Genomic DNA, 72,089 nt, shown 5'->3' with positions numbered 1-72,089 from the left:
TAAATATTTCAGAGGAAATAAGGCAACAAGATTCTAAGGAGCTATTGGACCCCCTATTCAACTTGGACAAAATCGGAGAAAGACCCATTATGAATGCAAAAGTTGACAGGGAGGAGGGCAATGATATCAATCATTGGGCAAGACATGTGGTTAAAATGAAGAAGGAATGGATCAAGTGGCCCTTTTCACTTGATCCCATACCTGACATTGTAGTCTTCCATGCTCAAGCCCACCTTGAGAAAGGTAGAGGAAGGAAAGTTACAGTTCCTACTTTTGCGCTCCAATCTCCCATTAGGCCAGAGATAGTATACCAACTTGACCACTTAGTTGGATACTATCATCCTCGAGAGAGGATAGGAAAGAACAAAAGGAAGAGGACTTCCCATAAAGAATTCAAGTGGAATAGGGCAAAGTGCAAGCACCTCCCCATCAACAATGAGAAGAGGTACAAGGATCTGAGGATATCGAAACTTCTCAAGTCTAGGATAATCCTCCACTACCTCCCTTTGTGTCTACCCAATTAGAAGAGGAAGAGAGTTAGTAGGTTTCCATACCTCTGATGCAAGAAGAAAAGGCTTCCCCTTCTGCCTCTATAAAACAAAAGAAGATTAAGATCTGAATGAAGAAAAGGAAAAGGGTGACTAAAAGAATGGTGCCTTTTCCTTCTGAACCTGAAACCATCCTAGAAGAAGAAGAAGAGGAAGAGGAGGAGACAGATGAAGAGGAAGAAGTGCCCATACAAAGAAGAACTTGGCTAGCTAGAGCCATGGAGGAAGAAAGGAGAAGGAGTACCTCGAGCATATCACCATCCACTCAGGCAATACCCTTGCAAGTCTCTTCTTCAGAAGATGAAGTGCAACAATGGGTGGATGAGCAAAGTGAAGAAGGGGATGATGTATTTAAAATGTCCAATTTTGAATTTATGCCTGTGGGAATAATGTTAATTGATGGCAAGATTAGATGTACTCCTACTAGTCAATCTCAATAGGAAGGCTGGACACAGGTACCACTAGGTAAACAAGGTCCCAATCCTGCTCACCCATCTTCACCATAAGCTACGGTGATAGATAAAGGTTCGGTTACTCCCTCGCTTCCAGGATCAGAGGAACAAGTTCAAAAGGAACCATCATAAGAGGAGCAACCAGAACAAAGGGCAACTAATGAAGTGTTAAAGGAGGGGAAAATAGCCAAATATTCTCAATCACCTCCCCAAGATACTAAGGCGCAAGCTATCGGATCCACTAAGACCGAGTAAATAGAAGGAGAGCCCTCACAGATAGAAACAACTCCAAGGAGGAGTGATAAGGGGAATAAAGTTGTAGAACATACTCTCTCATATTTAATAAGAAGACCTCTGATTGAACACACTCCAAGATGGCTACAAAAAGAAGTCATAAGAAGCTCTAGACCCAGATTCCAAGCCTCAGAGGAAGACATTTATGAGATTGTGGAAATTTTGAATAAATCTGAGTCCCCAGCACAAGAGGCAATACCATTGGCATTTGTTATAACTATAGGGAATAGCTCAAAGTTGTTTGCACAGGTAGTTGTTCCTCCTGGAGATACAGATGTAGAAAGCCTTGGTCCCAAGGATTATCAATTGGAAAAAATCATGTTGAGAAAACCCACACAGGATGCATCCCGATTAATGGTGACCATGGGAATTAAGGAAATCATGAAGAACATGGGGGAAGATGATATGGAAATCCAAGCACTTTGAAGGCAGGTTGAGATCCAAAAGGGATATTTGGCCAAAGTCATTAGTCCTCTTGATCTTGAGCGCCCTGAGGAGACCTTGAATACTGTTCTTAGAGGAGGGGGAGCAGTTCATATGGTCCATTTTTGAGAGCCTGTCAGCAATGGTGGGAGAGTTTTGAGGAAAAAGGAGTCATGATCATCACAAAAAACCTAAAGATGTTGCACGCTACATAAGAAAATGTAAATAAAATGGTGGCAATTTTGAAGCAGGACTTTAGCATTATTGATGAAGTACGGGCCTAGAGCAAAGATTTAAGCACTCTACAAGATATAAAGGGACAAACGTACTGAGTTTTGATTGATGTATATATGGGTAATGAATTGGATATGATTGATGACTGGATAGAAAAGATAGCAGATAGCAATAAAGTAATGGAAACATTACATGATGAAATTCATCGGCTTAATGACCAAGCCTGAGAGAAAATTTTGGAAGCAGAGAGGCACTATAGTGATACCTGCTTGGATATTTTTGAAGATGAGGAACATGAGAGATTGCTACCTATAGAGATATTAGTGGAGAACTTTAAGAAGATTTTTGTGGAAGTTAATGATGAGGAGGACATCCAACAGGCCTTCAAAATCGAGGAAGCATTGTTAGAGTTGGATACCAAACTTGGGGATTTTGCTGATACCGAAATTGAGGTAGACAATTATAGACAAAAGGTTAAGGACAAATATAAGGCTTTGAATTTTCTAGATGCAGCCAAAATCACTAAGATTATAGAGAAATTCAAGGGAAAACATCCAAACATACCTTTGGGATGAAGTTGAACAAAACCTAGATGCTAGAATTTCAGTTTTGACACTTAGTGAAATTTTGAGATTTTGACCCAGTCAAGGTCCGTAGCTACACAACTCTGTAGGTCCACAGCTCTGCAATTCAGAGGTGCACCAAAATTTGACTAGTAGTTCTAAAAATAGCACTTTCCATGCATCGAGAGCGCATCTTGATGGCAAGTTAACTCCAACACATGCCTAGTGAAGGGCCAATTCCCATTTTTAACGCTTCCAAGCACTTCCACTTTGACTGATGGCTTCCTCCTACTTTCTCTTTCATGACTTCTCTATTTTTGACATGTAAAGGGCTCACACATCCAATTAATGAATAAAATATGGATGGAGTCCCTCTAAGCACTAGTTAGATTGTCAGTTTGTATATATTTAGTTTGTTTTAATGTTTTAAAAGCATTTTATTGCATCAAGATATCTCTCACTCTCAACACAAATTGAGGAGATGATTTCTTATAAATACCCCATTGTAAAATGTAACAAGGGTTGCCATTATTATGCAATAAAATTATGCTTTTGGTGCTAGCATTCGGAGTGTAGTCATTCTTGCCTAAATGTGTCATTGTTTTGTGGATTTTATTCATGAGATTGTGATTGAGCCAAAGGTTTATTGCATTGTTTCTGGATGTGCGATCTTTTAGTTCAGGTGTTTGCTATGGATATATGAATTCCATTGATGTAACGAGCTTGAGAAGAGATCACCTGATTGTTTCTACATAGCTTTTTGTCTTGCATAAGTGCACTTTTCGTGACCTTGTGATTTGATGAAGAGTGAAACATCATTCGATTTGTTAAAGATTCTCACCGATGATTGCATCAATGGATTCTAGGAAACAGTGCTAGTATTTTCATTGGTTTCCTACTGATTTCTTCAAAGGTTTAAATCGTAGCGTGTTGTGTTCTATAGCTTATGTCCGTTTAGGAATTTTAATTTCATGATATTTCAATTTCCATGTTATTTTGCTTTCAGTTTCATTATTTGCTTTACTAACCCCCTGTTAGAATAGGACCTCATACTAGCTGCATTGTTAAAGTTGCATTCATTGAAAAATAGACAATACAAAAAATGTTGTTCTTTTGGTGTGATATTTTGAGACAGTGAATAGATTTACATCAATTCTGAGGTAAAAGAGTTTTTAGAACCAGCAAAGGCCTCCTTGTGAACACTCACATTTATCTTCTATCGAGCATATTTTGGTATGTCGCAAGACAACTACTGAACCTTGCAGTGGATCCTTAAGAAGATTTTATTTTCAAGAGAGGAATTATAAAATGGATTCCTGTCGTTGACCTTGCAAAATTAACGCCCAACAAGAGCCTTGTGTGAATGAAAAAATTAAACTAATTGTATTTATCTTCTTACCAATTTTGAAGTTCATCTTCTTGATTATGTATGTAAAAATCCCAATTTCAACTAAGAGTTAGATTCATCATGTAGATGTATTGGTTGTTTTCTAATACCAAGAATTCATACAATTTGATCATACCGTAATATATTCATTTTCTAAAAAAAATGCATTAAGAATTTATAATGGTGATGAAACTGTGTTCTTCATTTAAATTGTCTAACTTGAATTTTGAAACTAATGTTTCTCTTCTAATTGTTTTGAACAAGAAGTTTCTATAGAATTCTTAGGATCACGATGGAAGTGGTTTTTTGCTACCTATTGATACATCTTTTCCATTTATTGCTTGCTGGTGATTTGCTTTGAAATTTGTGAATTAGACAGTAGAAGGTTTTTGACTAAATGTATTTGTCCAAGTATTAAATGCAATATTACTTCATAAGGAAATGGATTTCGACTTAGGATAAGTTTTTTTTTTTTATAGTTTAGAACATTGATATTTCTATGAGGACTTAAGGATGGTTGTGCTTGAATTAAGGTAGATTTGTTAAAAGATGTCATTGCTTACTTGGGAATTAAATAAATCATTTCTCTAATATAACCTCAAATCTCTTATTTCTATTTAGACATTCTTTCTTTTCTGAATGTGTTTTATGGAAGGGTTCTAAATGTGGAAAGTATCAAGAAAGGGTGGTTCAATTTTTAAAGATAAATACTTCGTTTATATCCATTTCTACCTGGCAGTTTAATCCTAGTTAAATTTCTTGGTCAAGCTATTTGATATGCATATGTGTTTTTTATGCATGGATATTATTTTCTCCCTACTACATTTCTATTTAGTTTCTACTTGGGCACATGGTGTCATAGTAGATTAGTTACATGGCTACACCAAATCCATCTAATCCAATCATCCTAAGTTTTTATGTCCATCGGGAAGGGTTGGTGAATTCTTTGTGTCAAGATGAAACTTAGGGGAGCTAATAACTCCATGGTTGGGCAGTAAAAGTGCCTAGGCCATACTCTCGTCTCATGATAGTAGATGGACTTCAATCCAAGGGCTTGGAGACAAAGATTTATGCAGATGGATAGAGGTCTAATGGAATACTTTCTTTTATGTATTTGATGTTATTTCATGGGTTTATACTTATATGATGTACTCATTCATGTTTTGACAATTGGTCAGCATTCCATATGTACTTATAATCTTGTGATGACATTATGTACATTTTTTTATTTCTAAATGAAGGTGAATATGTATGCTTTTATTTCATCTATTTGGAAGCGGTTGTATTAGACCTTTATATGTGTATCGATTTGACTTTTCAAATCAACTTTTTTGCATTAAATGTAAATTTTCTTACATGGCATTTGTATGAGGATGTAGTCTTTACAGTTAAACACCAAAATTTTGCCACAAATATCAACTATTATGACAAATTTATAGTGGGGATGCCCTTGACTAAGTCATCATAGGAAAAGTTAAAATATATTAAAAGGATTCTCTTTGATAGCAAAGAGAATTTCTCCCAAAAATTAGTTTATTTTGATAGACTCTATAACCTACATTATATTAAAAAGTATGATCAATCATTATGAAAGATAAGACCAATCATAGATCACTCACTACCTATCTCACACCCAAGCCAATGTAGATAGATGGAACAAATTATGATTTCTTACCAACTTGACATGTGTACACACATTAAGGTATAGTATAAACACACAAAAAAGAGGTATAAGTATCCTATTAAAAAGCTAAATATTAAACTAACTATTGGACCTCCATTGATGTAGGAGCATCCTTGGGTTGTTGGAACTCTTGCATCACCCAAAGATATTTCCTTTCAGCTTATTTATTTCTCATTCATTTGGAAAATTTTCTTGTTGTTCTATGCAATGATCGTTCTAGTTGGCTCATTATCTTATTGTTGATTCCAGGTGCTCATTTAACATGGGAAAATCATTTCCCTCCCAACCATTGACAATTTCACATTGTCTCACTTGAGTACTGCATCTTTTTTATTGAGCAGATCATATAATTTCCATACTATACCTCATCACATAGAGGAAGATTGTTCTTCCTTTATACCAAGAAAATGGGGTCCAAGAAGGGACACACCCCTTCCAAAGTTCAAGCCCTAAAATAATATAATTATTAAAATAAGAATATTATATAATATAGTAACACTGGTCCACAATATAAAAAGTTGGGTCCTCTCACAAAATATATAATTATTATTATATTACTACATAATATGATAAAGCAATTATCATACAGTATAATTAAACCACCTCACAATAATATAATATTTATATCATCGATGTAATTATTATATTATTATTGATCAATAATATAATCATATTATCACATAATATAATTATACTACATTGCATTATGATAATTATATTACCGATATAATTATTATGTTATCAATTGCAATAATCATCTAATTATTATATCACAATAATTATATTATCACTTATCACAACCATTAATTTATCAGAGTCAACCAAGAAGGGATTTGACCTAGCTACAAATTTTGAAACTCCCTCTTATCCATGGAGGATTCATTCTAAACAACCAAGTCATAAGTTGTCAACTATCATAAATGTTGTCTCTTATAAGAAACATTTTCTCATAAAGGTTGATTTGTTCAAAGCCTATGATAGGGTTGACTGAAAGTTTCTTGTCAAGGTGTTGAAGACTTTTGGTCTTAGTGATAGGATGGTTCAAATCAATCACTAGTTGGTTTCTACCATGTCCATAGTTATTATGGTTAACAATGCCTCTTTTAGTTTTTTTAAACCCTCCCATGGTCTCTAGCAAGGGGATGTTGTCTCCCCTATTCTTTTTGAAATTATATAGAGTGTCTTGGCAGACACCTTTCTCTTAATTATTGAGGCATTATTCATGGTTCAAATCTCTCTTCTCATACTCAATCTTGTTTGCATGATAAATTTGTTAATGATACTATTTTGATGGGAGATTCTTCAATTAAAGAGGACAAAAATGTTAAGAATTCTCAATCTTTACTCTAGTGCTTTATTTTCTTTATTAACACATTAGATTACAAGCAACTAAAGATTGTGAAAATTTTGGAGTACTCCACTATTTTTCTTGGAACCTATTATGGGCTTCCCTTGGGGCTCAAACCTCTGGACTCTTTCTAGAATTCTTTTATTGGTAGATTTAATTCTAAATTGGTTAGATCAAAGGGGAGCTTGTTGATCCAAGATAGAAAAGTTTTCCTACTCAAATGTTGTCTCCAAAACCTTTCAACTTATGCTCTTAGTCTCTTCAAAATTCTTATCAAATTTGTTGATTCTATGGAGAGAATCTAGAAAAAAAATCTTATGGTTTGGTATGGAGAAGAGGAAGAGGTTATTTCTAGTTGTCTAAGACTAAGTTTCTAAGTCAAAATCAAAAGTGGTTTGTGAATTAGAATTGTACAGTAGCTTAACAAGGCCCTTCTGGCAAAAAAAAATTTAGAGAATGTTTGGGGAAGAAAAATAATGAAATCTTATATGGAAAAGGAGGTATCTCTTTAACTCTCCATCTCTTGATGACTTGTTCAACTGATTCCTCCTATTTTGAATGGCTCCTTTATATGGAAATCAAAGCAAGAAGCTAAAGATATTGTAGAGAAATGTAAAAGATGGAAGGTGATGGTAGGATGGTTCAATTCTAGGAGGATTGCTAGTTAATAGAGGTGGCCTTGGTGAATGTTTACCCCAAGCAAAAAATTATTCATATTTGTAAGAATAATTATGATATCATGGTTGTTGACTATTGAAAGAATGGAACTTGGGTTGATTTATGTGCTATTGAACCAAGTCTCAATGATATTTAGTCATCTCTCAACTCTTTCTTCCTAAGGAATTATAATCGGAATGAACTGGTTTGGAATATTCACCCTAGTAGGAAATTTTTATGTCCTCTACCTTCTCCTTTGTTTAAGTTTAATAACTTTCCTTCTTGGCCTTCTTGTTGGATGAAATTTATTACTCCTATGGTGGATACATTTCTTTGGCTAGTGATGTACAAAAAAATCTTTATTATTGATAACCTTTGTAAAAGGGGGTTCTACAATAATAATTTGTATTTTATTTGCAAGAATGACCAAGAATATATTTCTCATTTAATCTTACAATTTCCTTATTATTTAGAGGTTTAGGGTCAATTTTTAAAAGTTTGGAACCTCCACTAGATTTTTTTGGTGAGACTAAAGGGGTTTTTTGAACAATGGAAATGACTTGCTCTCAACCCAGTGGCAAAAAAGGTGTGATCTCTTATAGCTTCCCACATATTTTAGAATGTATGGAAGGAACATAATAACAAAATATTTATAAATAAGGATTCCCCTGCTTGGGTAGTTGTGAGGAATATGGTTACAACCATCAAGTAAAGTTATCTAGTTATCATGAAGGAAGGGACCTTTGTGGATGATGGCTATGATCCTACTTCTCATCTGCCTTGTAATTTTAATGCAAAAGGTAAAATAAAAAATTACAATATTGGGAAGGTGTAGACCTTTCCTCCAAATAGATTTCTAAAAGAGAACTTTAATAGTGTTGCTAAAGGTAATCACACTCATGTTGGTTATAGTTTCCTTATTAGGGACATGTATGTGAATTGTGGAGGTATGGTGGTTGTGCCTCTAGGAAGTAAAATTGTCTACATGGAGGAGGATAGTGATGAGCTATATGTGATTAAGTTGTCTAACCATCTTAAGCAAAACAAAAAATTGGCTTGAGGCTAATTCCATGAATATCATTAATTGCCTTCAAGGTAGAAATAATGCATCATGACCATAGGTCCTCTTATTAAAGAGGTAGAAAGAATTTTAAATTCTATTGACAATATCTATATATCTTATTCATTTTGGGAAACAATACAAGTGGTTGATAGGATTATTGACTTCATAGTCACAAGTAAGGAGATTATTATGTGACATAATGGTGCTAGCCTTGATAAATAATTGAATGATATTATTACGGTCAAGTTGGCAAGAAGTTATGTGGGAAAGATTATAAAAAATCATAGAAATGATAGATAAGTAACTTGATTTTTTACAAAGTTTCATCATTTATCATGTTGTGTTCCATAATATTGATGAAAGGTCATTTCTACACACGCAATGGGTGTTTTTATCAGTTAAGTTTTTCATTCTTTTAACATTTGTCCTATTAGAAAGTAAAGTCCACCAAGATAATTGAGGGGGGGGGGGGGTTGGGGGGGGTGAATCAGTTATGCAATTAAACATCTCTTAATATCTTTATTAATTCTAAAATATGTAAATAGTAGGTGCATCAACTATTAGATAACTAAGAGGGGGTGTGAATCAATTATGTTCAATTATTCTTGCTTGTTTAGATCTATATTTTTCTTTTCTTAGTCCTCCTTGCTTCTTTCCTTCTTCTTCTTCTATCAGCAATTTGCATCCATTCACCATTCAACCAGCATCTTGGCAACAATATAATTAACAACTCATCAACAACCAAAACTTGTTCCAACTTATCCTTAAATAGTAAACTCTCTACTTCCAGATTCTTCTAGATTTTGTCACTTAATTTCTTCTATATATCTCATAATTTCATTGAACTATGTGCTCATCCTTATCTTGTTTCAATCTCCATCATCACATCATCATTATATTTTTTTAGTCATGTATCTTGTAACAAACTTTGACTTTCACCTTTGAACTTCTCAAATATTCTTTATTTTCATCATGAGTCAACCTTAAATTTTATCTTTCTTAACTTGTTCTTCTAGCTCATACTTGGTAAAAATTACATTTCACTCAAGTAATACATCACTGGGTTAATACATGAATTACTCAGTTAACACTGTAGTAGCTCAAGCAATAATATACTCCTTCTTTCATCTTGTTACTTAATTTAGCTTGCATAGCTCAGTGAATATCACATAATTACATGATTATAAAATAATCAAACCAACATTACATTATTATTGTCCAAATCATTCATCATCATACTTTCTTGAAATCCTCTTCATTAATCAAATGCTATGGTACTCTACTAAATTGGCATAATGTCTAGCCAACTAAGACTTTCAAATCAATGACAACGTAATAATTGATTTGACTCTTTCACATAAATTCATATCATCCTCAGATGCATCATTATTTGGGGCTTAAAAAAACCATAGAAATATGACCATGCACAATAACACTAGATATGTTGACTAGGGAAACCCTTGATCAAAGGGAGAACCCCTGTGGAATGATGCCCACAAGATGTTGTACTAATATAAAATTTCCTTGTGAAAGGATGGACCCTATTAAGAGGCAATGAAATATAATTAGTACATATGATTCCCTATTAGGAGACTTTTTATATGTGTTAGTAGATTCCAAACCTTTTAGGAGTTGAAAGGAGGACAACTAAAACCACTGTCCGAATAGCCTCAGACCAGTCTTCACTAGACAATCTTCTAGATATCCAATATTTCTAAATTGATTAAATAATAGCTCCTTTTCCAATATAGTTTTGTTGAAGCTCACATTACATCAATCCAAATCAATCTCTTCTCTCATCAAAAGATATTCACATTCAGGTTCACTCATGCAATAACTATCCACACTAGATCTCACTTTCAAGTTTACTTAACAAACAAATGATCTCATTGATGACTGCAACCAAGGAGACAACCTTTCCTTTATTCCAATTCCTAAATAATAAATATTGAGTCATACTTGAGGCTTTCCCAATTTACAATAATAACATAGGATAATCTTAAGATATTACAATACATGTTACATTACAAGTTTACATCTTTTCCAAGATTACAAACAAACTACCAACTTATAGTCTTCATAAATTTTCACATGATGATCTTTTTATTATGCCCTCTTAACCATGGAATATTTTTCATTTCTTCAACCTCTATCTTAGTTTTCTTAATCCAATTCCATCCCTATGGGGAGAAAGAATCAAAACAATAATACTCACTTTCTAGAAATGAAATCTAAAAGATAGATTTAGTAAATTCTTCATAACTTGAACCGGTCTTCATATTTCCATACTCACTCATAGCTATATCATCCAAAAATACTAAAAAAACATGTCCTTAAGTACGTATAAGTTGATCTTCAATCTTTGAACCATGCTAAATACTTATACCTATGTAACTCTCTTGTCTTCACATAATAACAAGGTGTTGACATCAATGACAAACATTGTCATGAATGTAGCACATAACCACTAAATCATATTTCTCGTAATTCTAATGTACTCCCCCATAGGAATATCATCAGCATTCATGCTAATAATCTCCCCCTTTGGCATTGAGGGAAATGTAGATGAAAAATATATAAGTATTATGAATACCAAATATATTTCTTCCTCTTCTACCTTTACTCCCCCATTCATGTTTCTCATGAATGTAAATAGACATCTCAGTATTAGATAGATTGTAAAGAGTTTTTCATGTTCAAATCACAACCATACAGTAATCAACATGCATAAGGAAGGTGTTAATCTCCCCATACATAAGTGTCCCCAACTCATCTTTCTTATCAAAGAACGTTCTCTCTAAATGGATGTTTTTCATGTGCATAACTCTCCCCCATTGACATCAATGAAAAAGTTATCATTATGTCAATTCTCAAAATTCAATCATTTCCAAAACAATATATTAAAACTCTAGTGTCCAAAGACACTATTGAATACTAATACCAAGAGTCCTTGATGACTCAATTCAGACACAGATACTCCCCCATAGGAGAAGCATCAAGCATTTAGTCCAAAAAATAATAGTGCTCTAGACTGATGCAATCTCTACATCAACTACTAAAAATTAGATCGGGGTATAACCTCAAGCATGCCTCTCAATTAATTGAATGTATCATTAGCCAAAGGTTTTATGAATATATCTTATATCTACTCCTTTGTGCTAACATATTTCAATTTGATTTATTTCTCTATAACTTGCTCTCTGAAAAAGTGATACTTTATATATATATATGCTTTGTCTTTGAATGTAAAACTAATTTTTTTGACATACTTATTGTACTTGTATTATCACAATGTATGATAATAAGTTCAATAAATCTATTGCAATATCCCTCAGCATTCACTTCATCCAAATAATATGATTACAATTATTTGTTGCTGCTACATACTCTGCTTCTATTGTTTTCTATGGAATGCAATTATGTTTCTTGCTTAGCCAAGGAACTAATCTTCCTCCTAAGAAGAATGCTCCACCACTAGTTCTTTTTTTTTAATCTACACATCTTACCCAATCAACATCAGTATAGGCACATAGACAACTTGGAGCAGCCTAGGCTCAATGAGTTCATATACCCAGCTATCCAGACTAGAATGAACCTTCTGAATAATGCATGTAGTAGTATGATTGACAACTTCAGATCAATCAAATGGTTCTTCCATGAGCTGGAGGAAGTTAGAGAAAGGGTATCCCAGATGGAAAGTATTAAGAATAAGAAAGTTAATGACAGCCAGGAGGAGCAAAAAAATAAAGAAAGCTTAAATGAAAGGAGAATAAGAAATCTTGAAAACTATAACCACAACCTGGCAAGTCAGATGATTTTTCTCTTGAGTTCGATGAATGACAACATCCAATCCCTTGCTGGTAAACTTAAGGACAGGGGCTTGTTGGTGGAGGAGGGAGGACAGAACAGGGATAAGGCCAAGTTGGATGATGATAAGGCCATAATCAGTACTCTCACCAATATGGATCAGGGCATTGAGAAGGTCCAGGATCAAATGGAAAAGGAGCAAAAAAAGATAATCAAGGCAGCTCAGACTATGCAGGAAATGGAGAAGATAATTGAAGACTAGTTTTCTTGTCTTTTGTCTTTTTGTCTTCCTGGCTTTTGGCTTTTCGACAGGCTTTCTGTAGACTGTTTTAGTTTGTTTATTTTCTGGCCTGTCTGTGGGCCTTTGTTTTGGGCTAGGCCTTTGGGTCTTTTTTCAGCTGTTGGACCTCTATTTTGGCTGGGCTTCTTTGGCTTATTATCAGCCTTGTTTATGTAAAACTTATGGGTTTCAGGATCCCTTAAAACCTATTTTTCTTATCAAAAATATTAGTATAGGCACATTAAGTAAAATCATGCAATCTCTTATATCATAAACCATAATTAGGTGTTCCTTTTAAAATATCTAAAAATTACTTTAACTGCTATTTAGTGTGTCTCTTTAGGACCTACCTAAAATATTTCCACAATTCCAACTCTGTTAGCTATATCAAGTCTAACATGTGTCAAATATTGCAATCCACTAATCAAAGATCTATACTTTTTTCTGTTCAATAGTAGGGGATTCATCTTTCCTAGAAAATGTATAACCAGTTACCATAGGTGTTCCAACAGGTTTACAACTTTTTAATCAAAATATTTTAAAAAAATTTTAAGATACTTAGCTTGCGATAAGAAAATTCCATCTTTGTTCTGTACAATCTACAATCCCAAGAAATATTTTATCTCTCCAATCATACTCATTTCAAATTAGTTTTTCATTTCTTCCAAAAATATCTTACTTGATTCATCACTAGCCCCAAAAATAATGTCATCCACAAATACTTCAAAAATCAATAAGTCATTATCATTCTTTCTTGGATACAAGTTACTATCAGCATTACCTCTCACAAATCCCAAACTTGTTGAATGTGTGTCCAATCTTGCATACTAGCCTCTAAGTTATTGTTTCAATTCATATAATGTATTTTTCAAAGTACAAACCATATCTTCTTTATTTATCAAAGGAAGACCATTAGGTTGTTCAATGTACACCTCTTCTTCAAGTTCTACATTTAGAAAAATTGACTTGACATCCATTTGATAAATCGTAAAGTTCTTGTTAGTTGCATATGCCAAAAACATTATCACTACTTCTAATCTAGAAATAGGTGCAAAAAATTCTTCAAATTCAATTCCTTCATAATTTGAATATGTTGGAAATGTATGTGGGCCCAAGTGATTGAGAGGGGGGTGAATCAGGAACCAATAAAATTTTAACTACTATTCACTAATTAATCCTTCATAAGCTATTCTAATCGAATTGCATGCATGAAAGATTGAAAGAAACAAAACATTCATAACACTTGACATAATATTTGGTAACCCAGAAACCTTCCAAATAGAAAGTAAAAAGGGGGTGGGGATGATACTCACAAGCTTTATGATTGTAGTATAAGGATGGCCTTTTAAGGCTTGCAGTTGATCACTTATGGTGATTTGCCCTATTAGGAGCAATAAAAACTATTAGGTCCACCTTTTGAAAGGATTTATACAATATGATGAAGTATGCACTTGATTAGGAGATTTAGAATAAGACTATTAAGTCCACCTTGTCAAAGGATCTGACTAATGTTGAATTAGTAGTTGATCTTTAATCTACAACTTGGTTTGTTGTATGAGATTCCTTTGATGTAAAATGATCACCTTGTTGTGATAAATGAGACTGTACTTTCCCTTATACTACTTGTAGCCTTTGTCTTCTAATTCATATTCATTCTACTTATTACTTATTACTCACTCTTATTTGGATACAAAAGATGTATTACATATATACTAATCTAATCAATTACCTTATGGAGTCGGCTGCAACACCAAATTATAAAAAATCTTCACTAAGTCGGCTTATTGATGTAACTCGGGTTCTAAAGACCACTCAAGTGATATTCTAACACTTGACAACACTATCAACTCAATAAGCTTTGGCATTTGGTTGACACTAGTGGTTGATCCACATTGATCACTTGGGGTTAGTATGAAATCGATTAGCACTAATGACTCAACAAATACTGAAGAACTTGATAAACACTGAAGGGCTCGGTTGACATTACAACTCGGTCAACACTACCTTCATTATGCTTCATTAACACTACCATATCGATAGAGACTAATAAGCTTGGTTAACACTACAAATCTTAGTTACCACTATTTCTTGCATGGTTTTCATTGATGATCTCGGTAGACTCTACAAATCTTGGCAAACTCTATGAAGCTCGGTATGCACTGCTATATGAATGTGAGGCTTGGTAGCAATGTAATCAATCGATCTGATTAAGTTTATAATCGCTAACTAATAATTTTTTTTACCATCAGGTCAACAATCTCCCCCTTTGGCATTAGTGACAAAAACACTTATCATACCAAAATTCTGAATAATCAAAATGCAATTCAAAACTCCTCTATCAATATGCTTGGGTCTACTACTTAGTTTTGATGATTGTGTTGATAACTCGATAAACACTGTCTCTATTTTTGAATTTTCAAAAAAAAGTGTATCTTTGTTGTATATAACTACATTTCCCCTTTTTTGTATTTCCCTTTGGATGCCCTTCCATATATAGATATGCACTGTATAGTATGATGATAACTATTTCCCCCTTGATTTTGACACAAATGTCCACAATGCATATTTACAAGGTAATACCAAAATGTGAAAGGAAATCACTATGTACCTTTAAAATTATGGACATGGTTTTTTCCCAATTCTCTTGCAAAACTTTGGAAGCATGCAAAGATATCTACACTTCAGCTGATAATTCTATCATGTGATCAACAATTGAAAATTTGTTGTCATGGATTAATGTTTTTGAATACACAATATGTTTTTTCATTACATCCATGTTGGGAATTATCAAGTTCTATATATCTACTAGTATATTCCTTATCTTGGCTTCTTCTCTCAACAATTATGCTTATAAGTTTTTCAGATACCTGATTTTCACAAAATGTGCAGAACTAGTGCTAGGATCAAGTGACAACTGATGTGCACTTTCCTTCAAATTAGTATCTATCTATGACAACTTGTCCTTTATTTCCTTGGTAAAATTGGCAATGTCACTTAACTTTACAAATAATAAAATAACATTATTAACAAAATTTTCAAAATTTACAATAATAGTGGACAATTCCACTTAATCAATGGCAATTTTCTGAGTCACTTTCACCAAAACTTTGTTTTCAAATTTCCTTTCTACCTTTTGTAGAATTTTTTCTTTTCCACTCAATTCTTCATTAAACATGTGCACAATCTCAACAAGTTGATCCAAAATAGGTTGCTTCTCATCAACCTCTATACTAAGTGCATCAATAAATATGCCTTTAATGTCTTCAAGCACTTGATTTTTCTTCTTCCTTTCTTCTCTGAGCTTGTGTTGTCTAGCTCTTTTCTTCCATATCTCATTAAGGGCATCCATTTGATCAAGAGCTAGATTGGAGAGATCCCAATTTGGTATAACAATGTCTTCCTCTAGATCAATTCCATCATTAGAGGCTTCTACCTCTTTACCCTTTTCTTTTTTAGCAGTAGAAGGAATAATCTCCTTTCCTTTTCTCAAATATTTAGTGTTCAGTTGAGTCTTAATTTCAATTATCATTGCACTTGCAATAGTTGAAACAACAGTAGTAGAAAAAATATTACTCCATGGAGAAATAGCAGTAATAGTAGGAGAACTTACTATTCCTTATTGAGACTCAATCTGGCCTATTGTTGAGAAGAATGGAGCATGTTGCTCGCTAAATGAAGTGGTGGAAACAACACTCATCAGTGCACTCAGTAGAATTGCTCCAATAGTCAATTGGGTGCTTGGTGGAACAATTTTTACCTCAATTGACTTGGTAGTTGCCTTCTCTAAGCTAGATGGCATTAAGGCTTTTCTCAGAGAGAGTAGGAGGGAGGCCATTACCTCTATTGCTATCTTCTTAGGATCTAAGTCTTGAATTATTTGAATTTCAAGAAGATCTCCACTTGCTTCTTGATCCTCCTCATCTTCTTCATTATTTCCTTCTACATTATCTATCTCCTCACCATCTTTCTTCACATCCTCTTTCTCACCATCAATTTGTACAACCTCCTCAATAGGATTATACAATCCATATTTTTTTTCCATGCAATTGTGTTTTATTTAACAACTGATTAAATATATTTTGATAAAATCATGAATTAATTGAACCTAGGAATTAGTTTATGTTCATTCATTTTCAATACTTCATTTACTTCCTTGTCAGAAAGATTTGGCATTGTCTTTCTTAAGATCTATTCTCTGATATCTCTAGCAAAATTTAGTGCATTTTCCCATTGATGTGTAACAACCTTCAATAAGATATCAAGAACTTTCTTTGTTAGCTCCTCTAAAGAGCACTTCTACTTAGCCATTTTAACCACTAAGGCTTCTTTAATTTGCTTCTATTCTTTCTTAGTTCTTGATTCATATTTTAAAGACTTGAAATTAGAAATACCTCCACCATCTGGTAGTCTTTTTAGTCTTTGTTCAAAGGGTGGGGCAGACCTTTTTAATGTAACTTGCTACTCTTCATCTTCTTCATCATCATCTAGCAATTTTAGCTTCTTTCTAGATTTTGCAGGTCTTCTTGTGAATACTGTAGGAGAGGACCTTATAGACCTTGAGATTATAACCTTCCCTTTTTCTTAGGAGGCTCTTCTAGTTCTTATTCTTCTACATGTTCCTCTTCTCCTTCCTCTTCTTCTAAATCATCTCCCTATCCTTATGTTAGCAAAAGAGGGGAACTAGATTTCTTATTCTCCTTTTGAATTTCTTCCACCTTTTTTCTTCCTCTCTTAAAAGCTTGAGGTAGCTTAATTTCCAAATAGATTTTGGTCTTAACATCTTCAATCCCACTCAACAAGAGTCTTCTTTTCCAATTCAACTCAACTGAGGGTTTTTGTTGTCTTTTCTTTGCTAAACATCAACAACCTAGTAACCCTATGAATCATTTTCTTTGTTATCTAAATAGGTTGATCAAGCCAAAATTGCATGTCATGGACATGACTTAGGATAAATCTAATCCATTTGATTTGGAAATCTCTCGGCATATATAGAATGTGAGTTAAACCCTTTGTCTCCAAATGCTTATGCTTGAGTTTCAAACTTCCATCCACACATAACTACTCATATTCTTGATTCATCTCAAAAGTACCCAATTCTAAAATTGAACAATGATAGAATAACCTAATGTCATGAATCAAAAGTACCTTTGGATGGATTTGTTGATGAGCTCTAACTGTGTCTAGTTCCTTCGTGATCATTGGACACAACATGAATTTTGGGATTCTAGGTTCAACACCTTTGATCAACATCTCAAAACCTTTCATCACTTTGTTCCTAGATTAAGATGCCATTACACTTGGTAACTAATTGATAAAACCCTCAAAAATTTTGCACCAAATCAATTTGAATCACTTAGGGGCTTAGGAATGCTCTGCTCTATTTTCTCTAAAATTCACAGTGAAGAATAAACCTTTCAATTTCATCTTTTAAACAATTTTTTTCTTCAATTTGTCCTTAATGCATCATATGACAGATAGCTCGGTGAAATCTTATTCAAATTGGCACTCATAAGATTCTCGATTAGGTCCATCAACTCAGCAAATACCTTTGGTAACCATATGCTGAGTTAGAACTCGAAACTCACCATCTACATCCAAGCTCAATTAGGTCTGGCAACCCAACCTTTCTCGGTAAGATCTTAAGACATTACTTCAACTATTATCTAACTCAATGATCCCAATGTATCTGAAATACTAATTTGGATCTTCTTGCTTGATAACTAGAATTGATATAAGATGTTTCCTTTGAATTATAGTTCCAGTGATCTCCATGGTTAACTAGTTTGAAGTGGTTTAGTTACCCAATTCATCGACTTGGGTGTCAATATTTTTAGGACTTTACTTTGTATTCTCTGGAAACAAAAAAAATTTATCCATCAAAGCCTCATTTTACTTCTAATTTTGTTAGCCTTTTCTTTCTTCTCATCTTTAATTTTACCTTGGTTCATACAATTTCTAGCTAGATGTCCATGTTCTATACATACATAATATCTCTTTGTAGGGCATCTCTGTCTCATGTGATTTCATATACAATTTGGTCCAATATGACCATGCTCACCACATAAGTGACATCTACACCATGTATTATAATCCTAACCAAAATAGCTTTCACAAATTATTCTATTGGATTCCATTTCTTGGTCTTGCATTCTAACGATTTGTGCCCTTGTTTGGTGCAATTGAAAAAATTTCCTTCAAAATTAGGTTTCTCTATGCATTGACTTGCTCTATGTCCTAGCTTGTTACAACTATAATTTATTTTCCACTAAATTTTTATTTTTCATTGCTCCAACACTTTTCTAATGTATTCCCTATCTTTCCACAATGATTACAAGTAGGTATTTTGTTCTTTTGAGCTCCTTGTTGAGATGATTCAGCTTCATCTCTATAGCCTAATCCTTCTTTATCTTTGTGTCTAAATTTAATTTTCTTGTCCAATTGGTTCATGATTTCTTGAGATTTCATTATCCTCTCATTGGTTTACTTTTCTATGCTAAGATCATTCTACAATCTTTCACTCTTTGTCCTCAAGTTCATAAGTTCTTGATTTTCACAATTGATTTGATTAATCAAATCTACTTGATGAAGAGATAGGTGATGAATCTTGTTGTTATTTTCTTCTATCTTTTTAGTTAGTAATATTTTCTCTTCTTTGGCTTTTTCTTTTTGTTCCATGTCTTCATACATTCTAACTTATTGAATTTCTTTTTCACTTTTCGTCTTTATGAATTCTTTATGAAGAGTATGATTCTTTTCAAGTAGATCTTTGATTGCTACATTAGCTTCATCTAAAATTATGTCTTGGAAAATGTCTTCAATTCCTTCTTCAATTAAAGATTGTCATTCACCTGTGTTGCTAGGTATTTTCTTCTTTTCAAGGATTGAGAGAGTTGCTCCTTCATTTTCTTGAATTGTTCCATGGCCAACCACAGATTTAACTTTTCATTCTCAATAGCTTTCTCTAGTTTGTACACTTCCATTACCTCTAATCTTTTCTCAAGCTACTAAACTTTTGATGTGAGAACCAAAAGCTTTGATACCAATTGTTGGAAATGTATGTGGTCCCAAGTGACTAAGAGTAGGGTGAATTAGGAACCAATAAAACTTTAACTACTATTCACCAATTAATCCTTCATAAGATACTATGATCTAATTGCATGCATGAAAAAATGAAAGCAATAAACATTCATAACACTTGACAAAATATTTTCTAATCTAGAAACCTTTCAAATATAAATTAAAACTAGAGTGGGGATGATACCCAAAAGCTTTATGACTACAATATAAAGTTCACCTGTTAAGGCTTACAATTGATCACTTCTAGTGATCTACCATGTTAGGGGTAATAAGGACTATTAGGTTCACCTTGTGAAAGGATTTATATAATACAATGAAGTATGCACTCGGTTAGGAGATCTAGCATAAGACTATTAAGTCCACCTTGTTAGAGGATTTGACTAATGCACCTTTTAGGATGAACCAATAGTTGATCTATGATCTATAACCTAGTTTCCTGTATGAGATTCCTTTGATGTAAAATGATCACCTTGTTGTAATAGATGAAACTCTTCTTTCCCTTATACTATTTGTAGCCTTTGTCTTCTAATTCACATTCATTATGCTTCTTACTTGTTACTCACTCTTATTTGGATACTAAATATGTATTACATAAATACCAATCCAATTAAGTACCTTCTAGAGTTGGCTAGAACACCAAATTTAAACAATCTTCGCTAAGTCGGCATATATTTGTAACTTGAGTTCTAAAGAACACTCAAGTCATTTTTTGACACTCGGCAACATTGTTAACTCGTAAAGCTTTGGCATTCAATTGACACTAGTGCTTAGTCTACCTTGATCACTTAGGAGTAGCATGAACTTGGATAGAACTGATCACTTGGCAAATACTAAATAACTTGGTAGACATTGAAGGGCTCAATTTACACTTAGCTCGGTCAACACTACCTTCATTCTACTTCATTAACATTGCTAGCTCGGTAGATGCTAATAAGCTTAGTTAACACTACAAAGCTTGGTTAGCACTATTTCCCACATGGTTTGCACTAATGAGCACGGTAGGCTCTTTGAAGCTTGACAAACTCTATGAAGCTTGGCATGTACTACTATTAGAATGTTAAGCTCAATAGAAACTATAAAGCTCAGTAGCAATGTAATCAATCAATCTAATTAAGTGTTTAGCCACTACCTAACAAATTATTTGACCATTAGGGCAATAGAATATCCTCTACATACCAATCTTTCTTTGTTTGTATCACAAATTCACCTTGTTAATTCATTTTGTTTATAAATACCCATTTTAGTTCCAACAACATTCTTATATTTAGGTCTAGGAACCAATTACTAAGTCTTGTTCTTTTCAGTCTTCTCTAATTATTCTATCAAACTATTAATCTAATAATCATCTCTATAAGCTTTGTCATCATTCTTAGGTTCAACTTGAGAAATCAAACACAAATCTTCACTTACCTTGTTCCTTGTCATAACTCCTTTGTTCACACTTCCAATTTTTTTTTTAGAAGGTGATTCTTTCCCACATTTTTGTTAGGTATCACATATTCAATTTCGATTTCTACATTAGACTCAGATCTAGGTTCTTCTCTCTGCATTTCTCCTTATAATTCAGTGCATAAATCAGTGTAAGTTTCATAAAATAATTCTTGCTCAACATTTTTCTTGTTAATTCTTGCTCAACATTTTTCTTGTTAATTCTTTGACTATTCTCCCCATCAGAATAATAGTCAAGTATCCTTTCCCAAAGTCTAAAATTCTTATCAACTCTTACATTAGCACTTTCAACATTACTCTTTAATATTTGATTAAAACATTTGTATGCTTTTCTCTTCAATGAATAACTAAGAAACGTTCATTCATCACTTCTTGACTAAAACTTTCCAATATCATCATCTCTTTTAGTGCAGCATTTACTTCCAAAGATTCTAAAGAACTTCACAGAAGGTGCATGTTCAAACCAAATTTTATAAGGTGTCTTAGCAATGCCTTGTCTAATTTGTACTCTATTCACAGTGCATGCTATTATGTTTATTGCTTCTCTCCAAAGTATATGTCATTTGTTTTTCTCAAAAATCATTTCTTTTGATGCCTCTATTACTAGTATATTCCTTCTCTCTACTACTCCAATTTGATGTAGTGTTTTAGGGGATACAATTTGTCTCTTTATACTATTATCTACACAAAAAATTTTTTAACTCATTTGAAATAAATTCTCCTCCTCTATCAAATCTCAAGCATTTGATTTTTAAACAAGATTCATTCTCAACTCTACTCTTGATATCTTGATTTTCTCAAAAGCTTCAAATTTATCTCTAAGAAAGTCAACCTACATCATTCTAGTGAAATCATCAATAAGAAGCATGAAATACCTTTCACCATAGAATTTTTTTTCCCTTGTAGCACCGCTCATATCTGTGTGCACAATCTCCAATTGTTGAAGTAGTAAATATCTTGCTTGGAAATGAACTTTTCTTTTACTTTGCCAATATACGTTATTTGCACATCATGTTAGTAGGTTTCAAAATCTTAGGAAAATCTCTAAGTACAAATGTAATATTGACCTTCACAATGTTATCAAAGTTGATATGACAAAATTTCTTATGTCATAACCAATTGTAATCCACTTTTGTGACTAAACATGTCCTTTTAGAAGGGCTCAATTGAAATACATTACCTCTTGTCCTTGTATCAATACTAATAAATTTACCATATTTGTCCTTGATGATCCAAGTATTCTATGTGAACTACAACTAATATCCCTTGTTAACATTTTGTCCAACACTCAAAAGATTATGTTTCAAACCATCCACAAAGTTAACATCTTTAGTGTTAATCTTGTTAGTGATAGGATCTATTAAATCTGATCTATAACTTGTAATAGCACTTATAGATATTTATGTGTCTTCCAAGTTTTTATATGAATGAATATATATATGAAATAAAGAGGCATGTCTCTTGAAGAGACATGTCTCTTTAATATATTAACCTACATTAGTTATAGTTATAATACAAGTAATATATTGTCAATATATTATAATGGTTTATATATATATATATATATATATATATATATATATATATATATATATATATATATATATATATATATATATATATATATATATATATATATATATATATATATATATATATATATATATATATATATATATATATATATATATTACTAACATAAGTTAAATTATTCCATATATAATATTTTCCATATATTATTTATATATCTCATATATATAATATAATTTATCTGACAGAATTATAACATTAACACTCTCTCTTAATGAAGAAGGATAAAACACATAGATATTATACCATAGGTAATATTTCAAAAATAATACATATAGGAAATCTTTGATCAAAAGATTTCTAGAATATGATATCATGTAAGTATTGGCCTATTAGAATATCAACTTATGATATTCACCAATTACTATTTATATCATATTTGGTAACATGAGCATTGGCCTATCAGAATATCAATCAAATGATATTCACCAAATACTCTGAGTAATGGCCTATCAAAACATCAACTAAATGATATCCACCAAGTACTTAATGTGGTAATGGCCTATCAAAATATAAGGGCATGATATACACCAAGTACCAAAAATATATCTATACAAACAACTTGTAGATAATCAAATTAATGATATCAACCACCTAGTTCTTGACTTACAAGATAAAGCTCTTACATGAAACATTTTCACAAAAATGAATCATGCTACAAGTTATTGTAAGGACGTCACTTTACAAAAACTTCTCCTAATACAAGTGATAATCATTTAGAAGTCGTCACTTCTTCATGATGTACACAAGGGACAGGCTCATAGATGTATGACATCAAAAGTTCCCATGAAGTCTTCATGAATACTGTCATGTGGTGTTGTCACAACATTCACCATAAAACATGTCAGAGAATAAGGTTTCTCCCTCTTAGTTTGATATCACCTTTTCTGACCTCTTAGCAAAAGGTTCTTTCCAATGAAGTGTCAAACTTCCTCTGAATCTATTATCATCCTTATAACCTCTTGGTATCAAATCACATAATGCTTCCCTAGTTCAATAGGTATCCTGATAGCATAAAGTCTTCCAGCCTACAAACATGAGACTTTATCCCATGAATCATAGTCCTATAGCTATTATAGTTTCTGACTAGTGGAGAATCCATCAACAAGGTCTACTCCTTCTGAACCAAGATCATCAAAAGTTTGATTGAAGCATTTTATTTTTTGCTCCCTCTCTTTCTCCAAGGTTGCCTCTAGTGAACTATCAAACTCCCTCTCATAATGTTAATCATCAAGGATATTTGCTTCAAGAGACTCAAATTATCCAACCTGATCGTCAGATGATTAATGAATCCTAAATCATAGCTTCTTTGAAGCTACTATCATAAGATTGAGTCTGCAAAATATTTGGTAGCATGCCTAATGTACCAATCTTCTTTTCTTGCAAGAACATCCTCAGAGACAAAGGAAAAGATCATGGCAAATAGCTCTTTATAGTAATTATAAAAATACAAAATAAGAGAGAGACTACAATGAGTAGATACATGTAATACCCAAGGATAATAAATACTTATCTACAATAATATAAGTTGCTCCAATGAAGGTCCATGTGCATCAAATCAGGAAATGCCTCCATGTAATAATTTGTCGAACAATTTGAGTACGTCTTTTCTACTCCCATATAAGGATGGTTCAAATGGGAATAGAACATTGGTTATCATACCCCCTTACAATGTTGGATACCCACTCTTATATTATTGAACATATAAGTATGCCAACAACATTGCACATTATATGGTTGGATTCACCAAAGTTTAATTGAATCATATCTACTCCCTCTTTTTCCTGCATGAACATTCTTGAAGGAAAGGATTAAGGCACATAGCTCTTATAATACATAAAATAATAAGAGAGAGACTAATAGAATACTCAAATAATAGAAGACCGTTTGAATAAAATATAGATAGAAATCCAAAATATATACTTTGAACATATATGCATATAAGCATTCAATCTTCTAAGTATATATTTTTATTCTATATTTTAACACATTATTTTCTAAGGTGATCAATTTCCAAATCTAGAATCACCTAAATTCTTAAGAGATTGTTGCGCATCAATTTATCCTCTTATGTTAATAACCTTTGTTATTATCCACTCTTGAATATGTGAAACAAATAATTTCGTCACTATCATCAACCAATATAATTAACTTATTATATGAAATAACATTTATATTAAATATTGTCCATAATGAATTATCTCATATACCTAATAATATTATTAGAATTTTGTTCCAATTAATATTATCATTACTATTGAATAAAATTATAAATAGATTATTTGAATTGACACTCTTTCAATTAAATAATCATACTTACCTTTACTTTCCATTTCATGTAATACCTTCACTAAAAATATCTTCCCTTGTGAAATAAAGAGTTTTCGCAGGTCTTTGCACTTACCTCCCATAAACTCTACGGATTCTTTGATATTAGGTTTAGGTTTTAAGAATATTCGTGTATAGATATGGTATTTCTTTTATTCGCTATGGCTTTAAGCTTATCTCATGAACACTTCTCAAGAATATTTGTTGAGCAAACAAAGGAGCCAACTAAGAAAAATGGACTCACATGTTTTCACTTCCTCTGTTGTGTAAATATTCAATGCCTTCCTCTATGACGAATGTGAACTTCTTTCGTTCACTCATGATCTCTTGATCAAATACATAAAGCATTGAAGGCTTTGAAATGTAATTTCCTTCCTTATATTTGTGCTAAATGTTTGAGACCCACATGTATCCACAAACAATTTATCTGACCAAGCTCCTCAATAAGCATTCGGTCAAGAAGAGAATATTTTCCTGGAGACAATGTGCTAGAGTATGTGATCTCTATCCTTCTAAATTACAAGTATCAATCAGAGCATATATATGAATAAAGAGTAGCAAAGATCAGAATTTGTGAATGATATATGAGCCAATGCATTGAAGATAGGGATCTCCATTTCCTTATGCTCTCTTTCAAACATCAATTTATAGAATTTAATGAATCGCCACAATAACTATAGATAATATCTCATTGATTATGACATTAGAATCATATATCAGTGATATTTTCTATATATCTCTGCGATCATTGTGAAGCTGATAATTTGCATGTCACTTTATTTACTATCGATTCTCATTCAATGTCATCATTTCTGGGTATAATCATTGCTTATATCTTTTACTTTGATCGATGCTTTCTGTTAGATGCCCTATTTGACTGCATGCCACCTTGAATTTTGAGCGGTTGGTGCAATTTATGATATGTGCAAACATCGTCAACTTTGGAAGATTTGACATAGGATGTCTGTTATTTTCTCCCTTATATCTTTGTATTTAAATATTGATCCTGCGATACGCCATGGCCATCATAGACACCAAAAGTGGAGGGAAGTAGGTGTAGCAGCTACAAATCTAGTAAGGACATTATGGGATAGTACCATGGACTTGGGAGAGAAAAGAATAAAGGCATGACGACAACATTGTCCTCATTTAGACTCAAGCACTCAGCCATTATTGACATTTGGAAATATATTCAGATACTAATTCCATCTAAAGTATATATCTTTAAATCAGAAACAAAATTCATATACTTTTGTGAGAACCACTGTACTGTACTACTCGCCATAGATGGCAATGAGGGATGCTCATCTGGTCTGCCAATTTAGAACCAGAACAACAAGTTCTTTCAATAAATATGACAATGAGGTGATACATCTGCGTGCAAGCATTTGAACAAGCTCTCCAAGCATCCACTCGATACAAAACATAAGACATTAAGTGAGCCCTTCCTACTTACATTAATCAAACATTGTCATTGGCAATCCCACATAAGAGGCAATGCTCAAGCAACATCAAAACACGTGGTTTAATTTGGATCGAGCATTCTCTGTAGGTGCCCACTCTTCGATCTTCATATCTCAATAGCAGTCTCAATGCAAAAATACATTGTGTCGTCAATATAGACTCATGCCCTCACTGCTCATCTTTCTCACATAACTTGACAACATAGTCATTTAGCAAGCACCTGATCTAAGTTACGTTTCACCAAGCCCGATCTATAAATTTGAAACTTGATTTAGCTTGCACACATGCTCATGAAATTCCAAAGATCTTAATATTGTCAAGCAGTTGGCAGTTGAGTTCCTATGAAAAAATCATATTTGAAACTCTTCATTCGGCATCGATTTGCAGAACATTCCACGCAAATGTTGATCATCCTACTTATGATCTTGTCAAACTCAGATTATCAAAATTATCTTAATTTCTATACTTTACTCCTCTCAGGATTAAAACGTGCTCTAATACCATGTTAGTCATAGGATCCATTAAATCTTATCTATAACTTGTAATAGCACTTATAGATATTTATGTGTCTTCCAAGTTTTTATATGAATGAATATATATGTGAAATAAAGAGGCATGTCTCTTTAATATATTAACCTACATTAGTATAGTTATAATACAAGTAATATATTCTCAATATATTATAATGGTTATATATATATATATATATATATATATAACATAAGTTAAACTATTCCATATATAATATCTGCCATATATTATTTATATATTTCATATATATAATATAATTTATCCGACAGAATTATAACATTAACAAGTCTTTCCATCAAATGTAATAGATCATTTTCCTTTTATGTGGCATGGTGCATTATTTCCAACTCTAACTATTGCTCCATCCTAATTATTGAATTCTCCAATTTTATTCATATATCCATTCATATGATAGGAATAATCACTATCTATGATCCAATCAGACTTTTTCTTTTCAATTTGTGATACTAGTGCTTTTTCTTCTATTATTTATTCTTTTCCAGTGCTTTCTTCCTTACTAGAAACAAATTTTAATCTCATCATCCTAATCATCACTATCTTCTAATAATTTTATTATCTTAAAATAAACTTCACCATCCTCATCAGCATAGAAACAATCCTTAGATACTTTTGATTTGCAAGGCTTTCTAGGCTTAAACTTCTTTACTCTCTTAGGAAACATAGAAGAATAATGACCAAGTTCTTTACATGTCCAACAAACAAGAAATTTTTTACTTTTTGATTCTCTCTTCATAAAAAAGGTAATTCCTTCCTCAATCTTCTTGTCTTCTTCATCTTTTGTTTGATTTCTATTCATGTTATCTCCACTTGTACTTGCACTTCTTGTCAATGTAGGTCTATCTCTTTCTATGTTGAAAGTAGTTTTTGTTCTGGCAAATTCTCCATTTTTTTTCATCCACATCTCAGATGTTTGTAATCCCAAAAGAAGAGTCTCTCTTGTAAAGTTAGGTGTGCAAGGAACAACTTTTTCAATCATATGTGCTATATGTTTATAAGTAGCTGTCAAAGCCTTTATTGTCTTTAAACCTCCACAACTCTTAATTCTTGTAACAATCTCTGATATTCTAAAAAAATAACCTCTTACAATTTCATCTTCCAACATCTTAGCATCTTGAAATAAGAATATCCAACTCTACAATCTATCCTTTCTTGCATGATCAACACCTTCAAATATTCTTTGTAAAGTATTCCAAATCTCATTAGTAAGTCTCAAAGATTTTACTTGACCATATTTTGTTTCAGGAAGAGATAATAATAGTGTCTCTCTAGCAAGCATATCCTACATGAATAGATTTTTCTCTGTTTGTTCACATGCAATAAGCTTATCTTCTTTTATCACTTCCTTCTGATTCAATGCAACTAGCCAATATTTTGGAACCATGCATATCAAGTGGCTCTTCATCTTTTCTTTCCAGATATCATAGTTAATTCCATCAAACTTCATACTAACTTTCCTAAAATGTGTCATAGATCTCCTCAAGCTATTAATATTTTATTTTAAGAACATGATGATCTGATATCAATTGTTAGAAAGTAAAGATCACTTAGAGTGGGGATGGTAAATCAGGTATACAATTAAAACATCTCTGAATATCTTTATTAATTCTAAAACATGTAAACACTAGATGAAACACCCATATAAATATAAACATGCACTATTATTCCAATAATGTTAACTATGGAAATACTTGGTCAGAGGGAACACCCTGGTGGGAATGATTCCTAGAAGATGATGTACTAATATAAAAGTTCCTTGTGAAAGGATAGACCCTATTAAAAGTCAATGAAATATAATCAATACATATGAGTCCATGTTAGGAGATTCCAACCCTATCAGGATTTGAAAGGAGGAAAACTAAACCCATTGTCCAAATATAATAAAAAATGGTCTTCATTAGACAATCTTTTGGATAAGCATATTAACTAACTAAACATCAAATCTTTTACAAAAATAGTTCCTTTGAAGCTGATAATACATCAATCCACATCAATCTCTACTCCAATCAAAAGATATTCACATTTAGGTTCACTCATGCAATAACTATCCACATTAGATCTCACTTTCAAGTTTGCATAACCAACAAATGATCTCATTGATGATTACAACCAAGGAAACAACCTTTCCTATATGCCAAGTCCTAAAGAACAAGTATTGATATAGCCTTGAGGATTTACCAGTTTATAATATTAATATAACACGATCTTAAGATATTACAATACACATTACATTACAGTTTTACATCTTTTCCAAGATTACAATCAAATTGTTGGCTCATGGTGTTCATAACTTTTTACATGATGATCTTCTAATTATGCCCTCTTAATCAAAGAATATTTTTCATGTATTCAACCTCTGTCTTAGTCTTCTTGAGCCAATTCCATCCTTGTGAGGAGATAGAATCAAAACACGAGTACCTAATTTCCAAAAATGATGTTTAAAAGTTGTCTTCAATAAAATCATCATAACTCAAACCAATCTTCATATGTTTGTATGCACTCATAGCTATAGCATCTAGACATACTGATAAACATATCCTCAAGTTCCCATAATCTTATCTTCAATCTTTGAACCACGTTAAATACCTCTTCCTTTGTAAATATGTCAGTCTTCACAAAATAACAAGTATGTTGACATTAATGACAAAAATTGTCATGAATGCAATGCATAACCACTTAATCATGTCTCCAACAATTCTAATATACTTCCCCATAGGAATATCATTATCATTCATGCTAACATCTCCTTGAAGTCATTTTCATAATTTATAGTTTGATCATCTTGTCGTCCCCATGGGAGGTGAACTCAAACATCAAGAGCTTGTACCCTGTGCTAAATGGAAGAATTATGGGGAGGTCCACAACCAACTTGAAAAAGGTAAGATTATGGAGTATTTGGAATGTCTCCATGGTTTTAAATGATGTTATGCATTCTTTTTGTAAAGGATGGGATGGAGATTCTATTATTGATTAAGTAAATTAGGTTTTTTATAGGGGTTCCTGAAATCTATGAGATAACAAAGAAAAACTACTTAAAGTCTAGTGCTAGTAGCAAAGAAAAATAAAACAATAGGCCTAACAGGGCCATCAGAACTAAACAAAATAAAAGTATCCAAAAAGAGGAACAAGCAAACAAAAACCCACCAAAAGCTAGGGGACAGATAGAAAACCAAGAGCACTAGTCAGGGCACTATATCTCTAACCAGCTCTACAATCTTGAACTATAGCTCTCCCATGGTCTCTGCCATGAAAATCTTCAAATGACTATTATCTAGAGAAACCTCCTCTTCCCTCTTCCTCTTATCTAATCTCCTTCTTTTTCTTGGGCTCTCATCCTACTGGAAGTCTTCTTCATTTGCAACCCTAATTTCCTCTTTGTCCTTTTGCTCCTTCCCCCTATTGCTTTCGTCTATCATAGAGTGTAGCTAAATTATATTGTCATTTAATCCTTTGATTATGTTGAGGCTCTAGTTGGTTGAGCTATGGAGAGAGCTCTTGATCCTTTACACTCTTTTCTCTATCTTAATAAGTCTCGCATCCAGCTTGCTTATTCTAATGGTCCTGTCCCCCACTTTTGTCTTTTCCTGCCCCTACATCCTAGTCTTTATCTCTTCTATTTCATGAAAAATCCACTTAAGAGACTAGAAATTGTCCACCATATTATTGTGAGCATTGTTTAGAAGGTTCATCCTCATTTCCCTTGTGTTATGGCTTAGAATCACCAAAGTGGGGTCAATGAGTTCCTCCAACTGAAGTATCCCTTCCCTCCAAAACTTTTAGATGGATATGCTCTCTCACCAGACCCATTTTCATTGTGCTTGTTTGAAAGTTCCTCCATATAGTTTTCATGTCCTTTGTTCAAAAAGTGCAAGTGGTTTTTTCTTAACCATATTCCTATTTACTTTCTTCCTAGGCTTTGAGATTAGTCTCTTTTCCCTTACCATGTGCCTTCGCTACTTCCTTATCTCCACCCCTCCTCCTTTTGGTCAGGCTATCATCCTTCCTACTTTCCTATGCCTTACTAGTGTCCACCTCTTTCACATTACCCTCCTCATCCATTTCAATCCCCTCTTCCTCTTTATTACAATCCTCTATTGAGTTGACCTTAGGCTTAATCCTACCCTTTGGTCCTTTCCCAAACTTCTTCTTCTTCCTACCCATGTCCTTCATAATTTTGGCCACCTCCTCTTCATCGTGTAAATGTAGTCTTGCACCATCCTCTATATCAAAAGGAAGGTCAAATATTTTTGTATCCTCCAAGGACTCTACCTTATGGGCTACATCTCTTCCATAGATTTGAGTCCAAAATGCTTATAATTAAGTAACAATAGACCTTCATGGAAGGTAGGGTTAGCATAAACTTTCTTCTTAAACCTCATTATATTCTTATTTTTAGAGAAGAAAAGGTAGAGGGGGATGCAAATTTTTATTCGATACCTAAAGTGGTTTAGGATAACAAAATGGTGGGTACAAATTCTATCATACCTAGTGTTAAGCATTATGTAAGAGATAATCGCCCTTAGGACAAACCTCCAAAGTTTTTTTATTCATGTAGGTTCATAGTAGGCACTAGTCTTCACTAATTCCTTCACCCCCTTGGAATCCTTAGTAAAGTCTTTCATAGCATTCAAGGATATTTTCTTATCCCTATAGAATTTTATGCCCTAATGAGGAGAATTTATGACCTCCACTATTAGCCATTCATTGACCTAGAAACCAATACCATCAATCTTCACCTTCCCATCTTTCCATGACTTAACCATAAGGTCTATTATCTTAGGATCCCAACCAGGACATTTTTCTATGAAGCTCATGATGTCACCTTTCCTTAACTTCTCTCACTCTCTACGATGCTTTTCCCCCACCATTTTGTTTCAAAAATTAGTATAACTATTCTGTGTTCTCCAAGTGCGAAGAGTCGAACACTAATTTTTCTCACAAAAATTGTACTTGCCTCCATCCTTATTAAGGAAATTGTAATAACAATTACCAATTGCCTTGAAAATGTGCCACAAAACCTCCCAATTATGATATTTATGTTTCGACCCATGTCAAGCTTTCATTACTTTAAAAGTATGATTGATATTATTAACTTCCATTATTACACTTTATGTTTTTTTTCCTCCCCTGGATTCTCTCAATCTCAATTAAACTTTTAGTGACCATTGGAATCCCCTCACCACTTGGCCATCTATGTGGTGTGTCCCTTCTAACCATCTCATTGGTCATCGAGTCAGCAACTGCATTAACCTCATGGTAAACATGTGACACATAGACCCTCTCAAAGGTAAGTAATATTTGTTTCATTTTCTCCATCATATTCTTTATACTCCAAGATGGGGGTGTTCACCCCTTAGGAATTTAATGATATTATTTGAATCCCCCTCAAGCCATAGGCTTTTAACCCCTACATCTTTTGCCAGCTTGGTAGTTTGGAGGGCTGCACAAGCCCTAACATAGTGATTAATTTGGTTTCCCAAAGGGAAAGTAACTACCACTATACCATACCCATGGCAATTTCTGATCACCCCTCCACTGCCTATAGCTCCCAGGTTACCTTTAGCTAGTGCACCATCAAAGTTGTATTTGTGCCAACCCTCTGGGGGTAAGACCAGTGACATTCCTTTCTTCTTTTCTGAGTATCATTACTACTTCCAATTTCACTTATGAAAGTGTAACATATAATTTTCCAAAAGGGCATTTTGAATTTTACCAAACACAATATTTTCAAGAAGGTTGCCAGCCCTGAAGATACGATTATTGTGTTTCTTGGAGCCCTAATCCCTTCCAAGAGTCATCCCACTACTTGAAGAATTCAATGGTTGAGATAGGAGTACACCAACTCATCCCAAAAGCTTGACTAAAAATAGACCATACCTCTCTAGTAAAGGAGAAATGTATAAACAAGTGATCCACAAACTCAGCCTAGTTTTTGTAAAGGACACATCTATTAGGAATTTGAAGACCCCTTTTACTAATATTTTCTCTAGTTAGGATCCTATTATGGAGTAAAAGGTAGAAGAAAATATTGATTTTAGGGATAAGGCTAGGGAGTTAGGCCTTAGTCCAGTTTGGTCTCAAATCCTACCTTATAATAGCTTGGTACCCCAAAGCCACCGAATAGATGCCATCAAAAGTGTTCTCCTAAACAAGTTGGTCTTGATCCTTATTCATGACCACAGAGTAGAGAATAGTCATCAGATATTTTAGGTCCCTGAATATAGAAGAAAGGTCCCTCCAACCTTAGCCTTGTCTATAATCACTAACATATCTACCATATATCTAGATACAAATACAAGCCTATCTTTCAAATTCAAGAGTGGTGTGAAGAGGCCCTTGGATCAGTCAATTGTTTTGCCAGAATAAAGTGTCCTTCCCATTAATATTACTCCATTTTTCCTTATTGTTGGTCATCTCTTTGGCCCTTAGAATGCCATGCCATATGTTTGATCCATTGGGAATTGACCCTCCATAGAGCAAGTGTTTAATTGAAGGTCTATGAAGGTATTTGTCTTCCATGATGTCCCTCTAGTCCCCCTTGCTAGAAAAGATTATCCAAATCTATTTAGCTTGGAGAGCTTTATTAAAAGGTCTTAGTTTTCTTATACCCAAACCCAAATTTTCATTTGGGAGGGACACATTATCTCATGCCACCAGGGGAAATCTCTTATTGTCTTCTAATCCTGACCAAAGAAAATTCCTTTAGATCTTCTCCAAATGATCAATATACTTGTTAGGAATCCCATAGAGACTCAGAGAATAAGTTGGGAGATTTTGAAGAGTTGATTTGACCAACTAAATCTTGCCAGCTTGGCTGAGAGTGACTCCTTTCCAACTAGCCAATTTCTTATTAAACCTATCAATTAAGCTATTCTAGAAAGAATCATGGGAGTTTGAGGCCTATGAGGAGACCCAAATATATAGAAGGGATGCTTCCTAATTCACAACCTAGAATAGCAGCAATCTTCCTTTGTCTCTCAACCGAAGTGTTAATGAAGAAAAGGAAGCTCTTGTTCTAGTTGAGTAGCTACCTTGAGCCCCTAGAGTATGAGCTCAAGATATTTTTCACCACCTTGGCTTCACCAAATGTGGCTTTCCCTCCCATAATAGTTTCATCAACAAATTGTTGATGAGAGAAACCTAGGGGACCAGAAGAAGGTTCAATTCTAGATAGAGCACCAAAGTTTATGTTGGCAGAAATCATCCTTCCAAGACATTCAGCCAAAATAATGAAAAGAATGGGCAAGATCGAATTTCCTTATGTGAGCCCTCTTGAAGGTTTGAAAAAAGCTGAGGGGGAGCCATTGACAAAAATAGCCAAAGAGGTAGTTCTCACCAACTGATTAATAAGTTCAATGACCCTTGAATTAAACCCAAAGGCTCTAAGAACTTTGAAAAAAAAGGACCAATCCACTTGATCATAAGCCTTGGACATGTCAAGCTTGAGGAGGAAACCTTCGTTCTTACCTTCTTCCAAAGAATGGATAACTTCATGGACAATCATAATGGATAGAGACTTTGTTACTCTAAATGGGATTAGGGTAGATTTGAATGTGGAATTTATTTCTGAGATCTCGGGCTTGACTAACATTGGTATGCCTTTCTTTAAATAGAGAAAAAATTCTGATGCAATGATATGATTTTCAATTTCCCTAAAACTAAGGAGGAGTAAATTCTTGTTAAGGTGGATGATTACTATAATATTGAGCAAATTAAATGCATATGGAGGAAAGTTCTTTCCTATATTATAGTTTATTTTACTCTTAATGGAAGATACTCTAGGGTGCACAATTACCAATTTTCACTGCTCAAACACTTTCATTACAAAAAAAAAGGGGTGTATTTTACTCATTTTTTGCTTAGGTCCCTCAAGAAAAATATTTTTAAGTATGTGAAAAACAATAAAAGAAACCAATTCTTTATGAGAGCCTCATTACCCTAGTTTTGGAGTATTCTAAGGTGAGGAATCATGCCTCTTCTATGAAAGATCCTAAAAGGAAAAGAGCTTTGGAGAGAAAGATCCTAAAAAGAAGAGTCTATGGGGTTCAAAGATGGGAAATAAAACCCTTTGTAGCAATAAAAAACAAGTCAATATGGAGGACAGAATGGGGATTGAAAGTGCTAATGACTCTAGGATGAAGAAAAATGGGGGAAGCCTTTTTATTACCCCCTCTAATGAGGAAAAATGTATTCGTATATAGGATGTTATTGCTTCTTCCATGGAATCTCTTAAGAATAAGGAAAAATATATGGAGAACAATATTTACATGGTTGGGACTCTCATGGAAGATTCTAGTAAAAAGGTGAAGACTAAGGGTTTAGCCAAGGGGCATTCTAACCCTAATAACACTATTATCCCAAATGGTGAAGCTCAAAATTTTGTAAATGAGCATTATGGTGGGAAGGAGGTTGATAGTCATTCTAGAAATAACATGTCTAGTGGAAAGGTGGAGTCTACTCTTGTGTTTCTAAACAAGGAAAAATTGAGGGATAAAATATCTTTAGTGATGGATAGTTGGATATACAATGAAGTTCATAGCCTCAAGGCCAAGGTTGGTCATCTCCATACTCAATTAGATAGGGAATTCAAGGCTAGGATGAAGCTAAAAAAGAAAAGTGGGCAAGTTCCTAAGAAGTTGAAGAATAATGAAGAGAATCCAAAGGAAATAGTAAGAGAAAACAAAGAGAAGATGAAGGGGATCACATAGTATCTTATGGATTTTTATGCTCGAATAGATGATAATGATGGTTTTAGTTGTGGGGAGCTCAATCAGGGAATGGATGTTGTAGGACCTAAAAATAGTATGAGAGCAAGTGTGAGGAAGAAAACACAAATAATTGCTACTCAATCTATCCTAGATACCACTAGGTATTATACCATTATAGTGAAATAGGTGGCTCATCTCCTTAGAGATCTTACCTATCTTCCCATCTCTTTTTGTTTTTGTGATCTATTATGTCTGTTGGTTTGGTTGATAGTTATTGTTGGTTTTGGTTTGGTTTTTTTGTTTCCAGCAATGTTATATCCTATGTTTTTTGGTTTTGATGGACTATATGGAATATTTGATGTAATCTCATTCTACTAGGCTTTGGGGTCCCCTCAAAACCTATTTTTTCCTTAATCCAAAAACATCATAGTTAATGGTCCATCATGACTTACTACTACCGATAGAAATAAAATAAAATAAAATAAAAGTCCTTATTTTCATTTTAACATAGCTACTCCCAAAGGATGAATAAGCACAAACATAAAATGGCATCCACCATACCTACTTGTAGAGGGTGGATAATGAGAGCTTGCACCTTAGACTTTTGATGTAGGGATGGATGGATAATTGGGGCCAAAGGCACAACTAATTATCCAAAAACCTTGTTGAGTAAACACAAAAAAAGGAAAATAAAAAAGAACAACACTAGGGAGAGATAAGATGTCAAATGTATTTATTGATTCATCATAATATTAGTAAACATGCTTGGTTGTGAGGCCTTCTGGGTTATGGCCAATTCAATGATTAGATATACATAGAAATATACATACAACATGATAGGACTACCATCAAATATCCAAGCTCTCACTTGCTAACATTTACTATTCTTCCACTTGATCTCCTTGTCTTGAGCGTAAACCTAGACACCTTTACTTATACTTGCCAAAATGGCTTACAAAAGATTCCAAATCTTTAAAACAAAGAAGGCCAATCTTATAATAGTTTACACATATCCCAGTGAATGATCCATATATTAAATACATAACTCAAATTAAATGAATGAGTCAACTCTCACTAAGAACCAACATAGATAAACTTGATCAAAGAAGGAACTGAGCATCAGTAAACTAGTGAGCTCACTTAGTACTTTAAGGAACTTGGCAACCAAAGGACTCATCCAAAGCCAAAACTTAGCCATCATAGGGAACTTGGTCATTATTTCACTTAGCAATCACTATACTCAACTAATACTAGAACTTAGAAATCTCAACTAATATTAGAACTTAGAAATAACTGCAACTTGGCAATAACTAACAAAATGCACAAAGATGAGTAGGCTAGCAAGGCAACTCAAGATGCTCCTACATCAAACAACTAAGGTTGAAAGAAATAATTCTCATGAATCATTGAGATGTCATAATCCAAGCTAAATCCAACTTAGATTGAGAAAACCATGTAGCATCTGCAAAAGGCACCTACTTCCACTTCACCAAATATTCATATTTATCTTTTCCTCTTGTGCTCTTACCAAGTCTCTCATCCAATATCTATTCAACCTCTTCAATCTACTTCTCAATATAACCATCTAGTACAATGACTCCATCATCTAACTCATGATACTCATACAAATCAAAAAAATTGAATATATAAGATATATCTATGTCATCATGTAACTCAGCTTCGTATGTATTACTACTATCAAACTTCCTCAAGATCTTAGATGGACAAAACTTCTTCATTTTTATCTTATTGTACATTCCAATAGGAAATATCCCTTTATTCAAATGAACCATCACCTCATCTCCAACTTCAAAAACATGTTCTAGATTTGACTATATTCTCCATATACTTCTAATTACTTTGTTCCAACCTCAACTTCACTTTCTCATGCAAAGATTTCATATATTAGTAAACACTTCTCTCTCAACACTACTCTTCTCTTCACCAACAACATCCCTCAAATTTAATACTCCTCTGGCTTGCATTCAAGTAACAATATCAAAAGGTATTTTTCCAATACTCCTATTCACATAATTATTATATGAAAACTCAACTTTTATCAATACCATATCCCAGTTACTCAACTTATCTCCAACTAAACATCTCAAAAAAATACCCAAGTGTCTATTTAATACCTTTTTCTATCCATCTACCTATGGATGGAATGTAGAACTAAACTTTAGCCTCAATACCCATATTCTTCCACAAAGTCCTCCATAAATAATAAACAAAATTGCTATCTCTATTAGAGAAAATACTTCTTGGTAATTCATGCAATCTAACAACCTCTTTAAAGAAAATATCTACAACATAGGTTGCATCAGATGTCATCTTACATGTTATGAAATGTAATATCTTAGAAAATCTATCCACAACAACAAATATGGAATCACACCCTCTTTTTGTCTTAGGTAATCCAAGAACAAAATCCATACTAATGTCACTCCAATGTTTCTCAGGAAAAAAAATAGGTGTATACAATCCAGTATTATGACTTACTGCTTTTTTAACTTGACAATTTCTAAAACTCATTACAAACTTCTGAACATCCTTATACATATGTGGCCAATAATACTTGTCCTTAAGAAAACTCAATGTTTTACCAATACCAAAGTGTCCATCCAATCCATCACAACATTTTTCTTTAATCAAATTAACTATCATCGAAGTTCTTAGTATACACCATAGAATCCCTTTGAACAAGGTACCTTCTTGAATAAAATGATCTTCAAACTTACTTGATTGATCTGATAGATTTGGTGCTCTGAACTCTCTCCATGCCTCAGAAAAATTTGGGTCAATATCATACAACTCCTTCATTTCATCAAAACCAAGAACTTCAACCTTTATCTCAGTCAACACAAAATGTCTTCTGCTCAATGTATCTGCAACATTGTTAGTAACTCCACTCTTATGCTTTATCACAAACATGAAACTTTACAAAAATGCAACCCACTTCATATGTCTCTAATTCAACTTTTGTTTACTTCCCAAATACTGTAAAGCTTTATGATCAGTATATAACACATAGTTTTTAGGGATTAAATAATGTCTCTACTTCTATAAGTCCCCCTCCCATTAGGGTTTTAAAATACCATTATATTCAAGCATTATTGGCTTACGCATTTTTACCAATGATTGGTCATTTCTTTCTTAGTGAATATCATGATTAAAGGGATTTTCTCTATGATTTACTATAATGTGATAATAGTATTGAAGTGAATTATGCACATTGGTATTTACTACAAAATAAATAATTGATTTATTGAAGCATGAGATAGAGTCATATTAGTGACATGATTTATTTACATTTCTAATATGTATGATTTTATATGTTACTTTACTGATGGATGAGTTCAATTTGCAAGAAAAATTAGGAGAAATAGTTCAACCTACCATATACCATAACAATATGACTTATTCATGAAGGAGATCACTTGAAGATGCTCAAATATGAATTGACAATTGTAATTATGTAATTATATTTCCTCCATGGTATTCTGAGTGGAATGTCTAATGTATGATTAGTGTGACACCAAAAATTTTAATTTGATCTGGTGGAAGGAGTTAAACCATGTAAATTTCCCATGTGATACCTAAGTTAAAAAGCTTTGAATAGGGTTAAACCATGGGAAGTTCGAATGCAAACTTAAGCTAGGTTTAGGAAGGGTTAAACTAACTCCTAGGGTGAAGTTAGGACCTTTTCTAAAGGCCCACATGTTAGTGCCTAGGGTTATGGGTTATTTTCAAGCCACATCATGCTCCTCTTTCACATGGTGACTTTCCTAATAGACCACTTCCTAGGGTGACAAAAATGGAAGTGGAGATAATGGAATTTTGAGTAGGAGATAAGAGGATAAGGGAGATAATTGAGATAATGGAGATAATGGAGATAATGGAGGATTAAGTGGGAGAAGTGGGATGTTGAGTAGGAATGCATCTTCTCTTGTTTTAAAAAGGCCAATTTGGAGTAGGGAAAGGGGAGGTGAGAAGTAATAGAAAACAATAATGCCAAAAGAAATTTGGGTAAGGGAAAAGAGTTGGGGAAGAATGACAAGTTATGGAGATAGGAGATTAGGTGAAGGAAGAAGAAGAGGGATGGAGATGAAGATCAAGAAGATACATATTAGTAGGAAGATAAGTGGATTTTTCCATACTTTCTTTCATTTGTAGTATGATCTCTTGTTATGTAATATATGGATATGTAATTGAATTTTCATTATAGAAGGGGATCTCCTGTAGAGACACCATGATCTTATTGGTGCATGGAGGTCTCTTGCCTAGGGGTATGGCTAGGGCTCAAGAGGCCTCATAATGCCACAATGATAGGGTGGAAATAGGCATGTGTGTAAATGGTTTTGTAATCTTTGTTGTATTCTTGCAAGAAATATAGATTGAAGTTAGAGATTTTGTATCTTGTTGATTATTCAAGCTATTAATAATGATATGCAAGGAAAATGTCATAATAATAAATGTTTGAATAAATACTTAAGTTGTTTTAGTTGAAATCTAATTTCTTTCAAATTATTTCAAATTCTTAGTTGATTAAATTGAGAGGAATATTTTCTTAGTACAAATTTAAAAGAAGATCAAGTTATCAAAATAACTATTGCAGATCTAAATATTGAATCTAAATCTTGTCTTTTATTAATTAAATTTAAGTGAGTTTTTGGTAGGAAAAAAGTGGACATGACACTTGGTATCAGAGCACGATTCTCAACACTAGGACTTGTAGACACCTAAAAATCCTTTAGAAAATAAAATATTTTTATTTTCTGAAAAAAGTCCCTGAAGACATCATCATTTATTAATTAATTATTTAATTAATTTTTTTTTTTTTTTTTTTTTCATTGAATCTCTTTATCTTAATTTAAAATATTTAATTAAGGAATCCCTCCCAAAAATTTTTAAATCTTATTTAAACATTATTTCCTTATTTATTAATTATTTAATTAATAAATTGACCAAAAATCCCAAAATAAATTATTTATTTATTTTTTGCCCAAAACTTGGCCAATTTCCTTAAGACCACTAACCTCTTCCAAAATCTTCTAATCCTTCTTTAATTTTGATTAAAGGCTAATCCCATCATTTCCTACCCCTAATCCCAACTCAAAATATTTAATTAAGATTAAATATTAATCCTCATGTTTATTAAAAATATTTTAATAAATATCTCCTCAACCCAAACCCTTGAAATAAATAAAACTTTATTTATTTCCTAAAAACCTTATTTATTCTCATCCTAGGAAGTTCTAGACTCTTCTAGAAAGTCTTCATCCTCATCCAAAGCCTAGACTCTTCTAGAAGATGTCAATCCTTATCTTTGACCCTAATCCTAATCCCTCCCCCCTAACCTTGTCACATTCCCTAAACATGGGTTAAGACTTGCTAACCCAAGCCAAAGCCAACAAATATCTCCTCCTTCAACCACCCTCATTAAATGACATCCACTTGCCCATCTCTAACAAGCCTAATCTAATCTTAACCCAAGCCTAATTCTACCCTTAATCATTTGCACAATCCTAAACAAGCTTAAGACTTTCTTAATCCAACCCAAGTCAAAATATCTCAACTCTCTCACAAATATCCCAACCATAAAATTTTATGAAGCCCACAAAGCCATAAATGACTCTTACAAGCCCATTCATTGCTCTTACAAGCCATTATGAGGGTCTTTATGAGCTTTGAGCCTCCTTTGTTGACCCCTCAACCCCTCTTGCTCTAACCAATGACCCCTGACATGTGTCACTCTCTGATTGGTTGTAAGGAAGCACAATCCATGTGCTCTCCTCTCATTCAATCTAAACCTTCCATAAGCTTTCTCCCATCCTTGCATCCTAGCCCTTGGTCCCTCAAGCCATTTGCCTATTTAAGGAATCCTCTCCCAGGCCATTTTAACACAATCTAGAAAGTAAAGCCATAATGCCATTTTGAGAAGCCATTTTTACATCAAATCCATTCACCAAAATCTATCAAAAATTCTCTATTGAAGCCCATTTGAGCATCTGAGCATACATACATAATCAAGCCATCTTAGCTATTAGACACACCTCTACATCAAGTGATCATCCTCATTGAGAAAGCCTATCCATGGCTCATATTCTCATTTGAGGAATTCACTTTGTCTCTCATGAAGTTATGTTAAATTAGTATGCAAATGCTTTTTGATTGTTTTAATTTGGTGTTTCTAACATACTAAAGTAGCATATACAGGACCTAGGCTCATTATGTTTCTTATTTGATTCATTTATATATTGATTTATTTTCTTATATATAGAAATGAAACTAAATTTTGTAAATATGTTATTTCTAATGAATGAAATCTAATTTTGTTTTTTTCATAGATAGAAAGGGTACATAAATTAGAAATTTGATTTAGTAGACATTAGAAATTTGTTAATTACATGTAACTAAGTGATGCTAGATTTATTTAAGTTATGAAAAGTTGAAGAAAAAAATATTAGTATAGACTCTATTGTTTTTTTAAAAAATTGTATATAGAATGTTGTTGCTAGTATTACTCTTGTTCAGAATAAATTCCAACCCTATACAAAAAGCATGTACTAAATGTTGATACTAGCATTCTTTATGATCAAATAATACATTAATGCTTCCAATTATAAGTTTTCAATTTCGTATGACATTTCAAGAAAAGAGTAAATCTAGGATTTTTTTTTAAAAGCTTTGGTTATCCTTTGCTTAAAACAACAACATATCAAGAAAATTTATTATAGATATGTATTGTCAAAAGTGTAGAAGTTTTGTTCTACTAGTTAAAATTCTAAATGTATTATATGGATTAAAGGACACTAAGCATACATTTAAAGGAGGAAACTACATAGAAATTCATTAATGTTCCTTTTATATAGCCGGAGGTGGAAATGAGATCTTGTTGACTTAAAAATAGAAGAAAGTTGGTGTTTCCAACATCATTGCAATCAATGTTTTCTGAGCAACTTATAGATTTGATTAGAAAAAAAATAAAAATAAAAAATAAAAACTATCTAATATAATATAGTTTACATTATTAAGTGTACCTTGGTTCTAAACTATTCCTGTTAACAAATCATTTCTAAATGATTGTTATTTTATGCATTTCATAAAACAAACTATAGTTATGCACAAAAAACAAACAAATACTTTTTTTTTAGAAAAATAATAGCATACTAAGCGATATTGTTCATGTGAATAGTAACATGCACTATTCATGTTACTATTCATGTGAACATTAATGTTACTATTCACATGAACAATAACATAAATGGAAGAATGAAGATAAGAATTCATTGTGTAGTCATGAAAGGGTATCTCCATCACATAGCCATGAAAAATGCAAATGATTGAAAAGTGTAGCACCTCATGCAAAAGGGTAGAATAAAACTAATTGTGCTTATTTATTTTATTTTTGGAATCATCTTGCAACACAAATATACACAAAACCATGATTGAGGGTAAGCAAAACAAAACAAAACAAATCTCAACCTACATACTCTTGCACAATAGCCCTGCAACAAAAACAATACTTCCATGCAACAATATTGTATCTAATCCATAACTAGATCTATTATATTAAAGACACCATACATGGCTATGCATGGCGCTCTAATTGATCTTCAAATTCCTTGTGTATATACATAAATACGTGTGTATATATGTCTAAAACATAAATACATAATGGCCTCCATGAGAGCTTCAACCTACAAGTAGGAATAAAAGAGAAAAACTTTTTTTAACAAAATACATGAGGGTTTGAAAATCTATAAAAGTAAAAATACCAAACAAAGTTAGAGTTTGGAAAAAAGTAAAATTTTATAAATTTCTAAACCCTAATTTGAATTAGGGTTAGGGATGACTCTCTCACCCATGAGGTAATTTGAACTAACCCTTGGTCACCTTTGTGGAGGAGAAAGAACAAAATTTGGTTATGAGGATTTGGTGAAAGCATTGGGAGGGTGGAGGTCAAATGTTCAAACCTCACTCCCATCATTTTAATTTTTAATTTTTTTATGTGAGTATTCGAATGTAATATGTTGATAAAAAAAATTATTTTTATTCTTTAATTATGTTATATTATCTTTTAAGCCTTAGTTAATTTGATTTATTTAGAAAAAAATTATAAAGAAAAGTTATTTGAATAATGAAGGTTAATACTTTAATGTTTTATCTTATAAATGGTAATGAAAATCTTACATTTCATCATCTAATTCAATTAGAATACATCCTAACCTTGTAGAAAGATATTATCTAGATGAAATGATTTAGATTTATAACATTGTTATTGTGACATACTATGTTAAATTTATTAACATTGTAATATTTAGTTTAATAATTGAACTTTCTTTGCTTAAATTCATATATATTTGTTGGTCAAATAAATAGTATTGACAAATGAGTGTCAACACACTTAACCATTTTCACCATACATGTCGAGTACACAATAGATGCTGAGCCAAAATTTCAATAAGTGTCGAGTCAAAGTTAGTGCCGAGCATATTATAGAATAACACATGCTGAGCAAGATAGGAATTGTTCATGTGTTGAGTAACATAATCATTCAGATGTCGAGCAACTCAAAACCACATATGCCGAGTGATACAGGACACAATAGGTGCCAAGCAAACTAGGAAATGTAGTAGATTCCAAGCAATCCAGAAATAGTATGTGTCGAGCATCAGTAATACTTCATGTGTCGAGTAACATAGGATCAACATAAGAGTTTGTGCTTGCACAAACTAAGATGTAAATCATTTTTGGCGCTGACTTAGAGAAATCTCGAAGGAGAAAGAGGATAAGGATGAGTCATTTGTAATCCCTATGAAATCTATATGTAACCAATCAAAAAAATTGTGAAGGCATGCAACCAATGAGAAAAATGCAAAATATGAGCAGGAATTTGAGATTCAATTTGGATCATAGATCCATACCTAAACCTAAGTCTTCGCATTCTTTATAAGGAAGACAAATGGACCATTTTACGTGCGGAAGAAAAGTTGCATAAGGGGAGACTATGGTGAAATCTCAGTATGAAATTTTTTTTAAAACTCAGTGAAAGGGATACCAATTATGTTCAATTAACCATAGCAGAACATGAGACATATACAAAGATCAGATCAAGCGAGGGTTAGAAGAGAAAGAGCAGATCAAGTGCCTGAACCCAGCAATTCAAGATTGCATTCAATTAGGTCAAAAGTTCTAATATTCTCTCACAATTGTATTAAAAATTGAAATCCTATGGTGATAGGTTAGCTTAACAGCTAGGTAGGAAAGTCTTTTGAGAAGGACAAGAAAATCCTATGTATTGGGTAGGTTTAACAACCTTTATGTAAATCCTTTAACAGGGTGACACTTCATATAAAGTCTTTTTAAATCCTTTCAATCAGGTCAATATTGACACAAAGTAAATCCTTTAACAGGGAAAACCATCAGAAGTGGTTGAATTCATTGTTGTAGTAATTTTGTGGGTGTCATCCCCACCCTAGTTTTACCTTCTTATCCCTGGAGGGTTTCTAGGTAACCAAAATCTCTTATTTTATGTGTTGAAGCATGTTCTCATTTTATGTTTGTTTATTTGCATGCATGTTAACTTCAGTTATATGTTATTATGAATTTGAAAGGTTAACAATTGGTACTTCTTATTCACCACCCCCCCCCCCCCTCTCAAAAATATTCTTCCTATTTGAATATTCCAATAATTGGTATCATATCATTGATTCTCATAAGGAGAAGCCTAATAGCTTGGAGAAAAAGGTCAGAAGATGGAAATCTTCAAACTTGGGAAGATCATTGACAATCAGGTGATTGATGTGCAACTGGCTCTACACAAAGTAGAGGAAGCCAAGGAGGAATTGAGAAAATCTTTGAAAAGAAGGAAGGAGATAGCTATAGCTGAAAATGACATACACTACAAGGAGATTGATACCACACATGTATTTTCCAATGGAGATTTTGAGGAATTTGATGCAGCAATAGCAGAATTAATGGAGAAAAATAGAGCACAAGTTGAAGAAATCAGATTACTCAAGCTTGAACAAGAATCACAAGCCACAATGTTTTGTGAAGTAACTAAACAAAAGAAAAGAGCTATTGAAGACAAGGTTATGGTAGAAAACGACAAGAGAAATCTCATCAATAAACTAGAAGAAAAGACAATTGAATTTGAAAAAATTTCAAACATGTAGCTAGACACCTTGAGCCAGATGATGAATTCTCATCATGAGCTGAACATGAAGGACATTGAGATCTCCACCATAAAGATGTAGAATGAATTTATGAGAGAAAAGGAAATAGCAGAAAGCTACAACAAACCCAATGAGGCCATCAAGTATTTTGAGCAATAGCTGAAATCACCAAGGGCTAGTAATGATACTTCAGAACTTGGCTACATCAGCACTGAACAAGAAGAACTATCTAAGACTACAGAAGAAAGAATAAATAAAGGTAAGAACACTAAACCCACTTGTCATTGTTGTGGTAAAAAGGGACATACCTCTGATATGTGCAGAAGCAAGAATGGTCATCAGCATGTTAAGCCTACAAATGTAAATTTTTGTCACAAGTGCAAAAAGCAAGGACATCAAGTACATGAATGTAGAACCAAGACACTGAGATTTGAAGGTCACTGCTACAATTGCAAAAAATATGGACATAGAGCTTTTGAGTGTAGATCAAAGCCTATGTGGACACCTAAACAGCTTGCAAGAAGAACCAATCATGTACATCACTACAATTGGGATTACAACACTAGGTATAGCTATCACTATTGTCAAGAGTATGGACACATTCCTAAAAATTGCATAAGAACACATTTTAAGGGAAATTACAGAAAATGGTTAAATCAAACTACTTGTTTTAGTTGCTTGAAGACTGGTCATATCAACAGAAACTGTCCAACAAAAGTCAAAGCACCCAAGACTAAAGTTAATAAGGGCAAAGAAAAAGTTAATGAGGAGCACATTAGGGAAGATATGAAGAAGACATGGTAGAAGAAAGGTGAATGCAGCACATCAAATGGAGAGATCACTTCACCCAAGAGGTCAAGTGGTCACAACTCATCAAATTAAGCACTAGAAAGGCACATAGGGCTGATACATATAAAGATGTATTATATATCAGCCCAAAAAGAACATAGGAACACTACAAAGAAGAAATCTGCATAAGTTAAGATGCCAGGATAAAAGTTGGAAGATGATGCCGAGCTATCTTGGGTTGTTGAGTAAAACTCCAGTTCAGGCCGAGTTAAAACAGAATAGTGGATGCTGAGAAAAGCCATAATAGTAGATGTTGAGTGAGTGGAAAATAGTTCATGCCGAGTTGGAAAATCCTTTAGGAGTTGAGTGTACAACTGTAAAGCATGAAAGAAATAAATGCTAGGTTTCAAGAATAATAAAAGTGAAAATCATTCATTTTCATGGCATTTAAAGAGAAAAAATTAGAAGAGCTAAGAGGTGATCAAGCAGCTACCTTACAGTCACTCACATCAAATACAACAGAGATTTGGTATAAACTTATCAATCTAAAGGTAAGTGTTGAGCTATGCAAAGTTTTAATTTTTTATACATTTTAAAGCCCTAGTTTGGTAATATGGCTTCTAGCTCAAGAAACCCTAAGGCTAAGGGAGATCATGAGATTCAACTAGTTAGCAATGAAGTTAAACAGCCTAAATTCAAACTAATACCTAAAGTAGCCTATAAAAATGACCCAGCCAGTGCACTATCTATCATTCCACCCAAAGTCATTATGGTTCAAGACGTAAGGAAATGCTACAATTGTAAAATTGGTGCTATAGGTGACCTAGAAATCTTTAATTCCTATGATAAGCTATGTGAGGATAAGATATTGAAGGACAAGTTTTCAATCATTGAGAAGAAGGGTTTAACTAAAACCCTAGTTTTCCCAATAGTATTTAAAATAGAATGGGTCTGCATTTTTCTGAGCCGAATTCATGATGGATGTTTGTGGCTAGAATCAGGACTAGTGAAGATTATTAAGAGGATTTTGCATAGGGTTACTGGTCTTCCAACCCTAGATCGACCAAAAAAAATTGAGAAGTGATAGAAAGGAGGTAATTGAGAAGAACATAGGTGCAAAATAGAACAATAGGGGAATGACTATTGACATTGTGAATGACCCCCTACTTGACTTTGTTGTGAGGATAATTTCACATAAATTTTATCAATCCAGCAGACTAAATAGTGTTCCCTACATAGCTATTGATGTAGCATACAAGTTAGTAAAGAAAGATCACACCTATGATCTAGTTAAACTCATGTTGCAACAAATCAATGAGAACTTAGGAGCCATAAGGAGATCAAAAGGTGCACAATGTAAATTTGGCTCAGTTCTCATGTGCATATTCTTTTATGTGATGGAAGAATTCCCTTCATTTGGGAAGGTAAACTAGAATTCTAACAAGATAGTAGTTAGTCAAATTAATGAGTTTATTGATCAAATGGGAGAAAATTTTGAATCCCAGATGACTAGCTATTTTGAAGATTTTAAGAAGTCTATGAAGCAAAGGATGAGGATACCAATCTCACTAATTGAGAAACATGTAAATGACATATGCTTCTTGTTAGATATCGACTTCACATATATTCAAGCTGCAATACCAAAGGTAAGATGGCTAAGGCCATTAGAATATGAATTGGATATTGATGAAGCCTCAGTAGCAATCACAACATTGTTAGCAGAAGAAATTGACAAACCAACTCCTCACTTTGGAACTTATGATTTTGTTAAGTCCAAAATTGAGACAAAACTAAAACTACTTTAGTTTTTAAGAAGAAGGATAAAATGGTGAGGAAAATAAAGAAGACATTTGGAGCAAATATTGAAGGTGAAGCAGAAGAAGCAGAAGAAGTGGAAGAAGGCAATGAAGAAGAAGAAGAAGAGCAAGGGCAAGAAAAGGACAAAGAGGAAGGTGTCGAGGAAGAAGAAGCTGAGTAAGCACCTACATCTACCAAGAAGAAGAAGAGAAAGGAAAAAACATAGCCTTCAACTCAATCAAAGCCCAAGAAGGTAACAAAATCAGCCCCAACCAAGCCAACAATAACAAGGGTCACAACAAGGGCATCAACACAAAAGGCCAAAGAGGTAGTAAAACAAAAGAAGAAAGCTATTGTACAGCAAGTAGAACAACCCAAGAAAAGAAGAAGATATGTGGATCAACCAGATACAGAAGATGAAAGGACAGAATCTGAAGATCTAACCAATTTAAAGTGGTAAGTCATCCACAAAAGTCTTCCATTGATAAATTATGTGCCAACATTAAGAATGGAGACTTAAATGATTTGAAGAATGTAAATTTTAATAAGCTCACAAAAGATAAGAAAAATAAAATAGAGACATCTATCTATAATATGATGGCAGAATATAAACATACACCTCTTGAACTAGATAGTTCATTGCCAAAGGATTTATACAAGATTGTAGAAGAAAAATGGCATTTTTGTTTGCAAACTAAGAAAGAAATAAGGGAGTCTACCTTAGCAAGGATGTTGCCTAATTTGACTAAAAGTCAAATAACAAATGTAGTAAAAAGGCACAACAGTAGATTTACTCCCAAATACAAGGCATTCAGTATTCTACAAAATAAAATTGAAGAGGTTGTGAATAAAACCATAAAAGTGTGGAAAGTTATCTACAAGAAAATTGATGATGTATTTGATGAAGAATACAAGGCAGAAGCAAGTGCCAAAACAAAGGAAACAAAAGAAGCAAGAAGAAAGAAGGTAGAAGAGAAGAAAGTAGAAGAGAAGAAAGTGGAGGAAGAAGAAAAGGATGAATAAGAAAGGGAGGAGGAAATAAGTAAAGATGAAGAAAAGGGGATAGGTGAGCAAAAAAAACAAAGTGTGCAAGACACACTACTACCACCTCCCCGTCCTCCTCACTCAACTACTACACCTGCAGAGATAGTCATCATAAAAGATGTTACTGACAAAACAGTTCAAAACATCAACCCACTCACTATAGAGGATCTTTCAAAGATCCTTCACCAATCTACTCTTCAGACACAATTATGCACAAATCCTATATTGGCAAGTGTAGATGAAATATAAAGAGCACCACCACCACCACAAAGACAAAAGGTGTGTTGGAAATGATTGAAATGATCATAAGAAGAGTTGTTGGAATAATATATGGAACTAGTAAAGAATGTCCTCAATCATTGTTTTGTCATTGATGTCAAACTTGCTACTTGCAGGAATGACAATTGCTTTAGTGATCCAAATACTATCAATTAGTTGATTGTCAAGGAGGAGGAAATCAATAAGATGTAACTAGAACACCTAGAGAAAAGTTGAAGTTATGATGTTGTAATGAAGTACAGGGATCAGCTAAGCCATTGATGAAAAAGTGTATTTGATGGAATACTATAAGATACAAAGAATGGGCACACTGAAACATATCAAAGATTTAAGGTTTTAGCTAAGTCTTTTGTAAAGCTCAAACTAAGTTCATTAGAGAGAAGGAGCCAAGCAAATTCCTAGTTAATGTCGAGTAAACTTTAGATGCCAAGTGACACAGAGTTAATCAAGTGTCGAGCAGAATCAAGTGTCGAGTAGAATCAAGTGTCGAGCAGAACCAAGTGCCGAACAGGTATAGGTGCCGAGTAACACAGAGGTGTCGAGCACTAGTAACTCAATAATGCCAAGTTGCTGCATTATTTTGGAAATCGAAGATTCACCAGATCTAAGCTGACAAGGTTGTTATCTAGAAATTTGTGAATTAAAAGGAAGATAAGAATGATGAGCTGGTGGCACAGAACACCATGTAGAACATTTTTCTTTTAGAGAAACAACTGGCAAATTTTTTAGAAGAAAACAAGATATGGGGTAGATACATTGTATCCTACCTAATCCATCTTAAAACCCTAAAAATGGAAAGGGAGAATTGAGCGGCAAAAGGAAAATCAGACTTCTATATAAGAAGACATAAGTTAATGAAGAAAGTGAGCGAGAAAGGAATAAGGAGAGAGAGGTGGTCAAGCATAAAAGCATGAAGTGCTATAGAATGTGCTAAGGAGAAGAAAGCATAGGAACTCTATTTGGATAGACGACCACAAGAATGATTGCATTGGCAGAATGAATAAGAAGACTCAAGAAGACGAAGCTTGAGAGGGAGACAAGCAGTCAGAGCTGAAGTGATTGAAGCCAAGCATAAGGATTGAATTGAAAGTGTGATCTAAAATCTGCAAAGTATGTTGTAAGTTATATCAGATCAAAAGACCATTATCGTTACTTTCTAGCAATTGTAATAGTAAGTTTAATCCTATGGATTTAGGTTGGTTTTATAGCCATTAGATAAATCCTTTAACAGGGTGACATTCCAAGTGAATGTTCTAAAGACCTTTAACCAGGCCCATTCCTAACAGTTTGGTGAAATCCTTTAACAAGGTCACATTTAACAGTGTGTTGTAAGCCTTTAATAGGGCAGGCTTTTAACAGGGCATCACTTCAGAAGAGTGAAAATCAAGTAGCATGTTACTGGTGGTTTTTCCCAAATTGGGTTTCCACGTAAATCATTGTGTCATGTGTTGATTTTGAATGTTTTTTCATTGCATATTGATTTACAATAACTTGCTTATATGATTGATTTAAGTATTAGATGGATGAAAAGTATATGGATTCATTAAAAGTAGTAAAAAGGTATTAATAGGGAATTTTGGACCTTGAATAACTGATTCACCCCCCCTCTCAGTTATTCTAAAGAATTCTAACAAGGTGGACCCAAAGTTACAACCTTTTACATACACTAAAGCTAAAGTTTTGATGTTGCCACCACCACCTCCACCAAGTGTAAATATGGATAATGCTCAGATGCCGAGTATAGAGGAGAGGAAATCAGATGAGAAGGATGATTCAGCAAAAGAAAAGGAACAGGTCGCCATTTAGACATTGGTAGAATTACCAAAGACTGGCACTCCTACTAAAATTATTCAGGAGATGAGCACTAAAGCTATTCCATTGCAATTTTCCATGCCAGGCTCGAGTTCAACAAGAGTGGCCAGGATACTTCACTATGGAGACCATAAACTTGATGAAGAAATTGAGATACCCTCCTATGATTCCAAAACTATCACAATGGCACAAATGAATGAAATACAAAATGCATTGGATAGAAGGATGAGGTAGGAAATTTTGAGAAAAGAGTTTAAACAAAAGCAATCACTTCATGATATCAAGGACATCTTCATGGATGCCTTCAACTTGCAGTCACCAGATGAAGGAAAACCAATAATTAAGCAACTATCAAACATAGTTGATCAGGTGACAAATGAGGACTAGGACACCAATGTTAAACTAATGGAATGGTCAAAAAGAAAGTGTCAAGGTAAGGTTAATGAGAATATATCAAGTGCCATTGCACTTGAACATGTAAAGTTAGCCAAGACAATTCATAAGGCCAAAATTGTTCTTGAAAAAAAATTTTCATTATATAGGAATTTATGTGATTTTTCAAATTTCACACAAGAAACTAATAAGTGAATAATGAGCATGGAAAGGAACTTAAAAATCTCTAGTATGCAATTACCTAGAGATCCAGCTCAAAGTGAGAAGCATTTTGCATAAACACTTCACACACAAAGGGAGTTAGCTGTGCTAACAACAGAGGAGGCAAATATAAAGGCTAAATTGATGCAGATCCAATCCTCTATAACCCCTCATTTACAAATCCTCCACAAGGAACAAGTCTATGCTGAGACAGTATTAAAGAAAGATTCCAATCTTTCTACTCTTGATGGACTTGTACACCTTGTTGCAAAGACTGCCATCCAACACAAGTCATTAGATATTGCTTTGGAGAATTGGGATGCAGCTCTTAAAACAATAATCAAGGTAAATAGAATTTTTTTGGCTAAATATGGTATTACTCCATAGAACCCTTTGACATTAGTGTCAAAAAGGGGGAGAATGAAGAAAGGAGGAGACATATATTATAGGGGGAGTAATAAAAAAAATAAGGGGAGTAATAACAAAAGGAGGAGAAGATATGTAATTGCTAGGGTATTTGATCATTCTTTCATTTTGAAACTAAAGTGGAATAATTGTATATAGCCAAAAAGGGGAGACAAGGAATAAAAGAGTGAAGAAGAGATGTAAACTTTTGGTAATCACATGGAATACAGGCACATCATATAGATCAAAGGACAGAAAGGATCAGGCATATTGGTACAGAATTTCAAAATTCAAAGGCATAATCAACTTAGGGGGAGCTATAAGTTAAGTGTTTTTGACACTCATGTAAAAGGGGGAGATTGTTGGTCAAATAAATAGTATTTAAAAATGAGTGTCAACACACTTAACCATTTTCACCATACATGCTAAGTACACAATAGATGCCGAGAAAGAATTTCAATAGGTACCAAGTCACAGTTAGTGCTAAGCAAATTATAGTATAACACATGCCGAGCAAGATAGGAATTTTTCATGTGCCGAGTAATAGAATCATTCAGATGTCGAGCAACTCAGAACAACATGTGCTGAGTGATACATGACACAATAGGTGCCGAGCAAACCAAGAAATGTAGTAGATGTTGAGCAATCCGGAAACAGTATGTGTCAAGCATCAATAATACTTCATGTGCTAAGTAACGCAAGATCAGCATAAGAGTTTGTGCTTGCACAAACTAAGATGTAAATCATTTTTGGAGCCAACTTAGAGAAATCTCAAAGGAGAAAGAGGATAAGGATGAGTCATTTGTAATCCCTATGAAATCTATATGCAACCAATTAGAAAAATTGTGAAGGCATGCAACCAATGAGAAAAATGCAAAATATGAGCAGGAATTTGAGATTCTATTTGGATCGTAGATCCATACCTAAACCTAAGTCTTCGCATTATTTATAAGGAAGATGAATGGACCATTATATGTGCGGAAGAAAAGTTGCATAAGGGGAGATTATGGTGAAATCTCAGTATGAAATTAAAAAAAACTCAGTGAAAGGGATAGCATTTATATTCAGTTGACCATAGCAAAATAGGAGACATATACAAAGATCAGATCAAGTGACGATCAAAAGAGAAAGAGCAGATCAAGTGCCTAAACCCAGCAATTCAAGATTGCATTCAATTAGGTCAAAAGTTCTAATACTCTCTTACAATTGTATTAAAAATTGAAATCATATGGTGATAGGTTAGCTTAACAACTAGGTAGGAAATTCTTTTGAGAAGGACAAGAAAATCGTATGTATTAGGTAGGTTTAACAACCTTTATGTAAATCCTTTAACAAGGTGACACTTCATGTAAAGTGTTTCTAAGTCCTTTCAATCAAGTCACTATTGACACAGTGTAAAGCCTTTAACAAGGTAGGCCTTTAACAGGGCAAACCATCAGAATTGGTTGAATTCATTATTGCAGTAGTTTTGTGGGTGTCATCCCCACCCCAATTTTAACTTCTTATTCCTGGAGGGTTTCTAGGCAACCAAAATCTCTTGTGTTATGTGTTGATGCATGCTCTCATTTTATGTTTGTTTACTTGCATGCATGTTAACTTTAATTATATGTTATTATGAATTTGAAAGGTTAATAATTGGTACTTCTAATTCACCCCCCCCCCCCCCCCCCCCCCCGCCCTCTCAGAAGTATTCTTCCCATTTGAATATTCCAATAGTAGTATCATTTGAATTCTTATATGATGATTCAACATGTAATGTTTAATTGTGAAGTTCCTAATAAATGTTTCTTGTACATCTAGTAAAGCACACTTTTAGAACTTTTAAACTATGCTAAATATGGTAGCTCATATTATGGAATGCTTGTGTAGACATTCAAAGTAATATTGTATTTGAACATTAAGTAACTATGTAAACTAATGCTTGTGATAATGAAATGAATCAAGGGCCAATGAAAATTAAAATATAATCATGCAAATTTTCTTGGATCATGAATAAAAATGGATGATCATTGTAATTTAATTTGAGAGATATAAGTACCTTATGAGATTAAGTAAGATGTTTTGTGTCTTATTGTATCATGTTGTGTTGTGCATGAAGTTTGGATTTTTATTATGTTCTTTCCTTTGTTTTTCCTTGTTTTGATTTGAGTGTTGTTCGTGGGTGTGGATGATTTTATATTTTCTTTTTCTTTTATTTTGATTTTGAAGCATGATTTTATGGGTGTGGAAGGACATCACTCACCCTTGTGGGGGAAGCAATGGTCTTCAGGTGAAAGGTTTAGTTGGGTCTTTCCTTGAGTGCAGAGTCTCTTCCCTGCGTAGAAGAGGGATAAAGCATGTAGTATGGGATACATGTGCCAATACATTATATTGCATTTGGGGGTGATAAGGGGAGAAATAATGGGATATATGATATTGACTTGTATTCCTTGTGAAGGGAGATGGTATTTTTTGTATTGGTTTCTCTTCTCTGTGCAAAAGAGGCATGTAGTATGGGCTACATGTACTGATACTTTGATTTGTATGCCTTGTGAAGGCAATGGTATTTTATGTATGTGGATTATCCTCTTGGTTTTGGCACACCTTCACCCATTCTTTTGGTTGCTATGGTAACATGTTGTGTAAGACAAAAAGGGTGTTAAATTTTGTATTGTGTAATTGTTGTTTAAGTGGTGGTGTTTGATATTTACCCAACTAATCTTGATTATCCTAGCTCGGGGGTGATTATGTTTTTGTTTGCAAGTTATGACATGGAGTAAAATTTTGTGGATCAAGTGGTAGTACTTGTGGTAGTACTCTATGTGGTTATGTTATTCTTTTGCAAGTTATGATGTGGAGTAAAATTTTGTGGATAAAGAAAATTGATTTTTTTTGTGATTAAGTTTTGATGTTGGTGATTATGTTTATCCTATGATCAATAATGTATGTGGGATAATTCTCCATTTTTGTACTCTTTGTTATTTTTTATTGTTCTTATCTTGTTGTATTGTAAGTTGTAAGTGTAAGTTGCAAGTTGCAAGTGTTGTAAAGAAAGAAATGACTTTTGCTTCATTATGGGAGTATGGTTGTGAAACTTGGATTAATATATCATGTTCTATGTATGTTCATAAAATTACAAATTTAAAAATATTGGCAAGATCACTTACATGAGTAGGTTTTGAAAGAAACATCACACATTGGTGACTTCTAGGAGGAAGTCAAAAACTAGAGGAGGGGAATGTAAAGCCCTATCCCATTATGGTTTTGAAAGATCCTTATATTCAACCATTATTGGCTTATACATTTTTACCAATGATTGGTCATTTATTTCTGAGTGAATATGATGATTAAGGGGATTCTCTATGTAATTTAATATAATGTTATAATGGTGTTTAAGTGAAGTATGCACATTGGTATTTACTACAAAATAACTAATTGATTTATTGAAGCATGAGATGGAGTCATATTAATGACATGATTTATTTACATTTCTAATTTTTATGATTTTATATGTTACTTTACTGATGAATGAGTTCAATTTTTAGGAGAAACAGTTCATCCTACCATATACCATAACATTACAATTTATTCATGAAGGAGATCACTTGAAGATGCTCAAATATGAATTGACAATAGTAATTATATAATTATATTTCCTCCATTATATTTTGAGTGGAATGTATGATGTATGATCAGTGTGACATCGAATATTTGTAATTTGATTCGATGGAAGGAGTTAAACCATGTAAATTTTCCATGTGATACCTATGCTAAAAAACTTTGAATAGGGTTAAATCATAGGAAATTCAAATGCAAACTTAAGCTAGGTTTGGGAAGGATTTAACTAACTCCTAGGGTGAAGTTAGGACCTTTTCTAAAGGCCCACATGTTAGTTCCTAGGGTTAGAGGCTATTTTCAAGCCAAATCATGCTTCTCTTTCACATGGTGACTTTCCTAATGGACCACTTTCTAGGGTAATGAAAATGGGAGTGGAGATAATGGAATTTTGAGTAGAAGATAAGAGGATAAGGGAGATAATGGAGATAATGTAGGATTAAGTGGGAGAAGTGGGATGTTGAGTAGGAGGGAATCTTCTCTTGTTTTAGAAAGGCCAATTTCGAGTAGCAAAAAGGGAGATGAGAAGTAATGGAAAACAATCATGCCAAAAGAAATTTGGGTAAGGGAAAAGAGTTGGGGAAGAATGACAAGTTACAGAGATAGGATATTTTAGGTAAAGGAAGAAGAAGAGGGATGGAGATAAAGATCCAAAAGATACATATCACTAGGAAGATGAGTGGTTTTTTTCATACCTTCTTTCATTTGTAGTAGGATCTCTTGTTATGCAATACATGGATATGTAATTGAATTTTCATTATAGAATGGGATCTCCTGTAGATACACCATGATCTTCTTGGTGCATAGAGGTCTCTTGCCCGGGGTATGGCTAGGGCTCAAGAGTCCTCATGATGCCATTATTGTAGGGTGGAAATGGGCATGTGTGTAAACTTTTTTGTAATCTTTGTTGTATTCTTGCAAGAAATATAGATTGAAGTTAGAGATTTAAATATCATAATATCATAATATCATCCAAGTACACTATTAAAAACTTACCCAAGAATTTCTTTAGAGCCTCATTCATCAAACTCATGATAGTACTCAGTGCATTAGTCAAAACAAAAGGCATAACCAACCACTCATACAGACCATCTTTTTTCTTGAAAGAAGTCTTCCACTCATCACCTTCTCTAATTCTAATATGATGATAACCACTCTTCAAATCAATTTTGGTAAAGGATTTTTCTCCACTCAAGCAATTAATTTTGTCATCTATTTTCAACATAAGTAACCTATATTTCATTATTATCTTGTTAATATCTTTGGAATCAATATACATTCTCCGTTTTTCTTAGGTGCCAATACAATAGGTACAACACATGGACTCAATATTTCTCTAATCAAACCTTATGCAATAACTCCTACACTTTCCTATTAAGTTATTCATTCTTAGTAGGTGTCAATCTATTTGGTTCTTTATTCATAAAACTAGCTCCAAGGATCGGATCTATATAAATATGTATACTCCTTACTAGCAGCAAACCATTAGGTATATCTTTTGCAACAATCTCCTTATACTCATTCAACAAGTTTTCAATTTGTTTTGGCACTCAGCTAACACCATCAGCTCCTACTATTACTTGGCCTCTATTGTCTTATGTCACTCAACTACTATTGTCACAACTTGGTCCTCTAGGGATTACAGCAAAGAAAACTTGGTTCTTCTTCATCTCCTTCTCAAATTATTTCCCATTAACCACACAAATTCTATTAGTGGTATAATTTATCTCATATGGAACCTCAATAAAAGGAAACAATATGTCCTTGACTCCATTTACCCAAATGGTATATTGATTCAATCTACCATCATGCACAACATTTTTATCATATTGCCAGAGTCTACCCAACATAATGTGATAACAATCCATAGACATAATATCACACAAAACTTCATCAAAGTAGTGTCCAATTTTGAATTTCACAACACATTGCTCACTTACTAGTAGCTTATGCTCATCCTTGATCCATGAAATATGGCAGGGTTTAGGATACCTCAATCTTTCCAACTAAAAATTTGTAACCAAATCCTTAGGTGCCAAATTTTTTGAGCTTCTACTATTTATGGTTACTTTGCAGCACTTCCTTGCTATCTTACTTCTAATCTTGAAAAGACATCTCCTCACGATAAGTTCTTTATCAACTTTCTCACTACACAAAGTTCTCCTTACCATCATGTTTTCTCTAGCCTTAGGTCCACTCGGTGGACTCTCAAGATGCCCTTGAATCACAAAATTTTGGCCATTATTACCTTTATTCCTTCTTCTAGAATGTTTACACTCAAAGGCACAATATCCTTCTTCACCACATTTAAATCAATTACCACTAAATCCTCCTCTTCCATAACTACCTTGATAATAATTACCTCTTCCTTAGTAATAACTACCACCTTTCCACTCAATCTTGCTTTTATCTTCACTCTTCCTCTCAAATTTACCCTTATCTTGCACAAAATTTTCAACTCTGCTACTTTCTCCATAGGATCTACCTCAACCTATCTAGAATCTACCACCTCTACCTCTTCGTCTTTTCTTGTGCTTATTTTTTGAGATTTCCTCATCTTTTAGGGCATATTGATATGCCTCCTCCACACTATCCAATTTTACAAAGCTTATCTCTTCCTAGATTCCAAACCTCAAACAATTCAAATACCTTGCACCTTTCTCCACCTCATCATCCATATGTCTAGATTTGATGCCCAATCTATATAATTCCTTTGTGTACTCCTTTGTAGTCATGTCCTTTTGTCTCATATTTTGCCTCTTCCTCAACAATCTAACTTGGTAATCAATAAGAAGGAACCTCTTCTTTACCTTTTTCACCATTTTAAACCAAATTCTAATCTTTTCTTTTCCTCATCTCTATCTATCCTTTTCTAAATGTTGTCATGTAGAGTTACTAGCCATAGAATAGTAGGGGTTGTTTTGATGTTGAATAGTAGGGTACCATTTCAAGTGAGCTATTCTAATATATTAGCAAAAAGTGGAACAAGGCATTCCATCTAGAAATCTAATATTTCTTGGTTGAATCTAACTATATCTTGACTTTTTTGGAACACACTACAGGTGCATGAAAATTGTAGTGGTGACCCCCTCTGGGTCACCCCTACCTCTATACTGGTGGGACCATAGTGAGGCATGATTTTTCATCCTAGTGATTGCAAAATTTTCCTTCCTATTATCAGGAGTGCTTTCAAACTCAAAGAACTCCATATCAAAGATCCAATCCAACATAGCATTGTTATCCAACTTTCCATCATAAGGATCAACTTTCACATTAGGCTTTTAATATTCCCTAGACAACACTCTCAAAAATATCTCCTTGTCTTGATATTCTTCACACATGGATTAGGATTTAGTGCCACTGCTTCATCATCACTCACATCATCAAGGTTTGCTCATCTCCTCTAGACTATCACCACAACATCTAATCTAGCTATAATCTGTCTCAATATGTCCAATATAGAATTATCATCATTTCCTCTGCCTTTAACCATTTTTGATGAATGAGTTACTAGAAGATCATAACCCTCTACAAGTTATAGGTCAAATCTATAGATCTATCACCCTACAACCAAAAACTAATTAGGGTTCTACACCATCCAAACTCCTTAAGGGTGATACTCAAGCTCTGATACCACCTAACTTAGGGATGGATGTATAATTAGGTTCACAAGAACACCTAACTATTCAAGCACCTTGCTAAGTAAGTTCAATGAAAGAAAATAATAGAGAACAACACCAAGGAGAGATAAAATGGAAAATGTCTTCATTGATTCATCATAATATTAACAAACATGTGCAATTGTGAGGCCTTTCGGGTTACAACCAATACAATAATTAGATATACATAAAAATTGCATCTAACATTTAGGAATATTTAGGTTGTCACTTTCTAATCTCTATAATTTTTCCACTTGATCTCCTTGTCATGAACATAAACCTAGAAATCTTTACTTATACTTGACAAAATGGTTTATAAAAGATTCTAGATCTTTACAATAGAGAAGGTTGACCTCATAACGGTCTGCATGCATCCAAATGTGCAATCCATACATTAAATTCATGACTCAAATTAAATGAAAAATTCATCTCTTACTAAGAACCAACACAAAAAAACTCGATCAAAGAAGGAACCGAGCATCAAAAAACAAATGAAATTACTTGGCACTTGAAGGAACTTGGCAACCAAAAGGCTTAGCAAAAGCAGTAACTCAACCATCATAGGGAATTCATGTTACAATATATAGTCCACCTATAATTGAGAGGGGGGTGAATCAATTATCCAACTAATATCAAAATTATCAACTTTATTAAACTTAAACCACATGAGAAATATAATCAGGAACCACAACAAGATACTCATCCACAATAACACCAGATATGTTAACTAGGGAAACCCTTGATCAAAGGTAAAACCCCAGTGGGGTTGGTACCCACAAGATTTTCTACTAATATAAATATTCCTTGTTAGAGGATGGACCCTATTAGGATTCTGTAAGAAAATTTAGTACATATCAATCCCTGTTAGGAGACTTTGAATCCTTGTTAGGAGATTCAAACCCCGTTAGGAGTTGTGGAAGATAGTTGGACCCACTTCCCAAATAACTTCAAGCACAAGATAAATGAACCCACTATACAAATAATCTTTGTATTATTCCTTGCAGAATAATAGAAATGAATAGAACTTCCTTCCTCAGGCCTGCCAATTGGACCTCTTCTCCTTTTTATTTTGTAACTAGATCACAAAACTCAAATCCAATAATCCCTTAGATCGCTCACTCATATTCAGTAAATGCTCTATTCATTTTCACACTTTGAACTCAATACAATACTTGATACTCTTTTCCAAACAAGAAAACATCTTTCCTTTTATCTTCAAATTAATTCCTTAAGTCAGCCTTGAGTTTCTTTCCCAATTAATTATAATAAGATAATTAATTATAATTATAATAGCACTGTCGGTTCATAGTATATACAAAACTTCACACATAAATTTAGGACCTATACATTTATTAAATTCATAATCATACTATTCTTTGTCACTGGATGGTTGAGCATCAATAGATTGTATCACTATTAAAGGATTTAATGTGAACATTAGAAACCACTTCTCAGGTACTCAGTCTCTATACTACTCTTTGTAAATTAGATATACCTTTTGTACATCTTCAACTTATGTTGTGTGTATTTAACCTTCACATTAGTAAATTGTACTAAACATGTCCATGAACGTGCATCACCAAAAAATCAAAACCTTGTCCGCACAACTAATATCTTTTTCTACTACTTTGTTAGTCTTCACGAACTTACTATTATGTTGACATCAATGAAAAACACAATCATGAATGAAACATGTCAACACTCTCCAATTATTAGGATACTCCCCCAATGTAGTATCATTAGCATTCATGCTAATATACTCCCCCTTTAGCATTGATGGCAACATAGATGAAAAAACATTTAAGTTCCAAGAATACCAAACAGTACTTTGATGTTGTTGCTCCTATTCTCATCTTTTCAAATCATCTTCATCAATCAAATCTAAAATCCTCCAGAACACTATTTTATTCTTCTTCTTCTTTAGGATTGGCAACAGTTGTTCATAGTAAACAACTCACCATACATTAGAATTCCTCATGCTGCATATTTCCCCCATAGAGATATTCCTCCTACTCTCTTACATGAATCTTTCTAAATCTCCCTAATAAAATAGAGACTTCTCATGCACTCTTCTCCCCATACATACATAGGAGATGTTTTTCATGCATATTCTCCCCCATTGAAATCAATGACAAAGGCGTCATTATGTCAATTAACTGCTCCAAATTTACAACCAACTCAAGTATCCAAACACATTGTTCAAGACCAAATACCAAGAGTCCTCAATGAGAACAAAAACTCCCACATACAAGAAGCATCATCATTCAGTATAGTCTAACAATGGTGCTCTGTACCATTGGACTGATTCAATATTTGCATCATCTACTCAAAAGAAGGCAAGGGAATAACCCCAAGCATACCTCTCAAGTACTCAAATGTATCTTTAGGTAAGGGCTTTGTAAAGATATTTGCAATCTGGTCTTTAGTACTCACATGTTCCAATTTAATATAATTTTCTATTGCCTTCTCTCTCAAGACATGATACTTAATAGATATATGCTTAGTTGTAGAATTTAATACAAGATTCTTAGACATACTAATTGTACTTTTGTTATCATAGTATATGATAATAGGTTCTGTAAACTCAATCATAATATCCTTCAGCATCAGTTTTATCCCCATCACTTGATAATAATTTTTTTTGTTGTCACATACTCTGCCTCTATCATACTTTGTGAAATAAAATCTTGTTTCTTTCTCAGCCAAGAAACCAATCTTCCTCCAAGAAAAAATGTTCCACCATTAGTGCTCTTTCTGTCATCCATACTGCCTACCCAATATGCATCAGTATATGCACATAGAGTGAAATCACTCGATCTATCATACCAAACACCATAATCAGATGTTCCTTTCAATTATCCAAATATCCTCTTTATTGTTGCATAATGATACTCTTTAGGTTCAACTTGAAATCTAGCTATAATCCCAACTACATTTTCTATATCTAGTCTAGTGTGAGTCAAATATTGTAAACCTCCAATCATGGATTTTTACTTCTTTTTCTCAACTGTAGGTGTCTCATCTTTGCTAGATATCTTGTGACTAGTTATCATAGGTTACCAACAATTTTACAACTTTCCAATCCAAACTTTTTCAACAAATCTTTCAAGTACTTAGCTTGTGAAATAAAAATACCATCATTTTTTTGCATAATTTGTAATCCTAGAAAAGATTTTATTTCTCCTATCATGCTCATCTCAAACTCATTTTTCATCTCTTCAGCAAACTTATCACTTGCTTCATCATTACCTCCAAATATGTTGTCATCAAAAAATATTACTATTATTATCAAACCATTCTCAATTTCTTTCAAATACAAGTTACTATCTGTCATACCTTTAGCAAATCCAAGATTTTCCAAATAGTTGTCCAACCTTGCATACTAGGTTCTAGGTGTTCACTTCAGTCCATATAGAGATTTCTTTAGTCTACATACCATATCTTTGTCTTCTATCAGAGGAAAACCTTTAGGTTGCTCAATACATACCTCTTCTTCAAGTTCTCCATTTAGGAAAGCTAATTTAACATCCATTTGATATACTTTTAACTCTGTATTCACTTCATAAGCCAAGAACATCCTTACCACTTCTATTCTAGCTATAGGGGCATATGTCTCCTCATATTCTATGCCTTCTTATTGTGAGTAACCTTTACATACAATTCTATCCTTGTTTCTCATAGCTTCACCTTGTTTATTCATCTTATTTTTGAATACCTATTTAGTTCCTATCACATTCTTGTCTTTAGGTCTAGGAACTAACTCCCATGTTTCATTCTTCACAATCTAACATAATTCTTCCTTCATTTCTTGAATCCAAGGATCATCTTTACATGCTTCATCTACACTTTTAGGTTCAACTTGAGAAATCAAACATATCTCCTCATTAACTATGTTTCTTGTCATCACACGTTTGACTTCACTTCTAATTATCTACTTTGGAGGGTGATTATTTGTCATGTTTCTATTAGGGGTAGGAGTTTCCATCACAACTCTTATCTCGTCTCTAGGTTCAGATCTCTACTCTCCTCTTTTCTCAACAATTTGCACATCATTCTAAAGATCATTTTTGGTCTCAAAGAAAACTTCTACATTTTGTCTAACAATTATAGAATTATCTTCTTCTTCATCTGAACTGTAATCTAACATCTTTTCCTTAGTTCCAAAATTTTCATCAATCTATACATTTGCACACTCAACTCTTGTCTTGGTTTTGTTATTAAAACATCTATATGCCTTGCTTTTCAATGAATAGCCAAGAAGCATACCTTCATCACTTATTGGATCAAACTTACCACTATCATCATTTATATTAATATAACACTTTCTTCCAAATATTCTGAAATACTTAACTGATGGTGAATGACCAAGCCATAGTTCATAAGGGGTCTTTCTCATAATTGTCTTGATATGTACTCTATTCATAGTGTACACTACTATATTGATTTCTTCTCTCCAAAATGTATTGGATACATCATTCTCAAACAAAATCACTCTTGTTGCCTCTACTACTGATATGTTTCTTCTTTTTGCAATCACATTCTGTTTAGGTCTCCTAGGTGAAGATAATTGTCTTTTGATTCCATTCTCTTCACAAAACATACTAAACTCTCTTGAGGTGAACTCTCTTCCTCTATTTGATCTCAAAAAAATTTCTTAACATCAGATTCATTCTCAACTCTATTCTTAAATATCTTAAACTTCTCAAACACTTTAGACTTCTCTTTAAGAATTGCTACCCACATCATTCTAGTGAAATCATCAACAAAAATCATGAAATACCTTTCACCATAGAATCCTTTTGTTCTAGAAGGACCACTCAGATCTGTGTGAGCAATCTCCAGCTTCTTTATGGTTGTGAACTTCTTGCTAGGAAAATATGCCTTCTTCTACTTAGCTAATATACATTCTTTGTAAACAAAATTAGTAGGCTTTATTATCTTAGGTATATCTCTAACTGCAAATGTGTTACTATCTTTTACAATATTATCAAAGTTTATATGAAAAAATCTCCCATGCCATAACCAACTGTTATCCACTTTAGCAACCAAACATGTCATTTCAATGGGATTCAAATGAAATACATTACCTTTGGACCTAGTTTCAGTTCCAATCATCTTACCATCCTTATCCTTGATAGTGCAAGTCTTTTTTGTGAATTGGAATTGATGCCCTTTGTCCACCAACTATCCAGTACTCAACAAATTATTCTTTATTTCATCAACAAAATAAATATCATTAGTATTAGTTCTTCCATCTAAAGTAATGGATCCAATCCCTATAATATGACAGGTTGCATGGTTACCAACTCTAACAATACCTCCATCATAGTTTCTTAAGTAAACAAACTTATTCATAGCACCATTCATGTGATGTGAACAACCACTATCTATTATCCAATCAAATTTATTTTCAACTTCAGATACTAGAGTCTTTTCTTCTCTAATTTCTCTATCAAGATCATCTTTCGTAATATCTACAAATCGTATCTCATCATCACTTTCACTTTGATCTTTTTCATCAACTTCCTCTTCTTCATTAGCAGACAAGCAATTCCTAGGTATCCTAGGATTAAACTTTCCTTTATACTTTTTTCTCTCTTATAGGACATTTAGATACATAATGACCAAACTCATTACAAGTCCAAAATTTAAAGATATTCTTACCATCTTTTTCTCTTCTCACAAGAAGTATTATACCTTCTTCAATCTTCTTATCTTCATTAGATTTGGTTCTTCTACTATTAGCAAAATCTCCATGTGTATTTGAGCTTCTAGACAAATTTGGCTGAACATTCAAGGCACTAAAAGTTGTCTCCACTCTTGTCAGTTCTCTTTATTGTCTCAGACCTACTTCTATTGCTTCCAATCTTCCAAGCAACATTTTCCTAGTAAACTCCTTACTACAAGGTATAAGTAGTTGAATCATCTAAGATTTTTTCCTTAATGGTGGTGTCAAAATCTTTACAATCTTCCACACCACTTCATCTTCTTCCTTGGTTCTACCATATGACTTAATTCTTGCAACAATCTTTGATATCCTACCAATATAGCTTCTTAAAAATTCATCTTCCATCATGTTAGCATCTTAAAATGCACGTATCCAATTCTAAAATCTTACTCACCTTCAAAAATAGATTCTAATATTTTAAAAATATTATAATATGTTTTAGTGATTTTACCTAGTTGTATTCATTCTCTAGTGTTAGTTTGTAGTGACTAATTAGGAAAGTACTGTTCATACTTCATAAATTCTTTGGGGCTTGAGGCATCACCCAAAAAAAAATTGGGCCCTATTTTATCGAGATTTTGGACTAACATGTAATTATTAATTATAACCCTAAAGTGGTAAAAAAACTTGTATAAAAGGGCTTAGGGTTAGGGATTGTTTCATTGTTGTGATGCAAAAATTGGTTCTTGTGGTGGTATTGAGTTGTAAATGATTATGAATTATAATCAGATTGTAATCATTAGATCATAATAATATTAGACTTGTTGTTTGCTGGACGTAGCTTAGGGATTGGGTGAACCATGTTAAATCTTGGTGTCTTGTGTTCTTTTATGTGTGATCTATTATTTGTTGATATTGTTTATATTTACATGTAATTTTTATTTTTGTCTATGGTTTAATCCTAACAAGTGGTATCAAAGCAAGCTTATTTTTTAGTTATCCTTTGCAGGAAAGTCTCATGGTTGAGTTGGAGCGATGGAAAATGAGGGTAAGCTGAGGGTTGACAGGTTTAATGGGCAAAATTTTCAGTTATGGAAGATGCAAATGGAAGAGTATCTTTATCAAAAGGATTTATGGAAGCTCGTGGAAGGCAAAACAAAGAATTAGGGATCTATGTCAAATGATGACTAGGAGCTTTTGGACAGATATGCACTTGGAACCATTCGATTATGCTTAGCACCATCGATGGCATTTAATATTACAAAAGCAAATACAATAGAAGAGTTGATGTAAACCCTAGAAAAACTATTTGAAAATACCTCCACTTCAAACAAGGTATTTCTCATGAAGCATTTATTTACTATAAAAATGACAGAAGGTGGATCTGTTGTAGATCATTTAAATGAGTTTAATACTATTACTAGTCAGTTATCTTTTGTGGGTATCAATTTTGATGAAGAAATTAGAGCTCTCTTGATTTTGTGTTCTTTTCCTAAAAGTTGGAATGGCTTGGTAATGGCTATGAGTAATTCTATTCCTAGATCTAGTACCCTAAAATATGATGATGTGATCATTGTTATTTTGAGTGTGGAAACTTGTAGGAAATCCTTAGGTAGATCTACATCAAGAAGTGTTTTGAATGCACAAAGAAGAGGTAGAACGAATGAGAGAGGAAGTAATTCTAGAAATCGTGGAAAATCAAGAGGAATGTCAAAGGGGAGGAGGTCACAATTGAGAGGATCAAACGACTACTGATACTATGAGAAAATAGGGCATTAAAAGAAAGATTATTGGACTCAAAATAAAAAAGAAGGAGATAAACCAAATGGATACAAGGAGGAAAATGTGGTAAGTAACAAATTTGAAGAGGATTTTTTGCTTCTATCTTTAGAAAATGTTGATGATTCATGGGGTTTTAGATTCTGGTGCTTCATTTCATGCTACACCTCATAGAGGTTATTTCATTTATTATGTCCAAAAGGATTTTGAACTTGTTTATTTGGGGGATAATGAACCTTGTTAGATTGTTGGAAAGGGAAAAGTTAAGATTAAGTTTCAAAATGGGAATCATTGGCTACTACATGAGGTAAGACATGTGCCAAGGCTGAGTAGGATTTTAATTTCAGCAAGGCAACTTAATGATGAGGGTTGTGTAGTTACTTTTAATGATGAAAATTGGAATGTTTAAAAAGGTTCCCTTGTAGTAGAAAAAGGTGTGAAAGTAGGCACCTTATATCTTTGTACATATCATATTTTTCTTTCTATTTTAATTGTTTCAGAGAAAAATGAATGTTTAGAAATAGTTGTTGCACTTGAGCAGGGAGAACAAATAGCTATTGTAGATTCTGCTACAACACTATGGCACAATAGACTTGGGTGCATGAGTGAGAAAGATATGAAATTAATTCATTCAAAGAAAGTTTTACTAGGTCTAAAAAGTATTAATATGGATTTTTGTGAAAGCTATGTGTATGGAAAACAAAATAGTGAGTTTTGTGAAGATTGGGAAGGAAAATAAAAAGGAGAAATTAGAGCTTGTACATATATGTATGGGGACTGGCTTAGCTATCTTCCCTTGGTGGCTCTCATTGTTATGTTACATTTATTGATGATGTAACTAGAAAAGTATGGATTTATTTCCTTAGATGGAAATATGATGTATTTCAAACTTTCAAGAAATGAAAATGCTTGGTTGAAAATGAGACTGGTAAGAAATTAAAAGGTCTTAGATCTGATAATGGTGGTGAGTATTGTAGTCATGAATTTGAAGATTATTGCTCCACTAATGGTATTCATAGATAGAAAATTGTTCCAAGGACTCCACAGGAAAATGGAGTGGCTGAATGCATGAACAAGACTATAATGGAGCGTGCAAGGAGCATGAGGTTGCATGTTGGGTTGCCCTTACACATGTGGGTGGAGGCTATCAGTACTACTATATATTTTATTAATATAGGTCCCTCTACTCCTTTTGGTTGTGGAATTTTAGAGGAATCGTGGACTAGTAAGAAGGTGAGTTATTCTTTTCTCAAAACCTTCAGTTGTGAAGCATTTGCTCATATAGATTCTAAAAATAGAACCAAGCTGGAAGCTAAGTCAAAGAAATGTGTATTTGTTGGATATGACATTAATGAATTTGGTTATATGATTTGGGATTTTGAAAATCATAAAATTGTAAGAAATAGGGATGTCATATTTAATGAGAAAGTGTTGTACAAAGATTGGTTGCAGCAACATGAGAAGAAAGAAGATGATTATGTAGTGTTGGATGATACTCCAAAAATGATGTTCTAGCCATCCTCATGATGTGCAACAACAAATACCACACAAACTAGTGAATGTTAGATGGTCAACAAGGCTAATTAGACCTCTAGAAATATTTTCTCCCTCTTTGTATTCTATTTTACTAACGGATGTTGTTGAACCTGAATGTTATGATGAAGCTATGTAGGTAGATACTAAGATTCAGTGGGAGTCTACAATGGAAGATGAAATGGACTCTTTGTTGAAAAATAAGACATGGGATTTATGCGAGTTACCTACAGGTAAAATAAATTTATAGAATAAGTGGGTTTATAGGTTAAAAGAAGAGGATGGAGGTAAGAAAATATTTAAAGCCAGGTTAGTTGTGAAAGGATTTGCACAAAAAAGGGCATTGATTTTTATGAGATATTTTCTCATGTTGTTAAGATGACTTCTATCTATATTGTTTTTAGTATTGTGGCTACTGAAGATTTTCATTTAGAGAAACTTGACATTAAAATAGTCTTCCTTCATGGTGATTTGGATGAAGAGATACATATGGCTCAACCATAGGGATTTGAGGTCAAAGGTAAGGAGAACTTAGTTTGCAAATTGAAGAAAAGTTTATATGGCTTGAAGCAAGCACATCAGTAATGGTATCTAAAATTTGACAATTTTATGCAATAGCATGGATATAGTAGGTGTCATTTAGATCATTTTGTTTATTTTAAGAGGTTGGATGATGATAGCTACATTATTTTATGTTTATATGTTGATGATATGCTTGTAGCTCGGTCTAACATGGATCAGATTAAGGGGCTGAAATGCCAGTTAGCACATGCATTTTCTATGAAGGATTTGGTGGGAGAAAAACAAATCCTTGGTGTGAATATTTTCAAAGATAGGAAGAATAGGAAATTGATGCTATCTCAGGCTGATTATGTTGAGAATGTGTTGCAATGTTTCTCTATGGAGAATACTAAAGCTATCAGCACACCTTTACCTAGTCATTTGAAGTTGACTAAAGAGATGTGTCCCAAGACACAAGAAGAGGAGGAGAAGATGTCAAAGGTACCCTATGCTTCAGCTATAGGAAGCTTGATGTATGCTTGGACATGCAGTGGGAGTCATTAGCAGGTATATGAGTCATCCAAGAATTGAGCATTAGAATGCAGTCAAATGGATTCTTTGATATTTGAGAGGAACATCTAATAAGTGTTTACACTTTGGGGGCTCTACTACTGATTTACAAGGCTATGTTGACTTATATTGGTAGGGGATATTGATACTAGGTAGAGTACTACAAGTTGTGCCTTTCCTGTTGGTGGGGTAGCCATGAGCTAGGTTTCTAGGTTACATAAGGTTAATGCATTATCCACTACAGAGGAAAAGTATGTTGCTACTACAGAGGCAACGAAGGATATGATATGGTTTCAATTCTTCTTGTAAGAATTGGGACACCCTCAAAAGGATAATTATTTTTTTACATATAGTCAAAGTGTCATTCATCTTGCAAAGAAGTTAGCTCTACATTCAAAGACAAAACACATTCAATTGCAGTACCATTTCATTCAATCAATTTTGGATGATGGATAGTTAAAGTTGGACAAGATACATACAAATGATAATCCAACAGCTATGTTTAAAAAAGTAGTAACCAAGGAGAAGCTAAACTCCTCTTCAGCTTTGGTTTATCTTCTAGACTAAACATGAATAAAAGAACAGCATAGTCCAAGGTGGTTTGATCTAGTAGGAGCCTCGTGGAGTAGCAGCATAGCTACAAGATTAGTCTCCAAGTGGGAGATTGTTGTCTAGTGTGGAGTCTAATCAATCCCAAGTGGGAGATTGTTAGTTTGTGGTGACTAATAAAGTAAGTATTGTACATACTTCATAAATTCTTTGGGGCTCAAGGCATTGCCCCAAAAAAAAAATTGGGCCCTATTTTATCAAGATTTTGAGCTGACATGTAATTATTAATTATAACCCTAAAGTGATAAAAATACTTGTATGAAAAGGCTTAGGGTTAGGGATTGTTTCATTGTTGTGATGAAAAAATTGGTTCTTGCAATGGTATTGAGATGTAAGGGATTATAGATTATAATCAGGTTATAATTACTAGATCATAATAATATCAGACTTTTTTTTTGGTGTATGTAGCCCAAGGATTGGGTGAACCACATTAAATCTTGGTGTCTTGTGTTCTTTTCTATGTGATCTATTATTTTTTAATATTATTTATATTTGCATGTAATTGTTATTTATGTCTGTTGTTTAATCCTAGCATCTAGTAGAGCTGATAGTAAGGCTTCTCTAGCTCTTATGTTGCACATGAACATATCTCTCTCTACTTCACTACATTCTTTAAGTTTCCCTTCTTTGACAATTTTCCTTTCACTTTTTGTCAAGAGCCAATAACCTAGACCCATACATAGCAAATAATTCTTCATCTTTTCCTTCCAATTTTTATAGTTGTTCCAATCAAATCTAGAACTATCCTTTTTGAAAAGATTTGTCATCGATCTCTCAAAGTTGTTAAGCTTTTCCTTCAAGGACCTGATGCTCTAATACCAATTGTTAGAATATATAGTCCACCAATATAATTGGGGGGGTGAATCAATTATCCAACTAATATCACAATAATAAACTTATTAAACTTTAACCATATGAGAAATATAATCAAAAACCATAACAAGACACTCATCCACAATAACACCAGATATGTTAGCTAGGGAAACCCTTGATTAGAGGGAAAACCTCAGTGGGGATGGTACCCACAAGATGATGTACTAATATAAATATTCCTTGCTAGAGGATGGACCTTGTTAGGAGTCTATAACAACATTTAGTGCATATCAATCCCTATTAGGAGAAGTTGAATCTTTGTTAGGAGTTGTAGAAGATAGCTAGACCCACTACCCAAATAGCTTCAAGGGCAAGATCAATGAACCCACTGTCCAAATGATCTCTATATTATTCCTTATAGAATAATAGAAATGAATAGTAATTCCTTCCTCTATCATGTCAACTAGACCTCTACTCCTTTTGATCTTGTAACTAGATCACAAAATTTGCATCTAATAATCCCTTGGATTGCTTACTTGCATTTAGTAAATGTTCTA

This window comes from Cupressus sempervirens, chromosome 2, assembly GCF_028749045.1.
Source record: "Cupressus sempervirens isolate cs-2001-9-10 chromosome 2, ASM2874904v1, whole genome shotgun sequence".
In the NCBI taxonomy this organism is placed as follows: Eukaryota; Viridiplantae; Streptophyta; class Pinopsida; order Cupressales; family Cupressaceae; genus Cupressus; species Cupressus sempervirens.
Note: the sequence above shows the minus strand (reverse complement) of the source record.